A 72,089-nucleotide genomic window follows, 5' to 3' on the forward strand; every position below is an offset into this window, starting at 1 on the left:
TCTCCAAAGAATGTATAAAACTGCTGAAAATCCTGGACTCAGGGGCCTCTCAGCATCACCAGTTGCTGTGTGCGCATGGAGGACCGAGCTAGCTCACAATAAACACCTCTTTGCTGCTTACATCAATCTTGGTCTCTGGTGGTCTTTTGGGGTCCCGAATTTGAGCATAACACTCACATGGGGAATGATTTCTTGTCTTTTTCCATGGTCAGAATACCTACAACTTTTGCCTCTCTATCTACATGCTTTTTTTCCCCAACTGTCTTTACTCAGGAATGAATTTCTCAAGAGTGTAATCCTCAACTCATTTGACACTAAAAAGAAAAGAGAAGAAATCCTCCCATTTGGAGGGTCCTAAAGAGGGAAATAATAGTGATGATGATTAATGTGAATCTTCCTGATGAATGACAAGTCATGCCTAAACTATTTTATTGTCATCCATGACCAGAAGTTACTGCTATTGGCATCTCCAACTGTAAGGACCTTCCCCATGTCTGTATTAAGCAATAAAATCTGGCAGGCTCTATATCTGACATGTTCTCTTTCTAGTGAGCATTTATTTCGTGTTGCATACCAGTGGGGACCAATTACTGGTGAATTAAAACTATTGTAAGGGTCCTGCGAAAAGTCGGAGGAAGAGACCACCAAGAGACTGACTCATGCAATTGCAGAAGGGGATTTATTGAGGATCCAATTCCTCATATGTCTATCAATTGTCACATCACTGCATAATATATGGACATACATACATACAGACATACCGAAATACAACACGTAACACAAGTGTAACACATAACACATTAGTAAAGGCCTTGTAGCTTTCTCAGGTGAAATCTCATTGCAATGTTTAAAAACTCCACAGTTGATCAAAAATAGAACTGATTAGAAAACATTAACTTGTCTGTAGGATCAAAATCATGAGCTCAAAAAAAATACAGAATCTAAGAAAAAGCAAGAGTCCTAAAAAAGATGACTGGCCAGTAGTTAGTAAATAACATATAATTTACTTCTAGGTTTGGTCTAGTTTGAGTTCAGGTAAAAAGACACTTTTACTCTTTTTTTTTCCTTGGGTCTGAGCTCCAAGCTTCTTCTGTTTGCATATCAACTTAAGCCCTGGCTGAGGTCTGGAAGGAACTGGGAAAACTGGAATTCTGAGCAGAAATCTCATGCCTGAGGCATTTTAACCATAAGTCATAATTTCCAGGTTTGGATGTTGAAAATTATGATACAAGTTTAAGATGTAATTCCCAAAATTTTATATCTTTCTACACTAGAAAAACTTGCTCACACAAAACTGAAAATAGGATCTCTACCATCAGAAGAAATTTCTTTAGGATCATTAAGCTACTTCCTTTGTTCTGAAGTTCCTAAAGTAATATTAAGTTACATTAAATCGCCTAAAAAAGAACTACACACTACCATGTATATCTGAAATTAAGCTTTAAAAAATTTTCAAGGCTGTTGCTAATTAAGGTCATTTTAATAAATTAGGCCAACGTCCCAATCTAACACTTTCTTTTCGTGAATCTTACACACTGAGGGGAACAGATCCTAGTTAATGCACTGGTACACCTAGTGAAATCTTCTCAGGCTACCCAGTTCAAAATTGAAACTCTATAATTTTTTTTTCCTAAGTATGTAAGTTTTCTAGCATGAACTATCTGAAATCAAACTAAACAATTGCTTAAACCCAACTTTTAACTGCAAGATAGTGCAATGCTTTAGAAACCCATTCAGATACCAGATTGTTACAATAAAAAAAAAAATCATCTTTTAGATACACATTCAGCCCAGATCATTCCCAAGAAACAATCCATAATATCAACACATTACTGCATCCATTGTCCCCTCCTTTTTTTTTTTTTTTTTTTTTTTTTTTTTTGTAGACAGAGGTGGAGTAATCCTTAAAGTGCAGGGAAAGAATGAGGAAATTCCCCAAAGCAAAAATGGCTTTGGCAGCTGCTGGAAATTTCTCAGTTCCACCTTTTACTTATAGGATTAGTCCCTCTGGTTTGGTCTGACCCCAGGCACCAAGCATTTGCCACATCTCCTAACTTTTCAGGAGTCAGCTCCCAAAAAGTTCATCCTCTGCTTGCAGTTGTTTCAAGTGCTAGGCTTCCCCAAGAAAGTAGAGTGGGAATTCCTTAAAAGTCCCCTCGAGGGTGTCAAAATTTGTGACTGAAAATTTGGTTCCCATCTCCCAAAGCCAATTAACGCCAATTTAATAATGAGGACAGGGCTTTGAGAAAAGTCAAAGCAAGATGTCAAAGTTGTTAAATCCCCAGCTGTTAAATCCCCGGCAGGCATCTTTATTTGCACTTAAGCCGATTACGGGAGGGAAAGAAAACATTGTTTTTAACACTCGGGGGGGGTTTGGGATCCAGTCCCTTCCACCCCACAAGGGAGGGAGAGGGCCGGGTGCCCTCCAGCCACCTTTCCTGCTCACCGGGCGGACGGGGGGGGGGGGGGGGGGGGGGACAGTCCTCCCGACGACCCCCACCCGCCCGTCCCTCGCGCCCGCCGGAGCACCGTCCCCCGGCGGACTGCGTGGACCCCTACCAGGTCCAGAAGTCCTACCAGGTCCAATTTCACTGAAAAAGAAAGATTCTGGGCCCTTGAGCAGGATCAAGGGTCAGGGACAGAGGCGTGGAATGGTTTTGTCCCATAATGAAAGTTACTTGAACAAAGACAGGGACAATACAAACGTGACACAAACACAGACACACAGTAAACATTTAACACAAGTTAAGAAGCAAAGATTAAAGACAGACAGTTAACTTAATCCTGAGAAAAAGAATAGCTGGCAAAACCAAATGTGTTGGCAGCAAAGTACCAAACGAGGGCACTTTTGTCCCTCTACGAGTCCCTCAAGGCATCTCTTGAGGGTGTGGCCTGTGGCTTCAGGACATGTCTGTCAACCACTGCCAGGGAGAACTCATGCTCTCCACTGGCAACCACCCTGCCAACCCAAACCAAACCAACAAACCAAATCAAACCAAAAACCAAACCAAACCAAAAACCAAACCAAAGAAGAGGCGCCTTACTTACCCCTAAAGGAGTCCGTTGGGGTCTCCCTGTCTGGTGATGCGCAGTTCCCGGCCAACGCACCAAATGTAAGGGTCAGGCGAAAAGTTGGAGGAAGAGACCACCAAGAGACTGACTCATGCAATTGCAGAAGGGGATTTATTGAGGATCCAATTCAGCGCGCTGAGGCTCCAGGCTCACTCAAGAAGCGAGAGCAGCCCATAGCCCAGAGCAGAGGCTAAGCAGTGCTTAAGTACACTTTTGGGGGAGGGCGGGGGCTTTGCATACATCAGAACAAATCAGCATGAGGCGCGGGAAAATTGAACAATAACTCTCATACATGATTAGCACATTCATTGGCGGGAACAGGTCGGGCGGGGGTGATTGGTCACTCCTAAGCGGGGTACACATTCAAACTGATTGGTTCGGGCCCTGTATGCCTACGTGACAAGCTGCATAGGGCCCTAGGCTAAATGGCCAGTAGGGCGTTGTCTTAACTGCCTCAGGAATTTCAGGTTCTGGGTGTAGCAGAGGAACTTAACAATATCTGGTCTTTCACTTTTTAATTCAGGCTTTGCAGCTTAAAAACTTTACAATGCCCGGTTTTTTACATTTTCATTCAGGCTTTGCAGCTTAGAAACTTTACCCTTTCAATATTTTTGTTTCTATCATTGAATAAGCTAAACTCTCCAACAACTTAAATATAATCCTTTCTTTACTGCTTATCATTACCAAGATATCAAAAATAATAAAGTATTAATGAAGATGTAGATAACTGGTAAGAATTTCATTGCTGGTGGGAACATAAAATAGTGCCACTGTGTAAACATTATGGAGGTTCCTCACATGTCTTAAAACACAATTACCATGTGATCACTAATCTGAAAAACTGAAATCAGGATGCCATAGGTATTATTGCACTCCCATATTCATTGCAGCATTTTTCACAATAGTCAAGATATGACATTAAGCAAAATGTCCCCTGGTGAATGGATGAATAAGGAAATATGGTATATAATTAAAATAAAATAAAATTCAGCTTTAAAAAAAGGAAATCTTGCCATGTGAAATAGTATGGATTAATTATAACAGTCTTATGCTTAGTGAGATAAGCCAACTAGAGAAAAACAAATACCACACAGTTTCACTTAGGTGAGATATCTGAAATGGTCATACCCTGGACTCACATAAAGTCATTTGCCCAAAGGGTCCTTTACTGTTTCTCTCCTGATCCCTATCCTGCATAGACAAAGCAGTCATCAGCTTGTTACTAACTTTTGGATAAGGCTGGAAACTTGACCATAACTATGCTACTTCTCATGGCCATTGTTATAATAAAAATAGAAATATAACTGAACATTGACAATATTCTACTACTAAATTATGAAATATATATATGAATAAGCCTGAGCAGTTCCAGAGAAATAAGTAAATTTTCTTAGCTGACTTAGACTTTCATGGAAACTATTAACATTTAAAGATAAACCTCGGTAAACCACCATCTTAGCCTTATGGAGAAAGTCTTTAATAAAAGCAGAGAAAATATTCCAGGACCAGGTATGTATGCCTTGCATTATATGCACAGAACCCAGGAATTGGTCTTTGATATAGTCCCATTCAGAAATGTCTCTGAAAGGTAACAGTGAAACAAAATCATTCCAACTGGCAGACTATGAAGCACCACATCTGGATAATGTTTAGGGTCCAGTGGGGAGAGCAACAATGGCTTGCTTGTGTTACAAATATACAGAGTCAGGGCAGTGACTCATGGGTTGACTAGTTGAGCAAAGACTTGATATAAAGTGGAAGACTAATGATAAGAAAATCTAACATAGAATTATGTCAATACACCTCTTAGATTTGGCATAGATAACTAGGATGTTCACATTTCATGCCACTTCCCACCAAAAGGCGTGAAATCCAGAAAACTGAATCAATAAGAAGGTGGATTTATGACCTGTCCAATGGCTGTCAATTTCTTTTTCCTGACCTTCCAGAATTTGGTATAAAACTCATGTACAAATGAACAGTGGTAAACATTGATGTGGCTATGTCCCTGTAGTATGCTGTTTTTAAGTCCTTTGAGAGGGATAGCTGGGTCAAATGGTGGTTCCATTCCTAGTTTTCCAAGAAACCTCTATACTGCTTTCCATTTTGGCTGCACTAATTTGCAGTCCCATCAGCAGTGTGTGTGACTTTTCCCCACATCCTCGCCAACACTTATTGTTGTTTGTATACATAATAGCTGCTATTCTGACTGGAGTAAGATGAAATCTTAGAGTGGTTTTAATTTGCATTTCTCTAATTGCTAGTGGTGAACAATTTTTCATGTATTTGTTGATTGATTGTTCATCATCTTCTGAGAAGTGTCTCTTCAGGTCCTTAGCCCATTTATTGATTGGGTTATTTGTTTTTTTGGTGTTTAGCTTTTTGAGTTCTTTATATACTCTAGAGATTAGTGCTGTATCTGATGTGTGAAGTGTAAAGATTTGCTCCCAAGATGTAGGCTCTCTATTCACCTCCCAGACTGTTTCTTTTGCTGAGAAGAAACTTTTTAGTTTGAGTCCATCCCACTTATTGATTCTTGATTTTAATTCTTGTGCCACATGAGTCTTATTAAGGAAATTGGGGCCTAATCCCACATGATGAAGATTAGGGCCTACTTACAATTCACAATAGCTAAACAGTGGAACCAATCTAGATGCCCTTCAATAGATGAATGGATAAAAAAATGTGGCATATATACACAATGGAATATTACTCAGAAATAAAAGAAAATAAAATCATGGCATTTGCAGGTAAATTGATAGAGTTAAACAACATAATGCTACATGAAGTTACCCAATCCCCCCAAAACAAATGCTGAATGTTTCTTTGATATAAGGAGGCTGATTCATAGTGTGATAGGGAGTGGGAGCATGGGAGGAATAGAGGAACTCTAGATAGGGCAGAGGGGTTAGAGGGGAAGGGAGTGGGAATGGGGTTATTAATGATGGTGGAATGTGGTGATCATTGGTATCCAAAGCACATGTATGAAGACACAAATTGGTGTGAATATACTATGTATACAACCAGAGATATGAAAAATTGTGCTCTTTATATTAATAAGAATTATAATGCATTCTGCTGTCACATATAAATTTTAAAAATTACATTAAAAAAAGGAACAGTGTGACTGGGATGGGGACTATACATTAATGTCCAGCATGAATTTTCTCACTAAAGTCATCGGGCTACTGAAGCTGCCACATGCTTTATTTGTTAATAGTAATTATCTCCCCACTGTTTCCTAAGAAGTCACTACTCCCTAGAGTTCTAACTAGCCACAAGTAACAGATTGTCCTGGTCACCTTTTAAATTAGAGGATGCATCAGAAGTACTTATAATTTACAAATAATGGATTTCTCTCCCTCAGTGTAGCATTGCTGCCATGAAATTCTGTGGACATAAAGAAGTTTTAGTGAAAATCATGGTAATAATCTTAATGCTGAACATGACCAGGTAATATAGTAATAGGAAAGGAAATTCAACAAAGTCCAATGTCTGCAAAATTTGCAGATTTTTATCAAGTTCTCATTACTTAATGACAATTGTTTGAGATTTTACTTAGGAGACCATACCTTAGTTATTTGAAATGATAAATTGAAGGATATTGTGTATGTTTTAAATCATAGCCTGATATTGATGTCTTTTTATTTTACTGTGAATACATGGTTCCACAAGTCAAGAAGTTAATAATGAGAATGGGGCCTCTAAGAAGTAGTCTTTACTTTTTCTCTTAGAAAATTTTGTTTTTCACTTTTATAATCTGGAGCCAGAAAGTTGGGGGTGTAATTTTAAGGAAAAAATTAATGACCCAACCCATGATTTTGGCCATAATTTACTTAGAGCGGAAAATATGAGTGTTCTGTTATTATTTTGAGTTTCCCTTTTCCAAATAGGAAAGACATTGTTATCTGTGTATTTGGTGCCTGATCCAACTATGTTGCAGAAACACATTGGGACCAGGCAAAATTATGTCTAGTATAAAACACATTACTTGGATACAATTTAATTATCTGATGTTCAAAAATAAAATACAGTGGAATGTTGTGAGATACTTCAAGAAGCATGTTATCATATTGATTGGGAATTGATGAATTTTGCTTAATCCTGCCAGTTAACCTCGAGTACTGGAGAAGCTGCCAGAAGATACTCTTATCATATATATGGAATGTATGTGAATAGAATAAATTACCAATTTCAGCCTCTTCTGAATCTCCAAGTGCTATGGAACTTCCTGGAGGAATTCTAACTGCAGAAAATAACCTGATCATGGAGCTAACATAAAAAACTCTTCCCAAAATACAGTAAAGTTGTAAAACTCAAAACACATCAATGTGAATCACCTTTTTAAAAAATTGTTAAAATTCATCAAATACATTTTCAGTCTTCACAAACAATTTATTTGGATTTCTGTAATGCATATATTCACAAAGACATACACTGCCACATAGTTATTTTTTTAAATGAAGTAGTTTTCAATAAACTACATTAAAACAAATAAGAATTTTAAACATTTCACTAAGCCAAAGAATGTCACTTATATCAATTATATATCAATACTGAAATGAAAAGAATTATACATGCCATTAAGTTTATAAATGTTATTAATTCAAAGATGATTCAAATAGTATTATTTGCCTTAAATGATAAATATTTATTTTAACATGTTCTTATTCAAGCTGGTAGACTCATGTATCTTTAGCATAAGAGTTAATAGGTGAATTTAAACTTATAGAAACTGGAAACAGCAATCTTAAATTCTAGTAAATATTTTTTGGCAGAAAATTAAACTTGATTATAAATAGTGATCATAAATCATGAATATCAGTGATTTAAAATATATGGATTAGCACTTATCAATAGTACTTAAAAAATTTATAAAATTACTAATTTTGTTCTTTTCCTAATTATATTCTCTAAAAATGATCATTTCATCTTTAACATATTACTGACACTGAAAAAAATAATTCATGTCTTCCCTTTCTGAGACAGTATCCATATCCTTACAGTAGAGGACAAACAAGAATATTTGTTGAAGAAAAGCAGGAAAAAGACCATGATTATCTAAATGTGTTCAATGAAAATGTTGTAAACCCACCATGATATACCATCACAGTTATAAATTCATGCTGTAATCGCTGTAACAATAGAGAAGCAGAAGAGTGTTTTTTTCCCCCTTAATTTAAAAATAAAATTGTTAACTGATTTCCTGTGGTGGTTATTTGATTTGTGTGGTCTACAGGGAATTGTGAATTTGACTCCTGATTTCCTTACATCCATCAAATTCCATTTAAACTTTGTGCTTTCCCTAGGATTTGGTATATTTTTAGTCAGTGTATAAATTGATTTTTAAAAATTTAAAATTACATATGAAAAGAACATATTTAGACTTTGTAGTGCCCCCTGTGTCAGGAAAGTGAGAGGAAGAAAGAAAGAATGGGACATACTCACTAGTTAATGGTCATGTTAAGATCTAGGCTTTTCTCTAGACTAAGTCAGAGGAATGGGATTTTTGTTTTTATTTTTTGTGGCACTGGGAATTGAACCCAGTGCATGCTAGGCAAGCACTCTACCAACTGAGCTATACCTCCAGCCCAGAAGGGGATATCTGAAAACAGAAAGCAGAGATGGATTTTCAGTAAGCTTTTTGTGGCTAGAATCAATAGGATTTCACAATTCTGGGCTTTTCCAAACTTAGAAAGGTCTGTTTCCTCTTTTCTTGACCTATTCCCTTTTTTTCTTCTTTCCTATCTTTCCAATTTTTTTACAAGAAAACAAACAACATTTTGTGACCATGAATATAACAGTCGTCACACAGGCCAGCAAGAATCCAATCACATCTAAAGAGTGGTACTGGAACCAGGTTAGGTCGTGGGAGGCTGGCCGTAGGTGCTTGGCTCCTTTGTGGCGCATGACAAACTCGATCCAGAAGACAGCTCGGTCCAGGGGCTTTATAGGCTGATCATGATGAATTCTTGATAACCTCATGGCATTCTCTTTATAACTAAAAGGCAAATACATAAAAATTAGTTCTTATTTTTGTTTTTTACTAAAGGCAAGTTCAATATTATACAAGCCAAAACCCATAGCTATGCTGAGAAAAAGTTTATCTTGCATGAACTTAGCCAGTTGACCAGGATCTTAAGTCATAAAAGTGTATATGTGGAAGAGATATATTTTTAACACAATGTGGTTGTTAGATATAGAAATGTATGTGTAGAGAGAAATGAAATATTCAGTTGTAAATAGATAGCCTAATTTTTCAATGAAAAAAAAATGATATTATGTGAGCTATAGTGTTCAGGACTGTTTTAAGATGAAGATGAGAATAACCCAATATTATTAGATAATATTATTTAAAACATCAATATGCACGGCCACTAACATCTGAACAGATCAAATGACAAACATGGGGAATTAGTCATCAACTTTAATGACTCATTTTACAGTGTTGAGATCATTGCAGTGCAGTAATTATACCTTTGCACACATTTGCATAATTGTGGTGAAAATGACAATGTCTTTCTTGGCAATGTCAGGACTGAATGAAAACACTAAGAATTGGCAAATCTAAGTGCATGGAGTTCTTGAAAGAAATAAAACTCTCTCCCTAGAATTAGAGCCCCCCTAATCAACATGGCACCACAATAGCAAGCATTATTGTTAATAGCTCTAATTGTTTCTCAAACAACACTGAGTAAAAGTCTATGTATTTAAAAGGTAAGATATGTCTTCATTTAAGTTTCCTGGTAGTTTAGCCAGAACTAGTAGGTTCCAGGTTGGTTTGTGCTAGCAGGACATTGTTAGGATTGGAGAAAGGGAATGTGGTCATCATTCACAGGTGAATATGACCTAGACCAAGCAGCACGAGATTAAAAACATGCATTCTTTGTGTATAGTGAAGAAGAGCCATCCTGCCATTCACCTGTAAGGTCAAGATAGTAATCACACACACATGTTCATTCTATTGCACTTTAGACAAAAGTGTAGTTCCTGTAAAAACTTTTTATGCAAATCAGATTTTTGTTAAGATTTTCACTTTTTATAAATAAAATTTAAAATTTTGAATATACATAAATTTTATAGATAAATGTATATGTATGAATACAGGTAAACTGTTTAATGAATAAGAATAATCAAGGATCATGTTCATAAATGTATTATTTCATATTTTTATGAACTGTTTTATGACAATGATAAAATATTTTGAATAATTAAAATTACTATGATTTATATATTACTATGTAATCTTTTGTGCTTATTAATTGCTTTGGGGAATAAGATAATGGGACACATGTAAACCCATATATATTCTCTACACTATACCACCCTTGTGTTTTCAGAAAATCTCAGAGGCAGTATTAGGTTGAGGATTAGTGTGAATATATTTTAAATAGACAACTTTTAGTATTTATTTGGAAATTTCTGAGTATCTATGATTCTGTTTTCATGAATCAATCATTATAAAATTAAATTAAAATTTAATAGACATTCTATACATTAGAGGTAAAAAGAATTACAAAATCTATCAGCTTCCATGTTTAATAAAATGAACTAAATTATCAGTAATTAACATCCTGGTAAGAAAGAAATTGATTAAACTTCAAGAACAACATTTATAGGGAAAAAATCATACTAAGAATTATTGAAGTTCCTAACCCCTAGCTACCTCATAAATTATGATGTCTAAAAGATCCTAAAGCTATTAATGACTCAGAAATAGCTATTAGCAGTGTTTAACAACACTGTTTGACAGTATTAGTCATTATTTTTGAATGTTTAATATTGGGAACATTATCACTTTCATTTTGCACTTAATAAATGGTTTATAATATTTAAATATTTTTATTCATGAAATTAAACAGATTATCCAGAAAAACCTTCCCATTAGGAAGGTTGAGGCAGTGGTACTTTTGTAGGATTACCAATAACATAATCAATGGCAGATAAGTCTTTAAAAGAAGTAGTACTCACGAAGGGTCATTAATGACTGTTCTCAAAGCACTGAGCAAATCCGCACTTGTCATTGTGTTGAAGTTCACCTCCACAGCTGCTCCTTTGGCCCTCATGTGAGCGATGTTATCAGGTTGATCAGCAAACATGGGGAGTCCCACCATAGGGATCCCATGATAAATAGCTTCATAGATCCCATTAGTTCCACCATGAGTGATAAAAGCTTTGGTTTTAGGATGACCTAGTTTGGGGATGGAGGGAGAAGTGGGTATGGATTTCAAGCAAACACATTACCAAAATTTCAGAGATGGAAGCAACAAAAAGCTATAGTATATAAGTCACTGAAGAAGGCAACATTTTTTTTTTTTTTAACAAAAGCTAATCTCATAAGACAATGCTACCCTAGAAAACTGTGATCCCAGAAAGAGAATAAATTTTTTCATTGTCTGGGAAGGCATTACTTAGGTGGTGTTACCTGAGCTGGGATTGAAATTTGAAATATGATGAGTCTTAACTGAGAATTAGGGGAAGCATGAATTCATGAATTTAATGGCCAATTGTTTAATTATAGCTGCTTTAAAAATGGAATCAAATATGAAAATGTTTAGTTATTAAATATTTTTAAAGTGCACTTGTTGTTATTCAATAGCAAGATTATGTGACAACAAACTTACAAAGTAGTGACTTGACTTTTCTCTTATCCAATGATACAACTTTTCTTCCCCCACAGTCTTACCAAGAAGGTCATTCTGAGGTAGCCAATCAAAAATTCGAGTATTGGCTCCTAATGTGGCTGGTTTCTTTCCTTGGTATCTCCATAATACCTGTGGAAGACAATGATATCATGTTTCTAGTACACACAATGAGAGTGTGTTCAGTCTGTAGACTTATTTAGGAATCACATGCCTCCATACTACCAGTGATAGCTGAGTGAGGGGTACATAGAAGCAGTTTGCAGCTTGCAAATATTGAAGTACATACTGGGACTGTTCATGACTATCTTTAAAGACTTGTATTCAGATTCCATTAAGTATGGTATATTTTGAGGATTATTACTTAAAAATTGTTGGAAGTAATTCTTTAGAGAAATAGAATATAAATAGGACTAGTCTAATAAATCAGAATAGAGAGGTTAAAAACATTGAGAGAAACACGAATTCTGTGTAAACTATTGCATCCTACATGGTATGTTTCAAGTGTAATTTTTTTTTCAAAAATGTAATTAGCTTTAGATTTTTGGTTTTTTTCTCTTTTCTTTTATTCTTCTTATTTATTTATCTATATATTTATTTATTTATTCATTTTGGTGACAGTATTTTTTCTCCATCTTCCTTCCCCTCTCCCTCCATCCTCCTCTCCTTTCTCCCCTCCCTTCCTCCCTTTCTCCCCAGCACTCTCTCTAATTTCTTTTTTTTTTTAGGGAGAATTAGATATAGATTTATATTCTACTTTTCAATAAAGTATTTTATTAGGATATTAACTATTTTTGTACATATTTGTCTTTTGCTAGAAAGGCAAATTTTCGGAGGTACTAGAGCTTGAACCCAGAGTCACTCGACCACTGAGCCACATCCCCAACCCTATTTTGTATTTTACTTAGAGACATGGTCTCACTCAGTTGCTTAGTCCCTCACTAAATTGCTGAGGCTGGCTTTGAACTAGCAATCCTTCTGCCTCCTCCTCCCCAGTCTCTGGGATTATAGGAGTGCACCACCACACCCTCTAGAAAAGGCAAATTTTAAGAGGCAAGTATAGAAATGGAAACTAGAAGTTCTATTATGCCAAATTAGCATAGTTACCTTTGTACTATTCTATGTAGTTTAACTAATATACAAATATAAAAAGTACCAGGATACTTCATGAATAGGATTATATAGAAAATAGAAATATAAACATAAATATAAACTTATAATGATATAAATATAAACATATAATGATAAAAATCAAGGCTAATTGAATAACAAATTAAAAATGAATATTGTTTGAAAATAATGTTACAATTTTAATTGCTTTTATCCAATTTGGATAGAATAAGTGAATCTAATCTTTTACTTCTAAAGCAATTACACTTTGGTAGAGTTTTTTAAAAACTCAGAAATTCAGATTTTTCTGTAATATGTATATAGTCTGTCTCTTTTCCTGGACTGTCACAAGCCAGCCATAGGTTATGTGTGTGAGCTATGTCACATTGGAGTACACGAGGGGACTGGACTGACATTGCTACTCTGAGGGCTGACATGTGTCCTTCTCACTCACTCTGCCTATGATCCCCACACAGCACTTGAGATGAGCGTGGCCTTCCAAGATGTCAGCCAATCTGCTGACCACAAGACATCACCAAACCATCCCTGAAACCTAATCCCTTGCCTTATTTGGGTGGAACTTTCTCAACTGTCTTCCCCGCAATAAATAGGGTTTCAGGCCTGCTCTCTCTCTCTCTTTTGCCTGCCTCTCCTGTCTCCTTTGTGGGAGGTGAGGTCAAGGAGGTATCACTGAGCCACACACACACACACAAAAAGGTATTTTCTGTCTTCAGAAAATTTTCTGTCTACAGAAAATTCTGTACTTCAGAACTGGAAATAGTCGATGCAATCCAAAATGTTACAAAAGGCTTAATATTCACACCTCTATTCTGTTAAAATTAAGTAATACAAAAGTGAGTTCTGATAGTAATGCCAAGGTTCTGTTAGGCAAATGGTCAAATGTGCCTAAGTACAACATTTTAATGTTATACAAATTTGTACCTAGCCGTGATGTCACTTATGCTCAGTGTTAATGAGTTTCAACATCCATCTGCAAAGAGTGTGATTAACTATACTGTCTGTCCCATTACTAAGAAGTTGCTGACCAGAGTGGCACATCATACTGACCTTCTGTGGAATCTGGGCAAGGGCTGAGGCAATGAGATTGGCCTTTTCTTCTGTGAGGTTTTTGACCATTGACCCCAGAGAAAATGCAACAACACCATCTTCCCCTGAGCTCTGGACAAAATCTTCCATTTCCTGTGGACATACATTTTTTTTTCTATTAAAAAGTGCATCATCATAAAGAAAAAAAATGTTCGCCTATACTTCTAACTACAAAAAGTAAAAACTAATGCCAGAGAAATTGTTAGGCTGACTCTATCTTTTGACATATAACTATCTAGTCTCTTTAAAAAGAAGTATATCCCTGAAACTTATGGCTAATATGTATTGTAAGTAATTGCAAGTACAAATATGAATCAAATCACTACAGAGACAAATAGCCAATGATGGCAGCTCTTCTCATGGTTAGTGCAATTGTTATTCTCAAGGTATCATTTTCCCAACCAACAGAATTATCTACAAACTGATATAAATATTTCATGGCAGGAAGCCCAAGAAAGGATCCAGATCTAGGCATTTATATTATCAATATGCCTATTATATCCAAAATGTACCTTCCTAAGAGACAAACGTTCAAGATAATTTTTTCACAAGGATTCACTTTTCTGATTAATAGGGCTAAGAAGAAATTTGTTAAAAATGTGATATATAGAAAAAAGGGAAGATCGCGGCAAAGGGAGTGCATCACCCCCGTGTGCCCCGTCACTGTGCGGGAGAATGACGAGTTAAAACACCTGAAGGCTGTCTTGTTGGGAATTTCCAGCGAAATTGAGGTGCTCCAGAATCTAGTTGAGGGATTTTCATTGTGTGAGGATCGGCGGCGGGGGCTCGGTCGCCGGCGATTTCTCCTCACGGAGGGTCGCACGGCTTGTTCGGCAGATTGCCCCGTGGCCGGAGTCTGCGGCGCGCGCTGGGAAGAGGAGAGTTGGCGGCGAGGAGGTGCAGCGCTGTGGATTCTGTGGGCTTCTGCCAGCGGTGGAATGGCTGTGCTCAGTGCTTAGTTCTGGGTTTGAGACGGAGGAGGGAAGCGGTCCAGTTTGGTTCTCCACACTGGTCAGTCCACGGAGGAGGCCAGCGGCCGCCATCTTGGAGAGCTGACGTAATCATCCCTGTTTTCTACTGATCTCAGCTCATTCAGCTACGGAACAGGTGATTTCAGGCTGTTATTTGCCTGCGTCTCGAAGACAGCTCAGGCTCAGGGCTAGAGAACCCGCGGAGACGACTTCTTGGAGCTCGCCCCTAGCAGAGCGTGCTCCGAGCTCTGAGCAGCCGGGTTCTGGTTCCCGGAGCTGCTTTGGTCCAGGGCTGGGGAACCCACAGAGACTGCTTCTTGGAGCCTGCTCCTAGCGGACCGTGCACCGAGCTCTGGGCAGCCGGGTTCTGGCTCCCGGAACTGTTTTGGCCCAGGGCTGGGGGAACCCGCGGAGTCTGCTTCTTGGAGCCCGCTCCCAGCAGAGCGTGCACCAAGCTCGGGGCGGCCAGGTTCTGGCTCCCAGAGCTGCTTTGGCCCTGGGCTGGGGATCCCGCGGAAACTGCTTCTCGGTCCAGGTCCTGCTGGGTGCTGTGGGGGCAAGAGGGGCAGAGTGGAGCTGCCGCCTGCACCCAGAACAGGCCAAGCGACCCACCGGCGTGGTATCACGTCACCCCAACTACAGCTGGGGCCGAAGAGAGCAGCTGCCCACGCCTGGATCAGGTCCAGCGACCTGATGGCGTGGTAGTCAAGTCACCCCATTTGGAGAAGGGGCCAAGCAGAGCCGCCGCCCGAGCCTGCAAGGTAGGCAGACCTGCGACCCACCGGCGGGACAGGCCTGGTGGCCTGCCAGCGTGGTGGACACTTTGCACCGATTGGAGTGGGGGCTGAGCGGGGCCACTGCCTGTGCCCGAAAAAGGCCCAGCGACCCACCGGCGTGTCAGGCAAGTCACCCCATTTGGAGTGGGGGCTGAGCAGAGCCGCCGCCCAAGCTTGCAAGGTAGGCAGACCAGCGGCCCACAGGAGGAACGGGCCCAGCAGCCGCTGGCGAGACAGACACGTCACACTGGTCGGAGTGGAGGCGGAGCAGAGCCGCCGCCGGTGTCCGGAAAAGGCCCAGCGACCCCCCGGAGTGGCAGTCAGGTAGCCCCATTTGGATTGGGGGCCGAGCAGAGCTGCCGCCCGAGCCCGCAAGGTAGGCAGACCTGCGACCCACCGGCGGAACAGGCCCAGAGGCTTGCCAGCATGGTAGACACGTCACACCAATTGGAGTAGGGGCCGAGCAGGGACGCCGCCCGCATCCGGATCAGGCCCAACGACCCGTGGGTGTGGTAGTCACGTCACCACAATTGGTGTGGGGCCAGAGCAGAGCCGCCACCCGTGCCCGCAGGGTGGGCAGACCTGTGACTGACCGGCAGAGCAGGCCTAGCGGCCCGCCAGCGTAGTAGACAGATCACCCCAATTGGAGGAGGAGCACAGCCACTATCCGCTCTGCAAGGGAGATTTTTCAACTATACAAGGCCAATATAAATAAATAGGGGGAAGATTTCAAAAAACACAACAGTTTTACCAAGCAGAAAGAAATGCGAGCAATATGAAAAGACAAGGCAAGAAAGGACCACAAGCAATGCAGGTCAACTCAACTTTAGAAGAGGTAATAGCTGCAACAGATGGAATGTCAGATAAAGAATTCAGGATATACATACTTCAGATGATCTGGAGTCTCAAGGAAGACATGAGACAGCAAAATCAGACAATGAAAGATCACTTTGACAAGGAATTACATAAACAAATCCAAGAAGCAAAGGATCAATTATACAGGGAGATAGAGGTAATAAAAAACAAACAAATAGAAATCCTAGAAATGCAGGAAGCAATAAACCAACTTAAAAACTCAATTGAGAATACTACCAGCAGAGTAGAACACTTAGAAGATAGAACATCAGACAATGAAGACAAAGTATTTCAACTTGAAAAGAACATAGACAGCTCAGCAAGACAGTTAAGAAACCATGAGCAGAACATCCAAGAGATATGGGATAACATAAAGAGACCAAGCTTAAGAGTCATTGGGATACAGGAAGGCATGGAGGTCCATACCAAAGGAATAAACAATCTATTCGATGAAATAATACGAGAAAACTTCCCAGAATTGAAGAATGAGACAGAATCCCAAATCCTAGAAGCCTACAGGACGCCGAATGTGCAAAATCATAAGAGATCCACACCTAGACACATTATAATGAAGATGCCCAACATACAGAATAAGGAGAGAATTTTAAAAGCTACAAGAGAAAGGAAGCAGATTACATTTAGGGGTAAACCAATCAGGATAACAGCTGATCTTTCAACACAGACTCTGAAAGCTAGAAGATCCTGGAATAACATATTTCAAACACTGAAAGAAAATGGGTTCCAGCCAAGAATCGTGTATCCGGCGAAATTAAGCTTCAGGATAGAAGATGAAATTAAAACCTTCCATGATAAACAAAAGTTAAAAGAATTTGCAGCTAGAAAACCATCTCTTCAAAAAATCCTTGGCAAAAAATTACAGGAAGAGGAAATGGAAAATAACAATGAAAACCAACAGTGGGAGGTAGGTCAATAAAGGGGGGAAAATAATCAAAGAAGAAAACAAATCAGGTTTAGTAACATTAATAAACAAATATGGCTGGAAGAACAAACCATATTTCAATAATAACCCTAAATGTTAATGGCTTAAACTTACCAATTAAGAGACACAGGCTAGTTGAATGGATCACAAAACAAGACCCAACAATATGTTGCCTACAGGAGATGCATTTGATAGGAAAAGATATACATAGACTGAAGGTGAAAGGTTGGGAAAAATCATATCACTCATATGGACTGCAGAAACAAGCAGGAGTGTCCATACTCATATCAAATAAAATAGATTTCAAGCCAACGTTAATCAAAAGGGATAAAGAGGGACACTACATACTGCCCAAGGGAACCATACACCAACAAGACATAACAATCATAAATATATATGCCCCAAACAATGGAGCAGCTATGTTCATCAAACAAACTCTTCTCAAGTTCAAGAGTCTAATAGACCACCATACAATAATCATGGGAGACTTCAACACACCTCTCTCACCACTGGACAGATCAAAATCCTAGAAAAAGAAGAGCAAAACAACAGCAAAAGAAGTAGAAGGCAAGAAATAATTAAAATCAGAGCTGAAATTAATGAAATCGAAACAAAAGAAACAATTGAAAAAATTGACAAAACTAAAAGTTGGTTCTTTGAAAAAATAAATAAAATCGACAGACCCTTAGCCATACTAATGAAGAGAAGAAGAGAGAGAACTCAAATTACTAGCAAATGGGATGAAAAAGGCAATATCAAAACAGACACTTCAGAAATACAGAAGATAATCAGAAATTATTTTGAATCCTTATACTCCAACAAAATAGAAGATAGTGAAGGCATTGATAAATTTCTTAAGTCATATGATCTGCCCAGATTGAGTCAGGAGGATATAGACAACCTAAACAGACCAATAACAATTGAGGAACTAGAAGAAACCATCAATAGACTACCAACTAAGAAAAGCCCAGGACCGGATGGGTATACAGCAGAGTTTTACAAAACCTTTAAAGAGGAACTAATACCAATACTTTTCAAGCTATTTCAGGAAATAGAAAAAGAGGGAGAACTTCCAAATTCATTCTATGAGGCCAACATCAATCACCCTGATGCCTAAACCAGACAAAGACACTTCACAGAAAGAAAACTACAGACCAATATCTCTAATAAACCTAGATGCAAAAATCCTCAATAAAATTCTGGCAAATCGGATTCAAAAACATATCAAAAAAATTGTACACCATGATCAAGTATGATTCATCCCTGGGATGCAAGGCTGGTTCAATATACGGAAATCAATAAATGTTATTCACCACATCAATAGACTTAAAAATAAGAACCATATGATCATCTCGATAGATGCAGAAAAAGCATTCAACAAAGTACAGCATCCCTTTATGTTCAAAACTCTAGAAAAATTAGGGATAACAGGATCATACCTCAACAGAGTAAAAGCAATCTATGCTAAGCCACAGGCTAGCATCATTCTGAATGGAGAAAAATTGAAGGCATTCCCTCTAAAATCTGGAACAAGACAGGAATGCCCTCTCTCACCACTTCTGTTCAACATAGTCCTCGAAACACTGGCCAGAGCAATTAGACAGACGAAAGAAATTAAAGGCATAAAAATAGGAAAAGAAGAACTTAAATTATCACTATTTGCAGATGACATGATTCTATACCTAACAGACCCAAAAGGGTCTACAAAGAAACTATTAGAGCTAATAAATGAATTCAGCAAAGTGGCAGGATATAAAATCAACACGCATAAATCAAAGGCATTCCTGTATATCAGCGACAAATCCTCTGAAATGGAAATGAGGACAACTACTCCATTCACAATATCCTCAAAAAAAAAAAAATACTTGGGAATCAACCTAACAAAAGAGGTGAAAGACTTATACAATGAAAACTACAGAACCCTAAAGAGAGATATAGAAGAAGATCTTAGAAGATGGAAAAATATACCCTGTTCATGGATAGGCAGAACTAACATCATCAAAATGGCGATATTACCAAAAGTTCTCTATAAGTTCAATGTAATGCCAATCAAAATCCCAATGGCATTTCTTGTAGAAATAGATAAAGCAATCATGAAATTCATATGGAAAAAGACCCAGAATAGCAAAAAACAATGCTAAGCAGGAAGTGTGAATCAGGCGGTATAGCGATAACAGACTTCAAACTATACTACAGAGCAATAGTAACAAACACAGCATGGTACTGGTACCAAAACAGGCGAGTGGACCAATGGTACAGAATAGAAGACACAGTAACCAATCCGCAAAACTACAACTATCTTATATTTGATAAAGGGGCTAAAAGCATGCAATGGAGGAAGGATAGCATCTTCAACAAATGGTGCTGGGAAAACTGGAAATCCATTTGCATCAAAATGAAACTGAATCCCTTTCTCTCGCCATGCACAAAAGTTAACTCAAAATGGATCAAGGAGCTCGATATTAAATCAGAGACACGGCGTCTGATAGAAGAAAAAGTTGGCTATGATCTACATACTGTGGGGTCGGGCTCCAAATTCCTCAATAGGACACCCATAGCGCAAGAGTTAACAACCAGAATCAACAAATGGGACTTACTCAAACTAAGAAGTTTTCTCTCAACAAAAGAAACAATAAGAGAGATAAACAGGGAGCCTACATCCTGGGAACAAATCTTTACTCCTCATACTTCAGATAGAGCCCTAATATCCAGAATATACAAAGAACTCAAGAAGTCAGACAATAAGATAACAAATAACCCAATCAACAAATGGGCCAAGGACCTGAACAGACACTTCTCAGAGGAGGACATACAATCAATCAACAAGTACATGAAAAAATGCTCCCCATCTCTAGCAGTCAGAGAAATGCAAATTAAAACCACCCTAAGATACCATCTCACTCCAGTAAGATTGGCAGCCATTACGAAGTCAAACAACAACAAGTGCTGGTGAGGATGTGGGGAAAAGGGTACACTTTTTCATTGTTGGTGGGACTGCAAATTGGTGCAGCCAATTTGGAAAGCAGTATGAAGATTTCTTGGAAAGCTGGGAATGGAACCACCATTTCCCCTTCTCGGTCTATTCCCTAAAGACCTAATAAGAGCATGCTACAGGGACACTGCTACATCGATGTTCATAGCAGCACAATTCACGATAGCAAGATTGTGGAACCAACCTAGATGCCCTTCAATAGACGAATGGATAAAAAAATGTGGCATTTATACACAATGGAGTATTACTCTGCATTTAAAAATGACAAAATCATAGAATTTGGAGGGAAATGGATGGCATTAGAGCAGATTATGTTAAGTGAAGCTAGCCAATCCCTAAAAAACAAATGCCAAATGTCTGCTTTGATATAAGGGGAGTAACTAAGGACAGAGTAGGGATGAAGAGCATGAGAAGAAGATTAACATTAAACAGGGATGAGAGGTGGGAGGGAAAGGGAGAGAGAAGGGAAATTGTATGGAAATGGAAGGTGATCCTCAGGGTTATACAAAATTACATACAAGAGGAAGTGAGGGGTAAGGGAAGAATAATACAAGTGGAAGAAATGATTTACAGTAGAGGGGTAGAGAGAGAAGAGGGGAGGGGAGGGGAGGGGAGGGGGGATAGTAGAGGATAGGAAAGGCAGCAGAATACAACAGACACTAGAATGGCAATGTGTAGATCAATGGAAGTGTAAATGATGTGATTCAGCAATCTGTATACGGGGTAAAAATGGGAGTTCATAACCCACTTGAATCGAACTGTGAAATATGATATATCAAGAACTATGTAATGTTTTGAACGACCAACAACAACAAAAAAATAATTATAAGTTATTGATTTAAGAGGATGAAAGTTACCTCTGTAATCCAGATTTTTCTTAATATAGATTGAATTCTAGCATCTATCAAAAAAAAAGGAAAAAGCAGCTTTACATGTATGAAGACATGAATTGGTGTGAGCATATTTTATATACAAACAGAGATATGAAAAATTGTGTTCTATATGTGTAATAAGAATTGTGATGCATTCTGCTGTCGTGTATTTAAAAAATAAAAGCAATTTAAAAAAATGTGATATATATATATATATATATATATATATATATATATAGGAAGAAGATACCACAGTTTATCTTCTTATAATAATAATGACTTTTATAAGGTGGTGCATTTAATTTGCGCCTTAGAGCAGTAGTGAAGTACAGATTCCTATATAAATAAAATCCCCTGAGTCATTGCTCAGTTTTGCAAATTGGGCACTGCAAAGTTGAGGACTGGGTCCTTTTACATAATAACCTATGTGAATGCCACCCTCTAAAGTCAATTTATGGCTAGTAAACTTATCAGAGGAGGGCAATGTGTTGAATTAAAGTGCACTGTTTTTCCAGCTTGCTTAATGTCAGGAGAGTGTTTCTGTTTTCTCTTAAGCAGGTGCTTATCAAGCAAATCAAAAAACAAACACACACAAACACACACACACACACACACATCCTATGCTGATCTGTATTTTTGACTTAACAGTGTCTATTTTTTTTATTCTATTTATTTAGTGTCTAGCATAATTCATTCATCAGCTGTAAAAGTTAAGATTGGTAATCATACTGCTCAAAGTCTATATCAATAGGTAATCTGAGATTGGAATTGAATCCAAATTGGAATCTTCTTGTAAAGCATGTCGAAAGTTATTTTTGTTAAATTATACATGTGAAAGGGAGAAAAGGATATATAAAATAGTGTGGTAGGGGTATTATCTAGTGACCATGGATGAGTTGTATCTCTCTCTGTATATTTATTTAGTTATTATTTTATTAACTCCTGTACTGACAGTACTTAGCATAGTTTTTTTTGCAGCCATAAACTTGACTGTTAAGCATATTCAGAATCTTGAAGTGAAATTTTAAAATTACATATGCTTTACTTAAGTTAAACAGAAATCAAAAACTCTCCTGGGAAAGTTTTTGATTATTATCATGGTTATCTAATTTATTTGTTGTTGTTTCTTAAAATTTATTTATGTCCAAAATTTCTGGCATTCCAAGTTTTTCTTTGAAAACTTCGGAATATGGCATACAATTTTATTTTTCTCTCAAAAAACAAATATTGACATCATGTTTACAGAAAGCAATATTACATTTGAATTGGGGTGGGTTTCTACCCCATTCCATAACAATTGGCTTTATTTTGGTTTTGGGCCACATGAGGAATGCCAACAGTCAGAGGGTAAATGTACATCTCACCATGCAAATAAAAGAAAAAGTGACTGAATTTCCCTCTTTTCTCCCCACAGAACAATTCCCAAGATCATGAGCAGGATTGGTGGGGTGTTCCACTCATGGGGAGTGGATCTCTTCTCTGGTACCATTTCACATTCACTGACAGAGGCATATTTTATACTTAAATTACTACAAAGACATTATGACATGAAATTTTCTCCTTTATCCATTCTTCTCAGGCACAATGTTTGAGAAAACTTGACTTCTTATGTCTTCTCAATGCTTCTTCACAATATCTTTCTTTAAGAGAATTCCATAAGGCCCCAGGCTGCCTCCCACATCTTCCAGGGACAGGGCTGAGACCCTTTTGGGTAGCTGGGAGGAAATACTTGGGGCAGCCACTGCCCAGGAACTGAGGTTCTGCTGTCTCTTGCCTGCTTGCTGAGGTGTTTGAGTGACCAAGTGCTGCCTCAGCACATGGACTGGCCTGCAGGACCAAGAAGGAGGGAGAGATGGGGGCAACTCTTCAGCTGATTTTACCCAGTAACTCATGGAGTGAAGGCTTCGGCCCCAGACTGTCCAGTATTGTGTTGGCAGTCAGTCCAGGAAGTGAGGGCCTTAGACTGAGGCTGGTTTTGAATTTGTGATCTTCCTGACTCAGCCCCAAGAGTTGCTGGGATTACAGGCATCTCCCAGTGGACAACTGTCAATCTATTTTTCATGCTTTCTACCAATACTGAGACCTTGTGCTACCCCAAAACTTTCCAGAAATCACGTGATAATCCATTTTGGTCAAAAACTAAACTCATCATCAACTCTGTGGAGTTTTTTTTACCAGTTGTTTCCTATGATACTAAAGGTCACTACCAGGCAATAATCCCCCGGATTAAAATCTAAGAATGCTACCTTATTCCATGTCTTCCCTTAATACTTATTTCTTCTTATTCATCAAATTCTGTGCAATTCACAAAGAATTTTCACGAAGGTATTTTTCTCAATCAACTGCTTTGGAAAATGTCCCTGGTGATCAGGTTTCACATTAATATCTTAATATCTTCATAGTGATTCCATGGCTCTCCTTTCTGTCCTTTTGCTCAGTATCCACACTAAAGATGCAGGTATTTTTAGTAAACTACTCAAGCTATTTTATTCTTCAGCTAAATTCTCAAGTAAAATCCCAAAGACCTAATATCACTCAAAAAAGACCCCTATGATGAAGAAAATAACTTGGGAGTGGTAGACTGAAAATATTCAACAACATATCTTTGTTATTGGAGCTGTGAACTTTAAAGGAAAATGGGACAATTTTATCACCATAGACCTACCTTAGGTAAAGGTTTGGCAGGTTTACAGTGCAATCCTCCAACAAACTCAAAATTAGGTAAGTATGGACGAGGAAATTCAAAATCCCAATATGTCCGGATTAGCCAAATTTCAGCTTTGCCCATAATCTCACATAATGTAGTGGGTCTTCCTGGATAAAATGAAGATTTGCGTGGAAAATTTAATACACATATTTGCCATATTTGCTAGGAAAAAACAAAAATGCATCACTGATTACCTTATAAGCTATTAAGGAAAAGAATAAAGACCTCTAGAATACTTATAATGACTATATGTTAAAAAGAAGAAAGGAAAGGAAGAAGGGGATAAGAGAGAGAGGAAAGAATGAAAGAAAGAAGAGAAAACAAAAAAAAAGGACTTGGGGGCAATGAAAGACAATTAATATGTAAGTATAGATTCATAACAGTGAAGGAAGCAAAAATTTAACTGCAAATATTGAGAGATTTAGTACTTGTTCTTTCTCTTTACTTTAGTGCAGAAGATAGATTAACTCCATCACATAAGCCTCATTCAAGTCACCTCTCAAAAACTTACCAGTTTTTATTCAGGAACAGGACTGTCTTACAGCTTGTATAGTCTCTTTCAAACATATTATTGAAGAACCCATACCTATTTCAATCCAACATTTTTCTGAATCAAATCTTATCACTTAAATTTATTTATCATTATGTTTTTAATAAACAGTTCCTGATTAATTCACACTCAGTACCCCCCTTATATGTGCAATACATATATAGATAGTATTAATATCATATACTTATTCTAGTGTTAACTTTAAATGATGTTTTTTGAAAGGGCCAGATTCTAAGTATTAACTTTAGGAGTTTTGTAGAAAAGAATGAGTATTTGTCAATAAAGTCAACCTTTTCTACATACAAGAAAATGTGTTTTGCAACGGAGAAAAGAAAACCTCAAATAAAAGCAGTATGGAGATTCCTGGGAAAGCTGGGAATGGATCCACCATTTGACCCAGCTATTGCCCTTCTCGGACTATTCCCTGAGGACCTTAAAAGAGAGCACTATAGGGATACGGCCACATCAATGATTATAGCGGCACAATTCACAATAGCTAGACTGTGGAACCAACCTAGATGCCCTTCAATAGATGAATGGATAAAAAAAAATGTGACATCTATACACAATGGAGTATTATGCAGCACTAAGAAATGACAAAATCATAGAATTTGCAGGGAAATGGATAGCATTAGAGCAGATTATGCTAAGTGAAGCTAGCCAAGCCCTAAAAAACAAATGCCAAATGTCTTCTTTGATATAAAGAGAGCAACTAAGAACAGAACAGGAAGGAAGAGCATGAGGAAAAGACTAACAGTAAACAAAGACGAATGGGGGGAGAGAAAGAGAGAGAGAAGGGAAAGCATATGGAAATGGTAGGAGACCTTCAATGATACACAAAATTATAAGAGGTTATGAGGGGCAAGGGGGAGGGGGAAAAAGGGGAGAGAATTCACCAACAGCAGAGGAGGTAGAGACGGAAGATGGGAGGGGAGGGGAGGGGAGGGGGGATAGTAGGGGATAGGAAAGGTAGCAGAATACAACAGTCACTAATATGCCATTATATAATAATGTGAGTATGTAACAGATGTGATTCTGCAATCTGTATTTGGGGTAAAAATGGGAGTTCAAAACCCAATTGAGTCTAATGTATGAAAGATGATATATCATAAGCTCTGTAATGTTTTGAACAATCAATAAAAATAAATAAATAAATAAAGAATACTTTCTTGCTAATAATTCTAATCATAATTGGTAAGTATATACTCCTGGGATAGAAAGCCTCTTTGAATAGTCATTACTTAGTAGTATTTGAAGATATGTGTGAGTTCATGTAACCAATGTCTTAATTTGATAATGAAGAAAGATTGCCCAATGAAACTCAACTTGAAATTTTCAGAGATTGGATGAAAACTTCTCTCCACATCTTCTACATCAAAATGTTTGTGTCATAGAAGTGCCTTTATTTTGGGCTGAGGATGTAGCTCAGTGGTAAAGCCTAGCTGTACAAGGGCCTGGGTTTGATCCCTACACTTCAAGTAATAGATGCTTTATTTCATATGTGCCACATGCTGCCTTCATTATGAATTCCCTAGGTGAAGTTTACGTTCATAAGTTCTAGAACAAATTTTTAGGAAGACAAAGCTTCTTCAGTAAAATTGTATTTTTAAAGCAGTGATCACAATTATATACATAGAGTCAAAGAAAAATGAAAATAAATTTGAACAAATGCATACAAAATTGGCAAATAATTTCATAAGAAATTTTAAAAGTTATACTGAAGAATTGTGAAATAAAAATACTGAATTAAAATTTACCATAAATTCTTTTATTGTAATTATATTATTTATATAAATAGTTATAAACATTGGGCAATTATGTGATATATAATTAATAAATTATAAAATATGAGCTGTCAAGTGAATATTGTTATTGATTGCATCCATTATTTTAAAACTAAGTCTAATGAAATGGCTTTTAATTTGAAGAACTCCTGTTAGTAACTTGAATTAATTGCTACATGCCTGTCTGTAATTTATGTGGACAAGAGAAAAATTTAGTGGGTGGCATTTACCAATCTCTGAGGTGACATGTTAGCTAGACTGACGTGTACAGATGATTTCTAGGCTATCTAGGTGTTTTTATTTCCAATGGAATGCGAGAAAATGTATATGCACATTTCTGGGTCACTTTTTTTAAAAAAATTAAAAGTATATTCTCCATTTTACCTTCATTTTCTTTCAGGCCAGTGTACAAATAACCTTGTCCAATTATTCGGGCAAAAACAGCATCACAAACTATTGTAAGAACTAAGATAATTAGTTCTTGATTCCTGGATGACTTTGTGAGTAGAACTTATTTTCTTCAGGTAAATAGTTACATGAGGGAGAAATAATTTCTGTGCATTTACGATGTTTTGTTGTATATTTTTACTGCAGCTCATACTGTAGAGTCCATTGTTTCATGGTAGGCAACACATCATAGTAGCACAAACTAGAATATTGACAATAGATGATATGATGCTGTCATATCCTACAAATACTTTGAGAACAGAATTGACAGGATCTCCATTCAGATTATTTATGTACTGTAAAAAAAGAGAGTTGGATGTATAATGATCCTAGTTATGTTTTCACCTGAGTCACTAGAAGAACTGAATTTAATTGAATAAAATAGGGAGACTTAACACCTATGATAAAGTGAAATAAAAAAGCAACGACAACAAAAACCTCAAAGGTTTATATCTTTTTTACCACAGATGGAGCCCAGAGGCACTTAACCACTGAGCTATATCTCCAGATCTTTTTATTGGAGGTAAGCTCTTGCTAAGTTACTTGGAGCCTTGCTAACCTGCTGAGGCTGACATTGATCATTCTTGAACCTATGCCTTCCCATCAATGCCTGCCATGGTACCAAACTTCAAACTTTCTTTGTACTTAACTTTCTTACATCTTCCTTTCTAGCTACTGAAAAAACAATAATACCCATTGTTTGGATTAATCATTAAATTGGTATCCACAGTTACTTACAAGGGAATTTATCAATTCCAAAAAAATAAATTAGCAAACAGAAAAGCTAACTAAGCTGTGTATCCATCCAGTCCTGGGCTTTTCTGATCAAAATTCCAATGGCATTCCTCATAGAAATAGAAAAAGGAATCATGAAATTCACATGAAAAAATAAGAGACCCAGAATAGGTAAAGTAATCCTTAGCAGGAAGAGTGAAGCAGGTGGCATCACTATACTAGACCTCAAACTATACTACAGAGCAATAGTAACAAAGACAGCATCATATTGACACCAAAATAGACTGGTAGACCAATGGTACAGAATAGAGGACACAGAGACTAACCCACAAAACTACAAACTACAATTATCTTATATTAGACAAAGTTGCCAAAAACATGCATTGGAGAAAATATAGCATCTTCAACAAATGGTGCTGGGAAAGCTGGAAATCTATATGCAACAAAGTGAAATTAAACCCGTCTCTCTCACCATGCACAAAACTCAACTCAAAGTGGATCAAGGACCTAGGAATTAAACCAGAGACTCTCTGTTAATAGAAGACAAAGTAGGCCCTAATCTTCATCATCTGGGATTAGTCTCCAACTTCCTTAATAAGATTCCTATAGCACAAGAATTAAAACCAAGAATCAATAAATGGTATGGAATCAAGCTAAAAAGTTTCTTCTCAACAAAAGAAACAATCTGTGAGGTTAACAGGGAGCCTACATCCTGGGCGCAAATTTCTACCCCTCACACATCAGATAGAGCACTAATCTCTAGGGTATATAAAGAACTCAAAAAGCTAAGCACCTAAAAAACAAATAACCAATCAACAAATGTGCCAAGGACCTGAGTAGACACTTCTCAAAAGTGGATATACAATCAATCTACAAATATATGAAAAAATGTTCATAATCTTTAGCAATTTGAGATATGCAAACCAAAACTAAGATATCATCTCCCTCTAGTCAGAATGGCAGCTATTATGAAAACAAACAACAATAAGTGTTAAGGAGGATGTGGGGGAAAAAGGTACATTCATACATTTCTGGTGGGAGTGCAAATTGGTGCAGCCAATATGGAAAGCAATATGGAGATTCCTTGGAATACTGAGAATGGAACCACCATTTGACCCAGCTATCCCTCTCCTTGGTTTATACCCCAAAGCCTTAAAAACATCATACTACAGAGACACAGCCACATCAATGTTTATAGCAGCACAATTCACAATAGCTAAACTGTGGAGCCAACCTAGATGCACTTCAATGGATGAATGGATAAAAAAATGTGATATATATATATATATATATATATATATATATATATATATATATATGTATATATATACACAATATATATGGAATATTATTCAGCAATAAAAGAGAAGAAAATCATGGCATTTACAGGTAAATGGATGGAGAAGATAATTCTAAGTGAAGTTAGCCAATCCCCAAAAAACAAATGCCGAATCTTTTCTCTGATAGAAGGAGGCTGACTCACAGTGGGATAGGGAGGAGAACATGGGAGGAATTGATGAATTCTAGATAGGGCACAGGGGTGGAAGGGGAAGTGAGGGGGTAGGGGATGAGCAAGGATGGTGGAATATGATAGACATCATCATCCAAAGTACATGTATGAAGACACGAATTAGTGTCAACATACTTTATATACAACCAGAGATATGAAAAATTGTGCTGCATACATGTAATAAGAATTGTAATGCATTCATTCCATTGTCATTTATTGGTTTTTAAATCAATTTTAAAAAAAGAAAAAAAAAAAAGAACTAACTTACTAAAGTTTTCAAGGCAAGCATTATATTGATCTTAGGATCATTCTGAACATTGATCTAAATCCTGTTTGTTAGTGGCTGCAGTCCAGAGAGTATGTCCACATATAAGCAGGAAGTCCACATAGAAAATTAGGAAATCAGGCAATTTGAAGAGGAAAAAGTAAATCACTTTTCTTCAACTCAATGTTCAAACAAAAAGAAAGTTTCCCAGTTTTTATGAGTACTTTCTGTCACTAAAGGGTGGTTTTCTTTATATAATAGAATAGTTTAATCCTTACTAAATATGCAAAGTTAGGCCGATCATTGTCTGTAGAGTGGTGGATGTAGAAAACTTAATTGCTTACAGTGGATACTGAAGTGGAAAATATTTATTGTTTAATGGAACCCAAGTAAAATGGAAAACAATGTGTAAAAACTTGACACAACAAGGTCAGTGTACAACTTGTGCCCATTACAAAATCTGAGCCTATAACCAGATATATTTAGAAACAAGAATGCCTACTATTTTATTTTAAATTGTTTACTGTTTTGACATTAATATAATCTAGTATCATTCATACCTATGGACTACAGATTTTAAATGAACCTCTTCATAAAGAATATCATGTTTTAACAGTCTTATTAAAAATATAAGATTAGTTAGGAGAAAAAGAGATAACTATTAGTAAGTCAGAAAAAAGTTGAAAATTAGGAAATCAGAAGCAATAATCAAAGAGTGTTTAACACACACTATATCATGAGAGACCAGGTTGAAAAGATAGGGATAGATATTCAGTCTCTTTAAGCCATATGAATGGAGAAAATGAAGACAATTCCTTCTTTTCATCAGAGCAATTATTTGCTAACATTTTACTAAAACTTTGCTATCGCAAGAGAGTCCCCAAACACAAAGATGTGTGACATTTTCAGTACATACTCTGCTTGATGAAGAATTCCCCTCATTTTAGTCTGCTAAGATAACATTTCTGTTTCTGCTTACCTTAAATATATGTGTTCCCAGAAGGCTTCATTCATAACCCTGTATACCAAAATTTTACAGTGATATATTTATGGTTCTATCTCTTCCATTTGTCTCTGAAGGTAGAATTAAAGCCAAGATCATGGGCTCATGTATCTTATTTCCAATATACTAGATGTTAAATTACTTACTCGGAAACTATTGCAGTATAAATTTAGTTTAAAACCTTGTCTAAAAGCTAAGAATTTATAAATGGGGCAACTTTAGCATTAGTTCTATGAAACAATATGTCTGTTAGAAAATCAGTGTAATATGCACAAACTGATAAATGTAATACACAACATAAAAAGAACAAAGGACAAAAACCACATGCTCATTTCAAAATGCAGAAAAGTACTCAACAAAATTTAACAAACCTTCATGATAAAAACTGAGAAAACTAGGGATAGAGGGAATTTACCTTGAAATAATAAAGGCTGTGCATGAAAAACCAGAAACTGATATCATACTGAATGGGAAAAAATGGAAAGTATTTTCCTTAAAATCAGGAAAAGAAAAGGATGTTCACTTTTACCACTCATATTCAATCTATTCCTTGAAATTTTAGCCACAGGGATTAGGCAACATAAATAAATAAGTAACACAAAAAGAATAACATAAGTCAAATTATCCATATTTGCAGATAATATAATTCTCTTATACATAGGTGACCCTACAGGTTCCACCAGAAAACTTCTAGAGCTATTAAACAAATTCATAATAGTAACAACATACAAAAATCAATAATGAATCTGCTCATAAAGAAATCAGGAAAGAAATCCCATTCACAAGAGCTTTAAAATTACATATCTTGGAATAAACTAACCAAGAAAGTTATGACCTCTATAAAGAAAATTACAGAACACTGAAAAATAAATTCAAGATGACTTTAGAAGATGGCAAGACTTGGAATATTCATGAACAGGCAGAATTAATAGCATTGAAATGGCCAAATTGCTAATAGCAATTAGCAGATTCAATGAAGTTTTCATCTAAATACCAAGGATATTCTTCACAGAACTAGAAACAATCATCCTAAATTTATGTGAAAGAACAAAAGACCCAGAATATCCCAAGCAATCTTAGGCAAAAAGAGCAATACATGAGGCATCACAAGACCCTATTTGAAAATACACTACAGAGTCATGGTACCCAAAATAACATGGTACTGGCATAAAAACAAACAGCATAGACCAACAGAACAGAATAGAAGACACAAAGACAAACTCATACAGATACAGTCATGTGATCCTTGACAAAGCTGGCAAAAATACATATTGGAGAAAAAAAAGCTTATTGGGCTGGGAGAACTGAATATCCACATATAGAAGAATGATACTACATCCCTCTCTCTCACCATGTACAAAGGAGAACTCACAATGTATTGAAGATCTAAATATAAGAGCAAAAGCTTTAAAACTGTTTGGGAAAAACATTTCAACCTAAAGATTTCTCTATGGCTTAGGAAATAAGAGCAAGAGTCAATAAATGGGATGACATCAAATTAAAAATCCTCTGCACAATAAGAGAAACAATGAACAGAGTGAAGAGAAAACTGACAGAATGATAGAACATATTTACCAGCTACTTCTTCAACAGACCATCAGCAACCAGAATATGCAAAGAATTAAAAACAAAAACTAAAAAAAAAAAAAAACCCAAACAAAAAAAAAAAAAAACTCAATCAATAAATTGGTGGGCAACAATTAAATGAAAAACTATTCAACATCTTTGGCCATCAGGGAAATGCAAATCAAAACTACACTGAGATTTCATCAGAATGGCAGTCATCAAGAATACAAATAACAATGAATGCTGATGAGGATGCCGGGAAAATAAATTCTTATGCACTGTTTGTGAGGATATAAATTGGAATAGCTACCACAGAAATCAGTGTGAATGTTCCTCAAAAAGTTTAAAATAAAAACATCATATGATCCAGCTATAATACTCCTTAATTATTCAGAAGAATTAGAATCAGCATACTACAGTGATACATGAATTCTCATATTTATTGCAGCATAATTCACAATAGTCAAATTATGGGATTAGCTTAGGTGTCCATCATCAGATGAACATTTACTATGTTATTTGCTGGAAAACCGGTGGAACTACCAACCATAATTCTGAGTGAAATAAGTCAGATTCAGAGAGAAAAGTATTGTTTTCTGTCATATGTGGAAGCTGGAGTGTTTCTACCTACTTTATGAGATACATGGAAATGGTAGGTATGCTCTATGCTCTCCAAGAGGAGAATGGTATAAATTTGAGAGTAATATGAAGTTATTCTTAAAAATTTATGAAGCAAAATTCAGATAAAGTCAATTTTATAATGAATTTGATTCCATTCCACCAATAGCTCACATTTCAGTTTATTACTGGCATAATGAAAGATTTTCTTATTATAACAAACACTGCAATTTTTTTTCTTTTTTCCCCCTCCTTAACCAATAAAAAGTCAAATGTCATAGTAAAAAGAAGTTTAATGTCCTGGAAGTATTTATTATCTTATATCTGACCAAAAAAAAAAGTCTTCTTCCTTTGGACTAACATTTTTTTATAACAATCTATTAAATTTCAAGGTGTTTTACAAAACAGTCTAACAATTATAAAGAAGGAGTAACCAGCCAGGGTGGTCACACCCATCTTTAATTCCTGCAGAGGCAGGGGGATCACAAGTTCAAGGACACCCTCCATAATTTAGCAAGACCCTGAGAAAAAAATTAAAATGAAATAAAAAGGAAAGGGGATATATCTCAGTAATAAGGTACCCCTAGGTTCAGTCCCAAGAGAAAAAACAAAAGAAGAAGAAGAAGGAGGAGGAGGAGAAGAAGAAGGAAGAAGAGAAAAGGAATAACCCTGGCAAAAAGAAAAGATAAAAAAAGACGAGAAAAAGAAAAAAAAATTGTCTTCTTGTCTTCCTTACCTATCTTGTTTAACAAACCAAACTTACAGAGTTTTATGTAGAAATCAGTGATTTGAAAAATGTATTTCTTACATTTTTCTGGGCTTTTCTTTGGCTTCCTAAAGGTCTTTGGATACAAGTATACCATGAGAAGCAGAGTCTCTTACCTAATGCTTCACTGTAAAATTGATTCCAAAATTTAAAGTCATATTGCTGGAGCACAAAGTCAAAGAAGAATATAAACATCATATTTTTCACCCTTTCCAAAAAGGTCATTCTGTCTATTAGTCCTCCCATGGCAGCAGGCACATAGGAAGGTGGAACTGGAAGATGCCCACAGTATTTCTCCACAGTGTTGCCCATGGAGAGCCTTATCGTGTGCACAAAAGGGATCCCAAGCAACTCAGCCACCAACTCCCCACAGGGAATCACAGGGTCTATAAACATGACATCATACTTGGTTTCCCGGAGCTTCTCCATGAGGGACTGATTGTAAACTGCTTTCCGACAGAGGTCTTCAAAATATTCAGTTGCTTGAAGAAAGAAGTTTTGAAATAATTTTGCTGATTGCCAGAGTGACAATGATGGTATGATGTTCACAGCCAAATGTAAGAACTTCTCTAGATTTTTCTCTGCACTTTCTCTGTCCTGTGACACAAAGATCACCTCGAAATTCAATCCAGAAGAGTTTTCATAGTCAACCAAGAGATTCTGTGAAGAAGTCAAAACTGTCACTTCATGTCCTCTCTGCAGGAGTTCCTCAAGAATGATCTTTTGGTTGAGCCAATGGCTCATATCACAGGGCCACACTAGGACCTTCCCACAGAATCCATAGCCGGCCCAGCAGAACTGCAAGAAAAGAATTGTCGAAACCCATTTCTCAAACATCATGACCATGTCTCCTCTGCACTATTCTTTAGTGGTGGAGTGCTCACTGGGTTAAGTAAAAATTGTGGTAAGAAACAAGTCAAATATTAACTTCTAAAAGTAGGAAAGGACACATGTGAACAGAACTTTGCCCATCCTATTGCCTGGGTGCAGCACCTATCTGACATTTGCTGAATGATAAGAACCTTTTAAACATTTGTGTAGAATTTATTCCAGTATTCTAATAATTCTGTATTAAATATGTTAAAATAGGCAAAAATTTGATACTTCAGATTAATAATTCAAAGTATAATAGAAGAATGCATTTAAGGAAGTTCAGTAAATAGTATGGTGATCTTATGGAAACTGATAAGTGATAATATGGAGAAATATAAAGATACAGGTCTTGCCTTAAAATTGATTACATTCTAGTATGTAAAAGACATATTATATAATGAAAGGAGGTAAATACCAATTATCAAAAAACTATTATACTGTTTTAGAACTCCAGAGAAAGATGCCTCACTTTTATGTGAAAGGAATCAGAAAACCTTCTGAAACTGGAACAGGCATAGCATCTGTGCCTAGAAGCAAAATGGGCAGAAGATACTTACTCAAGAGGAAAGGAAGAATTCAAGATAAAGAATGATAATGCAGAAATTGTGGTCATTTTAGTCTAGTCTGTATGTGGTGCAGGGTGACATAGAAAAAGTGTGGAAAAGGAATTTTTAAGAGTCTTTGGTGAGATTTAATGCTATTCTCTGGTTTCAGTTTTTAACTTTAATCTTGGTTTTTGGATGGAAAGTTTAGAATGAGAGTTCTTAGGACTGATGAGAAGTGAGAGGGGATCAACATTTATGTAAAAAGGAAAGGAAAGGCTCATTTTTATAGTTGAGGAACAGAGAACAATGACTCAAAAAGACATGAAATACAAAGGTAGGAATGGCTAGGGCAAAAATTGTTGACCTGCCATGTATGAGTTAGTGATTAGACATGTCAATGGATATACATATATTTGACTTATAAATACTTGAATATCAAGAGAGAGGTGAAAATTAGAAATACAGGTTTTTATATCCAGTTAGCCATCCATATTTTAATGTAACTTCAATTTCTCCCTTTTTCATAATATCATACATTTAACAATGTTTAGCACTTGATATTGTCAGTTTTATACAATGACAGGACACAAAGAGACCAGCACAATATAGTTCCAATTAAATATGAGTTCACATTTTATTTCAGCAATTGAGTCACTTTTAACAACACTAACTCTACAAACATAACAGAGGTGAATCTTAGAAGGTAGGAGAGAAAAATCCTTGGAGGAAGTTGTTCAGCTGAAAGAAGGCAATAATGAAATAATGCTTTAGTTAAGCCCTTAAGAATGGGTTGAAAGTATAATTTTGAAGAAAAAATACTGATGTAAGTGCATTCTATGAAGCATGATACTAATTGTATCAAGGGTTAAATTCAGTTATAATATTTGGTGAAAGAGGCAAATTATTGAAATTTCAATATCTTAAGTTTTGTTATTTTGCTAAAGTGAAGACCCAGAATAGATTTATTTATAAGATACAATAGTAAAGCTAGCACCAAAGATTAGGGAATTTTATTGCATTATATGACTAGAATTTGTAGAATTTCTGATGGTAGCTGATAAAACACATTCCAGGAAAAAAAATCAGAAATATCGCCAAAGAATTGGGTCATAAAAGTACTCTAAGAAAATAGAGGTAACATTATAATCTGAGAAGGTAAGAGTTCTTTTTGTAAAAGATAATAGAGATACAATTAGGAGGGGGAAAATAAATTTATCTACACACTATGACAAAGTTATTGTTGTGCTATTAAATACTTTAAAAAAGTCAAAGAAGAAATAGTATATAACATACAAATATTACATTCAATTTTACATATTATTTGATAAATATCTCTAAATTATTTTATTATCTGAGAAAACTTAAGATCTAGCTCTGGTTAATCTAAAAGAAATTTAAAGGAATGCAAATATTTTATCTTATAGCAAACTGAAACATTTAAAAGATTGGATAAAATATAGAATTGATCTTATAAAATTTATTTTGATTTGACAAGTTTAAAATCAGCAGACTCTCAAAAACGAGTAAAAACAGGAATTCTGAAGCACAAGCTTTTACCGAAACTTCAGCTATTCTTACAAAGGGTAAACAGGGTGCTTCAGGGGTGAGAAAGTGTGAAACCCTAAAGGCTTGTGCAAGCTCCCTACTCTCCACATACAGTCACTAATGCTGGACTCCCAAGATACACCCTCACTTTTACAGGTGAATTCCAGTACACACAGGTTTGTAGCAAGGAAAATTACCTGTTTTGAGTTGGCATTGTTTGGAACAACAATATCCTCCCTGTGGTTTGTTAACACAAGCCACCCTGAGATGGATTTTCATTCAATTAAAATACAAGCAAGAAAAGAAATGGTTCTGACATAACTTTCCTAGGTACACATATGAATACACCATAGTGAATCTCTACATCATGTACAATGACAAGACTGGGATCCTAATTAGAATAAGATGTACTCCATGTTTGTATAAATAAGTCAAATTATATTCTGCTGTCATGTATAACTAAAAAGAAGAGAGAGGGAGGGAGGGAGGGAGGGAGGGGGAGAGAGAGAGAGAGAGAGAGAGAGAGAGAGAGAGAGAGAGAGAGAGAGAGAGAATATGATGTGGCTGAGCATGGTGATGCACATCTGTAACCCCAGGAGGTTGAGACAAACCAACCTCAGCAATTTAGTGAAACCTTGTCTGAAAAAAAAATTAAAATAACTCGGATGTGACACACTCCTGGGTTCAATGAAAAAAAAAAAGAGGAAGAGGAATAAGCAGAAGCAGCAGTGGCAGCAACAACTTATCCTAGCTTCAAAGATTTATCACAGATAAAATTGCAGATTAAATGAGTAAGTACTATTTACTATGAAATAATTATTAATATCTTAGGGTCAGTATAACACTCCTGCTTCAGCTTTCTGAGTAGCTAGGATTACAGGTGTGTGCCACTGTGCCTGGCTCAGCCTTGTTTTTTAAAGCTAAACATCCATATTGTCTCTAACTTAACCATTCAACTAAAGAATAACTATTACAGATTGGTAATTAATTACATAGAAAATAATTATGATACCGGGAAACAAGCTATTAATGTAAAACTTGGAAAGAATTCAGATGCCATTGAAAGAAGAAATAAATGAGTCATGTGGTACTTGACAGAGTGCACATCATATACCAGTGAAACTCCATGAACTAGTAGCACATCTAAACAAATATATGAATCTTTATAACACTGTTCTGATAACATTATAGATTTTTTAAAAATTACAGATGCAAAATTTAATGTAGTAGTAATAAGTGGATTTGAATAATGGAAAACAGGTATGTGGAAAGTATAAATTGTATGTAAATCAAAATAAAATTTCCATACAGTGTGTATGCTGACATTAAAATTAATATAAGAGGGTGGGGCACAGTGGTGCACACCTGAACTCCAGTGACTCAGGAGGCTGAGGCAGGAAGATCAAGAGTTCAAAGCTAGCCTCAGCAAAAGGGCAGTGCTAAACAACTCAGTGAGATTCTGTCTCTAAATAAATACAAAATAGGACTGGAATGTGATTACGTGGTGGAGTTCCCCTGAGTTCAATCTTCTTGAGTGTTTGGCCAGTATTGGTAATATACTTTAAATCAAATATACTTTAAACACAATGAATAACCAGTTTTGCAATAGTTAATAAAATTGAGTAAATGATTATAACCAAAGAATATGGAATTATTTAAAATCCGGAAACTATGAAGCAATAAAGTAATAACAGATAACTCAGAATAGAAAACTATCTGCAAATATCTATAACAACAATATGTTGTTCTGTGAGATAAATCACATATTTTAAAATTCTAAGCAATAATATATATAAATGCACTATATATGTGATGTTTTCCAAAGAACATGTCATTACATATAATATTGGATATACACATATAAATGCCAAACATAAATAATTTGTGTGTATATATGTATATGTGTGTACGTGTGTGTATGCACACTTATGTGCATAACATACATACATAATATTTTAATAAGAATTCTGTTGTGGTATCCTTGCATAGCACGATAACTATAGATAATGAAAATGTACTGTATATTTCAAAGAGTTAGAAGAAAGGAGTTTAATAGTTTCACCATAAATGATAGTATTTATGTGTGCAGAGTGTGGGGGGCTGGGGGTACTGGGATCCAGACCCAGGGCCTCTATACCACTGAGCTGCATTCAGAGACCTTTTTACTTTTTATTTTGAGACAGGGTCTCACTAAGTTGCTGAAGCTAGAATCAAAATTGTGATCCTCCTTCAGGCTCCCAAGTTGTTGGAGTTACAGGCATGTGCCCCTCATCCTGCTAAGAAATGATAAATGTTGAGTAGTTTGATATATTTAACTTGATTTAAACATTACACAATGTATACATTTATCAAGTCACCCCAGCACACCTCATAAATATGAACAATTTTTATATTTTATACATTGGCTAAAAAGAAATTTAAATTAAAAAATAAAATTAAAAAAGTAGAACATCCATATGTAATATATACAGTATATAACAGATAATATATAATATTATCTTAGGTAATGATATTTATTTTAGAATCAAAACAATGTAAGAATGATAAATACAACACTATGGATAGTTCTTAAAACAAAACTTATTTCACAATCACAAAGGAATTTTCTGTGTAAAATACTATTCCCTTGATCTTGAATATATGAGTAAAATAAAAATTTTAAAAAACAGCATTGAAGTTATTTTACTTAAACAGTTCTTAGATTTAAATGTGACTTTAAATGTTTTAATGAGCATTTATCAACAGTTGCCACTGTAGGTATTTTTTTTCTCTTAAAATTGTTGACAATTTTCTCTAGTATTCCATTTTGCAAAAATATAACATTCTTTTCTATTCTAAAAAGGAAAATCAGTTTTACCGGTCTCAATTTTAAATTAATTTTTACTTTATATTGATTTATTTTTAAAAAGCAGATAGCTCAGGCTTGAGTTAATCATAAAACTACTGAGCCACTTGGCGATTGTAGTGAGATCAGTTACGTGGACTTTGGATGTAAATATACTTCCATTCACATACTCTGCAAAATGGTTTGTCATTTTGACAAATGATTGCTAATGAGAGAGTTACATCATTTCTCTCAACTTTTATTTTATCATCCACAAAAATGGAATTAATGATACTATTTTGGTAACATATTATGAAAAGTAGTAACAATGACCCATATGTATTCTGGCATTGATACTAAAAAATAGAGACCAGATTCCAAAACAACAGAATTAAAAATGCTATTTTAAAAATCTACATGATTATAAGATCCACAAAAACCAATAGAGAAGAAAAATATAATGTTGTACCATTAAACTGAAATATGTAAATCAAAATATCTCAGCAGCTTGCAATTAGTCATGGAAGGATTTATACTGCTATTTGGAAAATGCTGCCTTTTTTTTTTCTTTTAGCACAGAGGACCAATTGTTACATATTTATAGGACACCATTGGATACAGAAATGTAGAAAATACAGTGATTATATAAAGATGAAAACAAAGCAGAGTTCTAGGATTGCTGTATGGAACAATCAGGACTAGAAGTCATCAAAGAGTATTCTTGCATCACAAACTAACCAAATTCTTACTGTCTTAAAACAACTTTCTATTTAGCTCATGATTCTGATTTAGGCAAGATGGAGCACTTCTAAGCTGGCCTTGCTCATCTCCGTGAGTGAGATTGTCCTAGGGGTCATCCCTGGCAAGTTTTACTGGTGGCTAGCTCCTACCTTTGTGGCCTCATATCATAGACCTATGTGCTTCTGACCATCCAGAAGATAGATTTAATCACAAACACAAGGTTTCCAGAACAATAAAAGTAGAACAATATTTTTTAAAAGGCTACTTATATTACATTCACTAAAGTTGCACTACTGTAACATAAAATAGAATTACAATCATATTGTAAGCAAGTGACTCAGTGAATCAAATATCAAAATAGACAATTCCCCCATAGGTAATTGTTGGTAAAGATAAATAGTGCCAACATTTAACTTAATGAATGACGAAGAGGACAAAAATAAGCATTCCTGTTCAAGTTCAGATTAATTAGGCCATCTTACCTAGAATACACGTTATGCAATACAGTTTTTTAAAAAAGAATTTTCTGTATCTTTATCGCTTTCAAAATGTAGTTGCTATATTTTTCACATAAACTAAAATTCAACAATATTATTATAAAGAAAAGATTCAGTGGTTATAAATTCCTAAGTATATATAATGAATATAATCATTCTTTTCATTTGTAGAACTATTTTCTAATTTAGCTTCCATTTTTTAGCTCATTTTCTAAAAGACAGAAAAGGTGATAAATATGTCTAGTGGTTAATTTTCAAGATGCAAACAGAATAAACAAAATTCTAGTCTCTGAAAATATAAAAACAGCATGCAATAAATTTAAAGATGTTAAGTCAATGTGACTTAAAGGACAAGATAGCTACTTTAGTAATAAAATACAAAAGATGATTTGATATCATAACAAAAGTAAAAACTAGTCTTCACAAAAGTTACGTCTTATTCTATTTTCTATTGCTATTACAAAATACCTGAGGCCAAGTAATATTTAAAGAAAATGTATTTACTTAGCTTACAGTTTGGGAGACTAAAGCCCAAGATCAAGTCTAATGCCCAAAGATTCTGACGATGGCCTTTTGGCTACATCACCAAATGGTGGATGGAATCATGGAAGAGTCACATGAAAAAAGGAAAGATCAATCACAGGGCAAGGCAGAGAGCAAGAGGGGCACAGGGACTAGATTTGTTCTTATTATATTGACTTGCTCTCACAGAAACTAACCTGGTTCCTCCAGAACTATATTACATAATGCGATGTCCCCAGTCACTTGAGAACCTTCCACTAGTGGAAGAACTTTTCACTAGTCCCCATTTATTAAGTGATCTATCAACTCAACACTGCCACACTGGAACTATTTTTCCAGCACATGAAATTTTGGAGGACATACTCAAGTCATATCCAAACCACAGCAATTAAGGACCAAATTTATAGCACTAATGGTGTTACTATTAATTTTCGTCTCTGAGATAAAGTCATTTTTCAAAATTTTTTTGTTGGAAGGTTATCTACAAATAATACAGGAAACAGAAATATACTTAATTCCCTTTACGTGCATGTAGCTATTTTGATAGGTTTAAGGCAGTCTCTGTACAATTCCAGCCGTTTTTCATAGAACAGTGGTTACATTATAAGCAATGATAGTTTTGTTGCAAGGATATGTTTGCCTTTTTTTTTCATAGAGAATACATTTGAAAAACAATGAGAAATGTTTATACTATAGAAATAAAGAATATACACTAGATTTTGCTTTGTATTATGATGTTTACTTTCTCTTTTGTTAAGACATCTAGTAGAAAGAAGCCCCTTTTACTGAATGTCAAACAGTATATTACAGTACTAAAAATTTAGTCCTTTGGTCAAGGTAAAGGTAATTTTATAAAGGTAATTATTTTTAAAAAGATAATTTTGGTAATTTTATTGATATGTATCAATAAAAAATAAGAAAAAAAAGGAAACTGGAAAAAAGGCCTAATATGTAAGAGCAGTACCTGCAAAAATAACTGAGTAAAAAAATTGATCAGATATTCTTGGCAGATCACAAACTAAAAATATTTTAAATATTTTATCTTAATACTGCCAGGAAGAACTGGCAAAGTGGGACCTTCCAGTTGCCTTATCTTTTTAACCACTTTCACTTTGGTATCCAGGACTCAGCCTTTCTATAGCTTAGCAAAACTCATCCTCAAATACTATTCAAGTGGGCCGGGGATGTGGCTCAAGCGCTAGCGCGCTCGCCTGGCATGCGTGGGCCCGTGTTCGATCCTCAGCACCACATACAAACAAATGTTGTGTCCGCCGAAAACTAAAAAATAAATATTAAAATTCTCTCTCTCTTTAAAAAAAAAATACTATCCAAGTGAAATCTATCTATGTACTGTACAAAGACCTCTCAGAAATCTCTAAAGAGATCAGACAGTGCAATTTGAAGGTTTCACACCAGACACTTGGACTGAGGCAGATTTATTAATAGATTTGTAAGAAAAATTTAGATTCTTCCCTGGGTCTGCAAAGGTCTACTAGGTCATTAAAAGCAGGATAACAAGCTTGATCTATCTGACTCAATTTTGCCTGTCTTCTTTGCTCAGCATCACCTTGGATCCCAGGAGCAACAGTTCAGATCAAATACATATTACGATGAGGTGAAACCACCCCCAAGTAACAGTAACTTTCCTATTATTGACAGGGCCCCAGTTGACCAATCCTGAGATAATGGTCAACCTTACCAGTTTGGCCAAGACTGCTGCTTAATTATGCATATTTCTGGCTCACCTTGTCTAAATAATAATTACCTTGGAAGCTCCTGTCAGTGCCTTGGAAGACAGGGCTAAGAACATGTGTACCCTCATCTTCCTGGTGAAGCTACACTGATTACAACTCCTTTCCTGTTTTTCACCATCACTTTTTTCACTCGGTTTTTGACAAAAGTGGCTGGACCTGATTTGTTGGCATCCCCACAATTGGGCCTCTCCCCTAGGACTTGGGTAACAGATTTACTTCTCGATATGAGTAGCAATGATTTTTACATTCCCTAATATTCCTTCTTCATTAGCTGTTTGAAGAATATTTGAAAACAGAGATTAATTTTATCATTTCATCCATAAGATTTAAGATCTCCTAATACAGAAAAGAGGCTTCTGGATCAGTGTGGTTAGTTGTGTTCTTGCTACTTATCTCTCCTCTTTAAAACATTTGCAGTTATTATTTAGCATAGTTAAACATATCATTTTCCTTGTCTGTTTTTCACACACAAAACTGAAAAACAACCATTGTAAGGAAAACTCCACAGAAATTTGACAAGTTAAATCTCCTGTGTTCAAACACAATAATATAAAATATAAGGTATCTGCACTCTTTCAGTATCAGTGTCTACTTACAGGATGTTGCTAATACTTTAACAATGAAATTGCGAAATAAGACAAAGTAGATTTTACTAGTTCTTCTTGGCAGTATACTAAAATAAAGTATTTAAGACAGTTATTGTTATTCAAATATTTTTGTAAGATGAGGAGCATAAGAGATTTATGTAAATAAGATATTTAATTTCTTAAAAGGTAGGATTTCTGAAATTAGATTATTATCCTTGTAAACATGAGAAGCTGGGAATTTTTTCTTTTACAAAGGCTTTTTCACAGATTATATAATTTGTCTACGCTTCCTTTGAGAAAAAAAAATATTTATTGCATACTATAGGCCATTTACATTTTGAAGGTATTTACTGACAATTTTCTATGTATAGAGCCCCATGGTAGTGTAATTAACAATTTGTTATTTAAAAGCCCCTGAGTCGTTTGGTAAAAAAAAAAAAAAAAAAAAAAAAATTTCAATATAAGCATAATTCATTATAATTGACACTGTATTCCACATATATCATATTTAACTTCTTAAATAATACAGTAAAATTATTATCCCCATTTTGCTAATGAGAAAGCACTTAAACTAGAAGTTAATTAAATTGCTCATTAGACAGTAAGCAAGAGTAGCCAGAACCCAGAACCTCGGGGGCTTTCCAAGACCCTTCACCATCTTGATTTTGTAATCTTCTTATAAATAAAGTGTTTTGTTATCTTAGTACCCCAATAGTCAGTATGTGATATACCATAGGCAGTGATAAGTATTACAGAATACATTCCAGATAGCTTGAGAAATAATCAGGAGAATAACATCTTAATTTAAATCAAAATGTGTTTTTGTGGTATATAAAATTTAAAAGTCTCCCAAAATATAGTTGAAGAATATAAAATATATAATTTTACTTACAAAATTCTAATTGCTATACCTCCAAAATCATAAGCAAATTTTAATTACTTTAAACACATTTTATTTTATATATGTGATATGTACAATATCTTCTCTCTAGACAAATTCTATGGAAAACTTAAAAATTTTAAGTGATGATGATTGAAGAATATTCCAGAACTCTGTTTTACTTTTTTTTTATTATATAGCATGTATACATATCTGACATCCTTTACATTTTATGTATTTATTTTACACTGTCTCCTCTCGTTACAATGTAAGCTCTATAGAGGTGGAGACTTTATTTACTTTGCTCATTGTTGTGTTTCTAATACCTAGAAAACTGACAGATAATATATTGGGGTTAAATAAATATTTTTTTTCAAAAAAAATTCCACAAAAGAAAGAGGGAAGAAAATTAGAAAGGAATGGAGGGAGGTAGGGAGTGAGAGCAAAAGGCGCAGAAAAGGATATGATTGTGTACATTATATTAATAAGAAAGTACAACTGGTAGCTTAAACTGTTAATCTCTGCTACTAATTAATATTCCTGGGTAATACTGACAGATATGGAGTAAAAATCATTTAGAATAAAATAAGTTTTAAAAAAATTAAGGAAAGAAAGCTCATGAGAGAAAGAAAAGTGATATTAAAAAACACCCATAACTATTTCAACAATTGACATTATTTTATTTGATTCTTATAAGGAATCTATGAAGTAAGGAAACCTGAGGCTTGCTAAAGGATACAGAAAGATTATTTTGAGAGCTCACTAGCCCATATAACCAATAACCCTAATGATGGATACTGAGAGGCAGAGTAGAGTATTAAGTCAGGTTCTTTAATATCTAATTTTAAGGGTTTTTTTTGAATTTTTTTCTACAAAGACTGAAGACTAAAGAAGAGAAAGTAAATTATTTATTACCGCAAAATATTTTCCAGACCACTTTGGGGCAATGTCATAGTTTTTGCTAGTAAATGTACTTACATATTTGAAGTTTTATTAATACACTGTGAAACTGTTATCTTAAAACACACAACATTATTTCCATTAAGAGATATCAGCAATTAGGCACAGTGGCACATGCCTGCAATCCTAGCTATTCAGAGGCCAAAGCAGGAGGACTACAAGGTCAAGGCCAGTCCTTGCAATTTAGGAAGAACCTGTCTAAAAATAAAAAATAAAAATTTGAAGGGGTGAGGATGTAGCTCAGTGGAGTGCCCTGGGTTTAATCCCCAGTATCCAAGGGTGGGGGGTTTGAGAGAGAGAGAGAGAGAGAGAGAGAGAGAGAGAGAGAGAGAGAGAGAATAGCATACAACTTAATACCACCATCTCATTTTATTTTTGGAATTTATCCAAAGACAATAGGGAATTTTTTAGAGATATAATAAGTCCAATTACTTCTGCTTATGCATCCAAGGATGGAAAATTTTTGCTGTGTTGACAATAAAAATGAAAGATCTGGAGTCATTAATGAGAGATAATTTTAGAGACTTACCTAGTACTTTGCTGTAGTATGAATTCCATTCTCCCCAGTAGGATTGAAATATATAGTCTTGCAGAGAATATGATAATGTATTTTTAACCCTTTCACCAAAGGTCATCTGGTCAGTGAGCTCTGACAAGGCTGCAGGAACATAGGACACTGGTGCAGGGATTTTCCCACAGTTTCTCTCCACTGTTGAGGCTGGAGAAAACCTTAATGTGTACATAAATGGGATTCCTAATTTGAGAGCAACAAGGTCACCACAGATTGTAACTGGGTCTGCTACCAACACATCAAAACCACCGTTCTGAAGTCTTGCCATTAATGAAGGGTTGTTTAATACACCATCACAGATTTGTATATTCATTTGGAAAAAAGTATCTAGAAGTTTTCCTAGTTCTTTGTAGAAAGTCCACATTGTGAAAGGAGTTGGTCTGTGGTTTATCCACAGCATTATCATATGTTCAATTATGGAGTCTAGATTTCTCGTCTTGTAAGAAACAGGTATCTCTTCAAACTTCACAGGAAAATCAGGACTCGAGTTGATGAGCAGAGTTTCTGATGAAGCCAGTATGGTGACACTGTGATTTCTTTGAATCAACTCTTCTATTATAATCTTAATATTTAACCAATGGCTACAATCTGTAGGCCAAATTAGCACGTTCCCACTTAGAACTATTTCAGTCAAAGTAAGATTTAAAATCAGCAGCTGGACAAACTTCTTAGACATGGTGATATTTACTAGGGAAATCATTCTATTGCAGATCTTTTAAGATGAAAAGAAACCTTCCATATATATTTAGGTAGATTTTTTTTTCAAATAAAACAATGGTTAATGTGATGAATATACTCATTCACAGGTCAATTGATCTATAGGTCAAAAGGAAAACAATATAATTCAAATTCTTATGTGTATAATATGATTGTTCCAATAATAAAAGTGATATCTACTCCTATTTTGAGAAAAAGAATCAAGGAGGAGATAAGCCTAGTATCTGTGTACTCTGAGATAATAACTATTAGTAGTAAAATGTATCTTTAATATAGATTTCCCAAATTTAGATTTAAAAAGATTTTAGAATCCTTTATTATATAAGCCATTGTGACAAAAATGTTGGTTGTCTACATTATAAGGCATCTTTACATGTATTATCTTATTTAGTTTTTTTTTTTCACAATCTTGTATGGCAGAAATTATTTGCTTCATTTTGTGGGTAACAAAGTCAAAGGTTGAGTTCCATATCTGAAAGTGGATGACAAAGTAGTACAACTGGAGCTATAATCTAGCATTTTATTTTATTAATTGCTGAACCAACATTATTGTCACTTCCCCATAGTTCATATTTTTGGAGAAAAATAAAAATAACATCCTTCACTTAAAGGATGTTTGCTCAAACATTTCAAGATATTTCAGATTGACTCCATGATGGAGTAAATTTCTAAACATTTGATAGAAAACAGTTTTATGCTCTAAAAGAAATTATCATTGTATCCTATTCACTTCTTACAAGAGATTTTTCACTTTCTCCTATCTGACATGTTCATACACATTTTTTTTTAAAAAAAGGAGACACAGCCTTTTTAATTTAGAGGTGTGGAGTAGATTAACTTAGGAGGATTCTTAAGTACAGTACCCTGTACCCCTAGGTTGAAAACTATTCTTTTACAAGCTATCAGACTAGAGAATTACCTCAACATTTTCAGCTTAAACTTGCTCAAGAATAAATGAGAGATAATAACACCAATTTGTTGAATTACTTTGTAAATTGGCAATCATATCTGCAGAGCCACTTTGCAAACTCTTTGGTTCAGAGCAAGGGTATAGACATGTCAGAGGTTTAGTATATTTTCCTGAAAATTAGGAATTCAAAAACATTGATCAGCCAGGCATGGTGCCACATGCCTGTAATCCCAGAGGCTCTTGGGGCTGAGGCAGGAGAATCGCAAATTCAAAGCCAGCCACAGCAAAAAGCAAGGCACTAAGCAACTCAGTGAGACCCTGTCTCTAGATAAAATACAAAAGGGCTGGGTATGTGGCTCAGTGGTTAAGCACTTCTGGGTTTAATTCCTGATACAAAAAAAAAAAAATCAACTTTGATCATTAAATCAGTGATCTAGCAATATAACAACTAATTAGACATGTATATAGAGATATCAAATTCAATCCTTTGTGAATCCCAAACTGAACAAGTATATAACAATTCCATTTTAAAATTATTAGAGGCTGTCATTAAAAAGATAAATGAGAACACAGTGATTTTAAAGGATAAAAACAGAAATTAAGAATGTAACTCAAACGTTGGGCTTTCCATTTAAATTTGGCTACTCTTAAATTGTGTAATTTTAGGCCTTTGGGTAACAAAAGGATCCAGAAGACAGATAAAGGAAAAAGGAAAAAGAGAAGTATACTTTCAGAATTAAATTTGTGTCCTCTGAAGAGTCAGCCTCGGTGGACTTCCAATAAAAAATACTGTATCATATAAGGCAGAATCAAAAGTCTTTTCCATTGAATGACTGATATCTATATGAGTAAAATATAATTATTAATTTAGAATTACTAACAAAAGCTTATCAAAATACCTATCAGAATTTCAAATGCATTGTAACTACCCCTAAATTATTTGGAATCTAAAATAATGTAAGATTTCAAAAAGTGAATAAGCTACTTTTAAGTGTTCTCTGTGGGACAATATAATAATTGTCTAGTTTAGTAAAGAGCTTTAGGTACTATAATCGGTTAATAGTGAATTTATATGTTTTAAATTTGAAATTACACTTGAATGTTAAAGGATTTAATTGGTATTAACATAGATGTCTCTTATTTATTCTCTGGTTTACTATATATCTAAAATGTTTCATAATTTCAAATAAAAAATAAGTCACTTTTGAAGACATATGTGTAATTTTAGAGACTTAAATATCCATATGTAGAAAAATAATAATTTGTGTCAAATATGTTTGATCCCATGACAAAATGAAACAGTAATTTAAAATTATTATGCTTGTTAACACTATGGTTTCACTAATAGCTATTCTGAATAAGGTATGAGTAAGTGAGTTACAGGGATATTGTTTTGGAGAGAGTTTAGGTCCAACTTATGGAACACTATCATTTGCAAGAAGTAGGTCAAGAGAACTTTAAATGACCTCAGAATCACATGCCTAGAAGGGGTAAATTAGATGATTATGTTATTATTTTGGTTCTGTCCAATGTTCTTCAGTGTTTTACTTTTAAAATCAAATAGTTGAGATATATCTCATAACAATAAAAATACCGCATTTCACAATTGTGGCTATTTGAGAATGGAACACCTTAAATATAACTGAAGATTCCAGGAAACAACTAATACTTTTAAAATGTCTGTGAATTATCAATGTAAAAGTGCCACAAGTGAACAAGCCATAGAAAAATTATACCAATTACAGTATTGTCCTTGTATTCTATATTAAGTAGCCATTTTCATTCTAACATCTATATACTTTGAAAGAGAGGACTATGAAAGGTAATAAAACAGAATCACTTTTCTCAGAATCACATTTAATAAGATTGTGTATTTTAAACAGTTTCTAGTGAATGCTTAGTTATCTGCATGAAATTAAATCAGGATAAAAGTTTCTTAAAATGTGTGTGATGTTATTTAAACTGAGAATTCTTCAAATAACATTTGTATAAAGTTTCTTTTTAAAAAAAAAAAAATCCCTGCAAAGATACTTTCTTGCCTGATAAAAGTTTTCTTGCGTTACCTGAGCATCACACTGGCTAAGAATTACCTATGCTGATTCTTGTTTTCATTGTCTCCCAAATTTTAGAGATGGTCCCTGAGGCCACAAAACCTGGAAACCAGCCTTCATGATGTTTAAGAACAGGCATAATCAAAGCTTCATCACCTTAACTTTTATCCTCCCAATGTTACTGAAATGAAAGTCTGGCTACCCAATGCTTGAATGTCAATATTCAGGAGATGAGAGTTGGAAGGAAGAATTTAGGATTTTTGTTTATTTTGGCTGTACTGGGAATTGAACCCAGGGGTGCTCAAACACTGAGCTACATCCCCAGTCCTTTTTATTTGTTATTTTGAGGCAGGGTCTTGCAAAATTGACCAGGCTGGCCTCACACCTGTGATCCACCTGTCTCAGCCTCCCAAGTAGCTAGGATCACAGGAAGGCACACCATACTGAACCAAGAGGCAGCATCTTGAGATAAAGGGCCAGTATCTTTAGAAGATTCAGGGAATAACTCAAAACTCCATCTCTGGGTGGGAATATGCCTGAGGCATAAAGGGCTTTTATAGAAAGGGAAGGAGGAGCAGGTCAGGAAGGAGTGGAGTCCTGGTCACCTAGGCCTTGTCTTCTTTTTACTTATCATAATGGACCTTGACTTCCTGGTACTAGCTTCTATAGCTAATTTGAGTTTTTCTTTTGCAAAACTGAGATTCAACATAGGAGTGGTCTACTACTGAGATGTATTCCAAGTATCCCCCCACATTTTCTTTTTCTTTTTCTTTCTTTCTTTTTTTTTTTTTTTTTTTTTTGAGACAGGTTCTTGCTAAATTGCCCAAGCTGGCCTCAAAATTGTGATCCTTCCATCTCAGCCTCCTCAGTGCTGGAATTGCTGTCATGTGCTACCTAGCCCAGTCAGGTGGGTCTTCTCTTTAGAACTTACAATGCCCAGACAAAAGGGGGTAGACTTAGATTATGCAAAAAGGAATAGGAAGAAGAGCTCTGACAAGGACAGTTTCCCGGAAGGGCTTCCCAGTTCCACCATCAGGGCTTCAGTTTGATTGGAGTTCCTTGCTTAGTGTTTACTTAACTTTTGAAAGCTTAAATTTAAATTTACTTTTTTAAAAAAATAATTGTGTATAGAAACGGATTTTTTCCAATGTTTCTTTTCAGTCTAGATCCTGAACTCAAATGATTCTCTACTTTCTGGATTGTAGCCTCAGCCTTTCTGGATAGCCTCATCATTTGCAAACCCATGAGGACAATGAAACCTATTTCTTATAGTTGTGAGGAATGAGCAAAATACTGCATGTAAATTATTCAGAGTAACATTTGTGCTCAATAGATATTTGCTATATATAATACTGTGGTGGAAATAATTTTACTTTTAAAATGATCATATAAATCAGATCTGATCACCTTGACCTACCACATCTCCCTCTTCCTACAATGGCACACGGGAATATCTGAAATTTCCTGAATAATGCAAGTCAGTAATGTTCAGTCTGCAGGCACATAACAAATAATGTGATATCAATAAAATTACAAGCACCAAAGTTCACAGATGATTTAACTTAATAAACATGCACATGAGTATACTCAGAAAAATGATCACCTCCATTTCTTTTCATTCTGAAATACTTTCATAAATGGGAACAAAAAAGAGTGGCTGCTATCTCTTGAAATTTTGAATGTCTGACAGCCAGTTCCATCTCTAATGCAGTGCCTCTGTCTGTCACCCAGCTCATGGGTCACTGCCAGAGAGTATTTGAAAGATTCTAACCAAGCAATATTAATGTAAATAAAAAATAATGAAAGGAAGGAAGGAAGGAAGGAAGGAAGGAAGGAAGGAAGGAAGGAGAGAATCAAGTAAAAGATTAGGAAGAAGGAAAAATAGGGAAAAGAAAATGGCTCAAATAGAAATGCATTATTTTTCAGGGAAAGGACTACAATATACTTTTTTTTTTCCTTTAAAATTACTTCTAGAAATCAAGGACCACAGAGACTTAAGCACTCAATATATTTATTTTCCAGAACTTTATTTTACATTGACCACTTCTGCTAAATTATTTCCTAGTTTCACTCAAATATCTTAAGAGCATCATTCTTCTTTCTAAAGATTGTCTATAGTTATAACAGATGGCATTAAATCTTAAAGACTATTAATCCAGCTTTCATAAGTAATGCTATATTATGGCACTGTATACATAATATATGAATCTAATAAGTAAAGAATATTCTTTTCAAATCCTGCAGTTTTAAAGTGCCAAAGAGTTAAACTGCAGATAACAATATACTGTGCTTATAGATTATAAATATTTTCACTGTCATACAATTGTTATATTCTTCTCTCCTTAAATGTGGACACAACTTTGATGACTTTTTACTGATATTATGAAAAAAAATGAAATTCACCTGGTTCAATTTTAAACAAATGTTTGAAATCTGTAGAGGCATTTCTTACTCTCAGAAGCTGCTTATGAAGCTCTTTTAGAGCAGGAAAGAATATTCTCAAACAACACACCTAAGGCAACAGAATCACATGGAGACCTATACCTTAAGGAATACTGAGTTACCTAGTGATAACATGGCCCAATTAAACTCTGTTCATCAAATTAAGAACAGGCAAGACATGGAATGAATAGTTGATTCCAGATACTAAATACATTACAAGGAAAAAAATCCAAGAAAGTTTACACCAAAAATACTCCGAATAATTGATGATGTCAACTTGAAATTTAAATTAAGAGAGAGAGAGAGAGAGAGAGAGAGAGAGAGAAGAGAGGAGAGAGGAGAGAGAGAGAAGCTTTGACACCTAGCTAGGAAGGTGCAGACACTCAGAGATTAAAGATCCACTTTGAGACTCTCATTACATTCTTTTGCAAAGAGATAATCTTAGGGAAATTTGGTCTGTTTATTTACTCAGGTGTAAAAATTTGAGACCTGAGTGGATATAGGTTCATTATTGGTTTAAATTCTTTAATGAATTAGAAAAGTAGAAAATAAATTCAAACTACAATTTAGAAGGAAAATTTCACAATCAGTTCTATGCATCATACTACATCTACGATGGCTTGCATGAAAATAAGCTACTCTATCATGTGAGTACTTTTACTTCTTACCTGGTCTGTCGAATGTGAGTGTTCATGTCTGTGGCATGAATGAGAATATGGTGTTTTAGTAAAAACAAACTTAAATAGTCATTCTAACTCGGAAGAGTATAATTCAACTAGAAACATGACACTGAATATCAAGATTAGAGCTGTACAAATCTATATTGCATTCCCATGAACAAATTAAGGAAGATTAGTATCATGTCTTAAGATGGGAGAATAGTGTGATATTATTACCAGCATTGCCTTACAGACAAAATACAATGGAACATGTGATTTTTAAATTCCAGCCTAAGGTAAGTAAACCAAGGATAACACAAATATGAATGAGTAGCATTGTATCCACATGAATTATAAATTAAAACTTCAGGATGAATAGGTGATTAAAAACAGACATGATAGGATAAAAAATAAACATTTAATATGACTCAAGAATATTCCACATACTGTTTTCTCTTCCATTAACTGAGATGCTACACATATTCAGGTATCTCTGTTAATTTACACATGCACAAGGACATGAAGGAGATTTTTTTTTAGGAACTTGAAAGCCTCATTGCTTCATAAAATTTCCATTTGTTCTTTACTTATCTTTATTTTTAATGACATTCAGTTTTAATGCTATGATGCAGACCATTTGTTTATGTCTTCATAGGACACTGCAGGCTTCTATGTAATCATTGTACCTGTGCTTTGTTTTGTCTGAAGGGAAAGAGTTGGGTTTCCTTCATAACCAGGAGATAAACATCTGTTTTGTAAGTTGGGGGCAACTGGTTAACATATCCAGAGAAGGTGATGACTTTTGCTGATACAAATTGATTTTTAACTACAATGGGCTCACTAGTTTTTGATCCCATTCATTCACCTTTCACATCTAACACTTGTATCCACATGCTGTCCCATGCATGTTTGTTTTGGTTCATATAGATCAATTTTACAATAGTTTTATAACACAGAGGTTTGTAGAAAAGAAGCCAATGCATGTCAATAGCTATCACCACACAGGAACTTCAAATTTTCTCTTCCTAACATTTACGTAAAATACTGTATACAACTTAACAAAAGTGAGAAACATTTTGATGTTTCTGTGCTTACCAGGTTTATCATGAAATCAATATAAAACAGTAAATATATAACATTAAGATTGTCCAAAGTATGAACTATAATTATGGAGTGTGAAATACCCATTGTTGGCTGAGAAGATAATCAGGTTTACAATAAACATGATTAAGCCCACTGCTTAGCTTCAAATCATTTGAGTGTGGACAACTTCAGAAATGTGCTATGTATGAAAATAGAAAACTAGGAAGCAAACTTCACATTACCAGGAAAGTGGAAAACATGGCAACAAAGCTACCATTAGAGAGATAAAGTGCGTATGTAGCATTATTATACAGATAATACTTAAATCTCTAACCCATTACATTTCTTCAGATTTCACCCCACCTAACAATTGCTTATTGGATTTCACCAAATATTCCCATAAGTATCACATGCACAACATTTATTTACATTTTTTATTTTAGTTGTTGTTAATCTAGGGATTGAACCTAGGTCTCACACACATTAGGTATCCACCACTGGACTCCATTCCAGTGACAAAATCTCAGGGTCTCACTGAGACGGTCTCAGGGACCTGTTAAGTTGCGCAGGCTGGCCTTGAACTTGCAATCCTCCTACCTCAGTCTCCCCAGTTACTGAGATCATAAACAGGCACCACTGTGTCCAAAAACATGTACAAAATTAAATGTGTTATTTCTTTTCTTGAATTTTCTCTCTCCTATATTCACATCCTGAGTGATTTGCACCATTTATCACTTACTGAAGTCAGAAATATTGAATCAATTTTAATTTCTTCTTCATCCCTCTTAACAATCCTCATTAATTAGCCATTGGTTTTAATTAATTAGACCTAAAAAAAAAGCTAACACTAATTGAATGGTTAGTATCTCTCAGATTTTATTCTAAAATTCCATCATGGATTAATTAATTTAGTCCTTTTAGAATTCTCTTAGAAATAAAATAAACCAAGTTGGGCATGATGGCACATGCCGGTAATCCCAGCGGCTAGGAAGGCGTAATACACAGCCGAATTTGAAAAGACCTTTAAAGAAGAGCTAATAGATACTCTTTAATTTATTTTAGGAAACAGAAAAAGAGGGATCACTTCAAAACTCATTTTATGAGGCCAATATCACCCTGTTTCCAAAACCAGGCAAAGACACATCAAAGAAAGAAAACTTCAGACCAACATCTCTAATGAACATAGATGCAAAAATTCTCAATAAAATTCTGGCAAATTTAATACAAAAACATATCAAAAAGATCATGCACCATGATCAAGTAGGGTTCACCCCACAGATGCAAGTTTGGTGCAACATACAGAAATCAATAAATGTAATTCATCACATCAATTGACTTAAATATAAGAACGATATGATCATCTCAATAGATACAGAAAAAAAAATACAGCACTCCTTCATGTTCAAAACACTAGAAAAACTAGGGATAACAGGAACATATCTCAACATTGTAAAAGCTATCTATGCTAAGCCCAAGGCCAACATCATTCTAAATAGAGAAAAATTAAAAGTATTCCCTTTAAAATCTGGAACAAGACAGGGTGCCCTCTTTTACCACTTCTATTTAACATAGTTCTGAAAAACTGGCCAGGATAATTAAACATACAAAATAAATTAAGGGGACACAAATAGGAAAAGAAGAACTAAAATTAGCACTATTTTTCAATGATATGAGATTCTGTACCTAGAAGACCCAAAACATTTCAAAGAAAACTTCTAGAACTAGTAAATGAATTTGGCAAAGTAGCAGGATATAAAATCAACACCCATAAATCAAAGGCATTTCTGTGTATCTATGAATAAATAAAACAAAACAAACAAGCCAAAAAATAACTTGGGAATCAACCTAGCAAAAGAGGTAAAAGTCCTCTACAATGAAAACTACAGAACACTAAAGAAAGAAATTAAAGAAGACCTTAGAAGATCAAAAGATCTCCCTTGTTCTCAGATAGGCAGAATTAATATTATCAAAATGACCATACTACCAAAAGCATTATACAGATTTAATGCAATTCCAATCAAAATCCTGCTGACATTTCTCATAGAAATAGAAAAAGCAGTCATGAAATTCATCTGGAAAAATAAGAGAACCTGAAAAGCTAAAGCAATTCTTAGCAGGAAAAGTGAAGCAGGTGACATCACCATACCATACCTTAAACTATACTATAGAGCAATAGTAACAAAAACATCATGGTATTGGCAACAATGGTATAGAATGGTATAGAATAGAGGACAAAGAGACATGGATTACATGTAATTGCAGTTATCTTATATTAGACAAAGGTGCCAAAAAACCCATACAATGGAGAAAATATAGCCTTTTCAACAAATGGTGCTAGGAAAACTGGAAATCCATATGCAACAAAATGAAATTAAACCCTTATCTCTCACCATGCACAAAACTCAAATCAAAGTCAATCAAGGACCTAGGAATTAAACTAGAGACCCTGAATATAATAAAAGAAAAAGTAGGCCTAAATCTCCATCATATTGGATTGGGCCCCTACTTCCTTAATAAGACTCCTACAGCACACAAATTAAAATCGAGAATTAATAAATGGGATGGATTCAAACTAAAAAGCTTCTCCTCAGCAAAAGAAATAATCATTGAGGTGAATAGAGAGCCTACAGAATGGGAGCAAATTTTTACCAATTGCACATCTGATAGAGCACTAATCTCTAAGGTAAATACAGAACTCAAAATGCTAAACACCAAAAACCCAAATAACCCAATCCATAAATGGGCCAAGGAACTGAATAGAAACTTCTCAGAAGAGGATATACACTCAATCAACAAATATATGAAAAAATGTTGAGCATCTCTAGCAATTAGAGAAATGCAAATCAAAACTACTCTAAGATTTCATCTCATTCCAGTCAGAATAGCAGCTATTAAGAATACAAACAACAATGAGTGTTGGTGAGGATGTGGGGAAAAAGGTACACTCATACATTGCTGGTGGGACTGCAAAATGGTGCAGCATTGGAAAGCAGTATGGAGATTCCCTGGAAAACTAGGAATGAAACCACCATTTGACCCAGCTATCCCACTCCTTGGTCTATACCCAAAGGGCATAAAAAACAGCATACTACAGGCACACAGGCACACTTTGTCTTTCTTTGTCTCACACATGAGCTTTTGAGAGATACCTCATATCAAGGACCATTTGTAGTAGGAAACCAAATAATACCAAGGGATACTTATTTACTTAGTTTTTGTGGTGCTGGGAGTTGAACCCTGGACCTCATGCATCCTAGATAAATGTTCTTCCACTGTAAGTCACTTTCTTAACACATGCCCTCACTATCTCTTTCCTAGGGTGATGCTATAACTTAGCCTCAAGTTCTCTATTCTGTCTCCATATCTGTACAGGTATTTTATATAAGATAAAAATCTAGTCACAATCAAAATATCATTTTAAACAGTTCCCAATTGCTTATTAGACACAAACAGAAGTACTAAGCATAATATTGAAGATACTTCAAAAATACTTATTGAATTGTTTCGGTCAATTCTTTTTTTTTTTTTTTTTTTTTTGCATTACTGAGGATTGAACTCAGAGGCATTTTACCACTTAGCTACCTCCCCAGGCCTTTTTATTTTTCATTTGGAGACAGAGTCTCATGAAGTTGCCCACATTGGCTTTAAATTTGTGATCTGCCTGCCTCAGCTTCTTGAGGAACTGAGATTATAGGTATGTGCCATTGCACCCAACTAGTTCATTCTTTCTTGTGTTGATGTTATTAGCATGTTTTTTTTACATGTTTATCCACCTCACATTTTGACCTCAGAAATAGTAAATTATCAGTAATGCCCAATGCCATTTGAAGTCTCCAACACTGGGCACAGTTTCCTTCTCCACACTTACTTTGCAGGAAAACTAATATTTATGGTCTAAAATTTTCTTTATGTATTGCATTATTAAGTTTTTCAGAATTTTATTCTCTTCCTATCATATATTCTCTCCCTTCTCTTCTTTTTTTTTCTGTATCATGTATATATTATCTACGTAATTGATGTTGCAAATATTTTTTTTGTGTGTGTTGTACATGGTATGGAGGATTGAACCCAGAGGTGCTCTACATTGAGCTACACTCCCAGCCCTTATTATTTTTTATTCTGAGACAGGGTCTTGCTAAGTTGCTGAGGCAGGCCTTGAATTTGTGATCCACCACCTGGGCCTTTGTGTAGCTGAGATTATAGGCATGTGCCACAATGCCTGTGCAATGTATTTTATCTTATTTCCTGATATCAAGTGATAGTAATAGTACATCAATATATAGAACTGTGAAACAATAGTATAGGGGCATAAAGAAGAGTTTACTCAAGTCTCTGCTTGTTCACATTCAAATCTTAAAGCAAAAAAATTTTACATACCTAAAGCATTACTATAGTAGGAATCCCATGATTTCCAAAGAGTTTCAAACATGTAATCCTGTAGATGGTAGGAGATAAAATTCCTTACTCTGTCAGCAAAAGACATTCTGTCGGAGAGTTCTGATAAAATAGCAGGAACATAGGAAGGAGGGTATGGAACTTTACCACAGTGCTTTTCCACTGTTGAGGCTGGAGAAAACCTCAAAGAATAAATAAATGGAATTCCCAGTTTTAAAGCTACTATATCACCACAAGGAAATACTGGATCTGACACCAGAACTTCAAAATTGCCGCTCTTCAGCTTTTCCATCAGCTTTTCATTTTTAAGAACACCATCACAAATACCTCTGGACACCTTATGGAAGTCCTTTATGACTTTGGTCATCTCCTGATAGAATCTCCAAAGGGTTGAAGGAGATGGTCTGTGTTCCAGCCACGTCAAAACAAAATTGTTGATCAATCTTTCTACAGTTTCTTTGCTGAAGGGTACTTTATACCTTTCAAATTTCAGAGATGGGCTAACTGTTGGGGTGATGAAAAGTGCACCAGAGGCAACTAGAACAGTCACATTATGCTGTTTCGTAATTAGCTCATCTATGATTATCTTAATATTTAGCCAGTGACTACCTTCCATTGGCCAGATCAGAATTTTCCCGCCAAGCGTGGTTCCTAGGAGACTTATTTGAAGAGACAAAAGCAGAATTTTGTTGAACATGATGTGGCTGATGCGGAAGACTTGAGGCAAATGAATTTATCTGATTTTCAAACAAAAGGGAAAGACAAAGATATTTCTCAATATTAATCCAACATTGATATCTATAAGAACAATCTCTCTGCTGAATGATATTAGAAGTATTAGCTCCATATTTTATGGCTATTACACGTTTGAGAGCAATGTGTCTTACCTTTCAAATGTTTGCTCTGGTTTGGGTTATAATTCCTGTTCTCTGATCCTTCTCTTGAACCTGATCCTTTAGCCCTTTTTTTGTACCTTATAATTGTTCATTTCTTCCCATTAAATGGAAGCCCTTGTATATCTCAACTCTATACTTGGGATTACTTACTGTCACCTCAGATAGGACCAGAATTCACTCAGACTTGAATGGATGCTAATGTTGTATGGGTTTTTAAAAAATATTTAATAGATCATATAATTTCATTAGCAATAATTGAACATTATTATAATAGTATTAACAGGTATGATTATTATGAAGAATATTATAAAAATGTGAAGTACATATAGTAAGTGTAATATTTGTTACTATTCTAATAATGTTTAAGAAATTATTTTGTTAATCACTGAGAAACATAATTAAATGAATAAAATATGTGCAAGTAATATATTCAGGAAACAATGGAATATGGTGCTAGTGAATGCAGTCTACTCAAAGAGAATTGGTGATGCAAGCACACTTTACCAAAAGTTTTCTTCAAAAGCTAACTAGCCTACTGAGTGCAGTTATGCATGCCTATAGTCTCAGCTATCCAGGAGGCTGAGGCCAGCCTGGACAATTTAGCAAGGCCCTCTTTCAAAGTAAAAAATAAAAACAGGGGTGGGGATATGACTCAATGGTAGAGAACTCCCCAGTTCAATCCCAGGTACCAGAAAAAAGTAAAGTTGGTCTGGGTGAATAACAACTATCTTGCATCTATACACAGCCTTTAATAATAGTGATAGTATTTATTAAGCCCTTTCTATGTGATAGACACTCTACAAAGTGTTTTGCATATGTTAATCTCATTCATTTCTTATTTTGAAAATATTCAGTTCACTATGTGCTATAATTATTTCCATATCAAAGAAGGAGGAACATGTGCTCGAAGAGTTTGAGTAACTTGAAAAGTTCGTACGACATAAGAAAAGATTTAGATTAGCATAGCAACCTTAAGGATTTCTGGCTTTCAGAACCTGTTGTATTGACATGAGGATAGATTGCCCCATCAGAGTATACTATATCCTCTTATCAAGTATCAGGAATTTATACGAATTACAGACTGCCCAAAACATATAATTTTGTAACACACACGGAATAGCATAAGACCATGTTATCAAAGTAGAATGATCTCAATGAAAATTGTGCATGTATATGCCTGTGTTTGTGGATAAATAGAGAGAGCAAGCCATAACCTTTGGCAAAGTATTGTTTAAAGTTTAGCAAAGTGATCATACAATTCCTGTGAATGGATTTCAACTTAAAGTTCTCTGCAAAAGATTGTATGCTGTGCCTGCTGATGTCTGCTTGCTCCATAGTCACATGACAGAAGACTTTGAAATAATGGTCATTGTCCACTAGAATGAACATTTGACTGGGATTCACTGTTACTGTTTTATTCATTTCACTTACTAGCAAAAAGTCAATTCCAGTATTAAATTAAAATATAGTATAGTATTCAATTCCTCTGTGTGTGTGTGTGTGTGTGTGTTTGTTACTTACTACACACAACATTCCCTACAAGGTAGAAGATGAATATAATGGATCTTTCTCACATTTATTTTATGGTCTATCAATTCAACATAAGAGAAGGACATACATAACCATAACAAAAATCAACATAGTATATTTTAGTCAGCATATTATAAGAATAATTTATATTTCAGAATCAGTTAAGGTAAAGAACATAGCTTAATGTTATTCTTCATAACATTTATGAAACTTAGTGTTCTCATCTATAATATAGTAATTTAAAAGACAATTTAAGAGACTGTAATATGTAACAAGTAATACAATAAAAAACAAAATATACAAAGCATGTGTAACTATATAATAAGATCACAAATTACTATGTAAAATAATACATTCACCATATAATTATGTAGGTAAATAAATAAAATTATATTTATTAAGTAACAAATATAGTGCCTGAAATAAAGAGATATTTAAAATTTATTATCTTCCTCTGTAATTCCTTCATCTTGTTCTACCTAGAGAAAGTGACAATTATCTTCAGATGAAATGACACAGGTAAAATATTCAGAGTTATATAGGATAGGGATTGCTGCCAGCTTTTCGGAGGGGAATATAGGAGGAGCAGAGGATAGAAACATCATGAGTGAAATGAGTTTGATAATTACTTTGAAGTATGGAGCACCTTGTTGTGTATAATAAGCAGAGTTCACAAAGGCAAGCCATATTATGCCCTACAAAAACTTTGATATTTGTTTAAACATCTCAGAAACATGATCAGCATTAACAAATTTCTCAAACCATGGCTGTTAAATTTTTTACATTGATTTGTGTTCTTGAATTAGATAGAAAACTAAACATTAAGTATTGAAATATTGAAAAATATTCTAAGAAGCTATAAAATATTTTGTCACAAGTGAGGGTGTGAACTTGTGATCATGAAAAATGAATCTGCTCTTTCCAGAAAATTTTTGAAAATTTGAAAAGGGTATGATTAAAAATATGACTCATGTGTTTATGAAACCTTATGAGTTCAGGAATAAAGTTCAAATATTTGAGAGAAAGAGTATTCAAATATTTTTATTATAGAGAATGACAATAAAAGATGTACTTTGCCTAATTGATCACAAAAGGAGCAAGAATGGTATTTATGTTATCAAAATGGGTTATTGTTTTTATAACAGAATTTTCTTTAGAAAAACTTTGCTTCCTTTCCCTTTATTAAATAAACAAACTTGTCTTTAAAACTTACTTCATATATTTTAAAGTATATGAATTCTTAAATAATATGAGTATTAAAAATTCATTACACAATATTAAGGAAATGAAGTACCCTAAATGGCTGACATCTTGCATTCCCTTCTACAAGTATCTTCATAAAGATCATGGAGGTAATTTCTGAGACTCATCCTCCCTTTACCATATATCAGATTAAATTTTACATGTTAATTGACTTTCTGTTACCTAATGAAGGAATGAATTAACTCTCCACTAGAAGGAACTAGGGGTATAAGATGAATGTTTAAAGAAAACGATGAGTTCACACTTGGACCAAGACTCTCAGTTTAATGCTTTATAATGCATTTCCCTTGACAACTAACAATTAATTTTGAGATATAAAATCTGAGTAGAAAACCCCTACAAATTATTTCAGAATAGAACTTAAAAGTTTTTAAGTGGAAGCAATGAAATAAATCAAATATTAACCCAAAAGCTTATATTGATATTTGTTTTAGAAGAAAAGATAGAATAAGTCCAAATGTACATTCTACATTGACTTTCATGAGGTCTACAAATTTCTTACCTTAGGTTTGCAGCAGGAACTTCAGTAGTTCTAATTTGTCATCAGGAAGAAATTCAACTTAAATAAATCCTAGCAGGATAAAAATGATACGATGAGTAATATGGTCCTCAATGAAGAAAAGATTAAACAGATTTTGTTTACACTTAGCAATCCTCCCAATTACAGTATAAAGCTTACTAATCTCTTGTTAAAGGTATATTCTTCTATTGGTTCTCTGGAAACTATTTGCATTGAATATTGCCTTAACTATCTATTATTGGTATATCTGAAATAATGGCTGACAATGATTATTAAGATTGGAATCATTATTAAGACATATATGTCATAATCTCTCTAAATCATGCAATATAAAATTACCATTTTTTATTCTTAACTATAAAATAATTTTTAATAAAATATGTTTATTCTAGGCATTTATATGAACCTTATAATGATGAGAGTGAATGATTTTATTGATTTTTGTTTTATTTTAAAAGGTATTATTTTTTATTTATTTACTCATTTGGTATCCAGGATTGAGCTCAAGGGTACTTAACCACTAAGCCACATCCCCAGCCTTTTTTGTATTTTGTTTAGAGACAGGGTCTTGCTTAGGGTTGCTTAGGGTCTCATTAAGGCTGGCTTTGAACTCAAGATCCTTTTGCCTCAGCCTTCAGAGACACTGGATTACAGGTATGCACCACCATTTCTGACTTAAAAGGTAGTATTTTAGATCATTAAATAAATATTGTTTTAAGATTACACACTTTCATTTTGCAATATCCTTGGGAAAGAATTTACCATTTTTTGTAACATGTTTTATTTAATTTAATTTTGAGGTGCTTAACTAAGTCACATACCCAGTGCTCCTCAACTATTGTGTTTTAAATTTTGAGACAGGGTCTTGCTAAGTTGCTGAGGCTGTCTTCAAACATGAATTCCTCCTGTCACAGCCTCCCAGTTGTTGGGAGTACAGACATGTGCCACCATGCCCAGCTTTGTGTTTTAATGCCAAATAGAATAAATTAAGTTCATATGTCTTTTGGCATAGGGTCCCAAATATGTCATGTTTAATTATAATTAAGTACTTGGGCAGAACATCAGTATTTATTGGTAAACAAATGTGACAATAAATGTCATACAGATTCTAAATAGGAAGCACTTTTTAGAAACACTCTTTGCATGATGATCCTGGAGAGGATACTAAGGAGTCACCACATAGCTCTTCCAGTTAAAGTCTACTTGGATTGCACAAACCTGACTGCAAATATTCTTGTTGATTCATAGAGTGCAAGTTCAAATTAGACAAAAGAGAATTGATGCATGTTGTATAAAATGATCTATGTTATTCAATTGCTGGCATAATTTAATTAGCAGTTAGTAGAATGGATCTTCAAGAAAATATTTCAACATGAGATGTCAGATTAAAACTTCTGAGTTTTTGGACAGTTTATAATAGATTTTTTGTCTTCATATCTGGAAGACTGCATGAGTGATAATTTGTTTCATTCCTATATTTTTTACTATAAATCTGTTAGATCATGCCCTATTATCTTTTTATGATCTCTGTCACAAAATATAGTTTCAAAGTCAATGTTTTTCCTACCAAAATGCCAGCATATGTGAGAGTATGTATGCATATTTGATATACATTATCAGTTTAAATCATTTTATTATAATGTGTCCAAGTAATAAAATCATTCAGTAATATGTATTCATTTTAACCCAACAGATTTTCTTTGGTAACTTTGATTTTTAAAATAGTTAGAGCTGGGAATATAGTTCAGTTGGTAGAGTGCTCGCCTCACATGCATAAGGGCCTGGGGTTCAATCCCAGCACTGTTAGGGTTTGTAAACAAGTCAAGATGGTGCCATCTTGGCTCACTGGCATTACTTCCCAAACCACTCCCTCTGGCAAAATGCCAGGCGCCATCTTGACTTGTTTACAGACCCTAACACAGCACCACACACACACAAAATAAATACATACATACATACATACATACATACATACATACATGGTTAATTTGGGGCTAGAATGTAGCAAAATGGTAGAGCACTTGTATGTGGTAGGCTCTGAATTAAATCCCAGAACCACAAAGAAAAAAAAAAAATCAAAGGCAGGGTGGGAAAAAAGCAGCAACTCTCAATTCAAATATATCAACTATAACGTAAAAGACACTTTGTTTTCTCAACGAGGAGTTTTACTTGCTATAAATAGTTAAATGTTCAACTTACAATGATTCAAGACATTAATTTTGAAAATATTGAGTAGGGTGATGTCCAATTTGACAAGAGACTCCAAATAAGGAAAACATGATGAAAGTTGACACACTAGACCTAAAGACTCCCAATGATTCTAATAAGTTTCAAGATGGAAAAGGGAACTATTCCTCTGTAAAGAGCATCTGCCATAGACATGTTGGGACATGCTGGGACTCACTAAGTTGCTGGCCATAAAGAACAGCAACCATAGAGATGCTGGTTGCAATTGATAAGGAGTTGTAAGGGACACTAGCCATAGGCATACTTAACAATGACTGGTTACAATCGATAGGAAGCACAGTTCCATGGACATGCCCTATTGCAATTACATCATCTCACTGGACATAACCAATGGACATTGACTTTCACTGGGTGTAACCAATCATCAATGTGCACCACCAACTTGGTTATATTTAAATCGCTTGTCCACCACATCAAAGAGGCTGCTTCTAGGACATCAGTCAGACTGGCCACCTTGATATCCATCCTCAGATGACTCCATCATTCCCTGTCGTCCAACCATTGGCTGGAGAGAACCACTGGACAATGACAACAACAACAACAATGTCTGCTCTTTGGCTAAGGGAAGTCACTTAGCCTCTGTCAGGGAGCTTGGGATTGCCCTAGGACTGTGTGATTTGCTTGTAATGGTAATTAGTGTGCATCAAATGTTAGTTGGGGTGCTCCAGCACATCCAACACTTTTTGCATTAATTGTTTATGTTTGATGAATAGTGTGATCCAATATACACTTGCATTAATGAAAATCTGCCTCTTTGTAATTATTAACAGCGCAGCTTGCGACATCCTCCTACTCACACTCCCTCACAGATTTGTAGGAAAATTCACCTAATTACCTATCTAGCAAGAAAATTGTTGAAGTTGATGGAGTTTTCCATGGGAATGATCCATTTGACCCCAGTCCAATGACACAGCAATATTTATTGCTTATCATGAAGAGGCTAAAGTATCTCTAATATCAAGGTTTACAAATAAGCTGATTTACAAGACAGCAATATTGCTTATCAGTATTTAAAAAGCACTTGACAAATTCTTATCAAACATATTCTTATCATTTTAAGAGTTATGTTTTCCCATGTGTATAATTTATCACTATGAAAATTTCATCACAAAACTTAGTAACTTCAAACAACAATCATTTTACCGGCTATCAGTTTTGTGAGTCAACTAAGTACTCGCGCACACACACACACAAACACACCATGTTGGTTCTACATCTCTAGAAAATCCTAATTAGCTAGGTGAGGTGGCCTGTGCCTATAATCCCAGTGATTTGCAAGGCTGAAGTAGGAAGGTCGAAAATTCAAAGCCAGCTTCTGCAACTTAGTGAGGCCCTGAACAACTTAGTGAGACCCTGTCTCAAAATAAAAATAAACAGCAGGCTGGGTTTGTGGGTTAAGCCCCCTGAGTTCAATCCCTGGTATAAAGAGAGAGAGGGAGAGAGAGAGATAAATAAAATCCTAACCAATTAACTCTACTTAGGTTGTCTAAGATGTCATTGATAGTGTCTGCTGCTCACACTCTTGTAACAGTGTTCTGTGACTGTCCTGTGAAGAGCTGCCACGTAGCTTGGACCTTAGCACTAATCTAAGAGAGTGAGAGTGATATCTGCAAAGCTTCTTAAGGAGTGTACTTTGAAGTCACATTTTACCTCTGTAGAGTTCTATTAGGTCAAATAAGTTCACTAGCCCAGCTTAGAGTCAGAGCAGGAGCAGTTATGACAACCATACTGCAGTCTATTGCACAATGAACTCTCAAGGAGCTCCTCTTATTTAACAGCCTCATGAACAATTGTCTTCTCCTATGATCAAGTTCATACACTTTATTTTTTTCAATATGAATTTTCATTGCATCCCATTACACTTTTAGATTGCTGTGCTTTAACATTTATGGAACACTTCCATGTGCTATTTTCAGTACTTTATGTAAATTAAGTAACTTAATTTTACCACAGCTTTTCAATTAGGTAATATTATTATTTACATTTTCCCACAAAAACAATCTAGGACATAGAAAGTTTATTGACTTACCCATGTGACTAAAAGATTTAATGATTCAGTTAGGATTTGGATGTAGGCTTTACAACTACAACATCTACATGCTTAACCAAAATGTGATTAAAGCATAATTTTTAAAACTTTATCTTATTTATTATTTTCTATGAATTTTGAATGCAAGAATAGATAATATTCTCACTGGTCAAATACATTAAGATCTATTAGACTATGACTGATAAATAACTGAAGAGAACATTGCCTTTGTCTTTTTCCTACTTGATACTACCAAATTCCTTTCACTCCTCTTTCACTCCAAACAAAACAAACAAAAATTTAAAAACCCCCAAATAAAACAAAACAAACCTTAAGCCAACTATTAATAATATATTCCAAAACTATTGTTAAAAATAGATTAAATTTAAGTTAGTATTCATTAACAGGAAATCCATTACGAAAATGTGTAAACCAATAGGACTAAAAATAAATTTGTATATTTAATTCCATGGGGAAAAGGAAGTTGATGAAATCCAACACTCAATTCTATATTGAAAAATAATGCATTCAATAAAAGAGAAATTAATTTTCTTCAAATGACTTATAAATCAGTTTTACAAGGAAATCTTAGAATCATTTCTATGAAATTTTAAAATAAGACAAAAATGGAATTATCTTCATTACAATTGTAAACATAATTTTAGAACTACAAACAATAAAATTAGACAAAGAGGGTAACTAGTCTTGTAAATATTGGAAAGAAAGACATAATTTATCTTTAGTTTTAGTTCATTTGATGTATATTTGGAAGAATATTACAAAGTACAAGTGAGTACATACAGGAAATTGAAAGATATAAAATTTAAATTGAGATACGAGCAGAACTTTATACAAATAGTGAATAGTAGACATACTATAAGAAATATAAGTTTTTCATAATACCAACACAAAAGATAACAGTACTAGGTTTTAATTTAACCAGATGTATACAAAACCTATAAAGAAACAATTGTAAACACCCAGAAACACAGAAAGAGTCACTTTTATTAAATTAAATTATTGATTTTCTTTCCATCCTTTTCATATTCTCTTTCTCCCTGCTTTGCCATTTTCAGTCTCTTACTCTGAGTACTCATGCATTCAATATTGAGAAACAAGAGAAGATGATTGCCTATTTAATATAATTTATCAATACTGTCTAAAAGTGGAGAGGTGGTATAATGAATATGGTAGAGGAAAAATTAAAACCCAGGGTAACATTTGCATCTTGTAAAGCTTAGCAAAATATTCTTATATCAATTAATCTGCCTTCTTAGGGGGAAAATTACAAATATATTTTCCTTTTGATTGCAGGAGATTTTCATTGATTTTATAAATAAAAAAGTAAACTTTCCTATCCAGACCTTCTCTAGAAACAAATACGCAGACACCAAACCAGGTAGGAATAAAGGGAAACTTGGTATTGAGGCTATCTTTATATTCAGCTACTTTGGAAAGCATTGTCTTGGCATTTTTAATTAATAAATTAATTTGTTTATTTTTATGGTACTGGGGATTGAATGCAGGGACACTCTACCACATTGTTCAGGCTAGCCTCCAACATGTAAATCCTCCTGTTTCCGTCTTCACAGTCACTGGGATTACAGGCATGCACCACCACACCTAGTGGGATACATGATTCTACATGTATTTTACATGATTTTTACATGTATTCTTCATGATTTTATGATGAGTCACACAAAACACTCAAAGGTGTTGAAAGTGTCAATAAGACAATATTAGAAGTTCCCCAAAACACATACCTATATCAATTTACATTTGAAATATAAATACTCTGTTAGCACAATTTAACAATTTCTAAAACTACTAGATCCCTAACAGGTATGCTCTAGTATCTATGATATTGATTTCAACGTAAGTACACAAAGGAAACAAACTTCCACTGAAAGACAAAAAACAAAAAATGAATGGGGGTGTGAAAAATATATGGAATAAAAAGATAAGAACATAGCACTGGGACAAAATAGGATCTTCATAAATAGATAATAAAATTTAATGATTTGGAGATACACTTTATTTCTAAATTAATTCCACTTTTTTGTGCAATAAATGTTATCCATGAATTTTCTCCAAAAATATTCACAGATGTGACAACTGATCTTGGGAAAACAATAAGATTGGATAAAGTCATTTCAATATGCTTGTACTAAGTAGCTGGCTACTTAAAAAGCTTGCTGCTGAAAGTCATGTTTTAATAACATGGAAATATTTTATTTATAACACTCTCAATGATCACAAGTAATAAATGAGACATTTGTGCAGGTAGCTTACTAAAAACTACCTATTCTTAGGCCCATTTTTCCTTCTTGCCTTTCTCAGTTGTCTGAAGAACTCTAGCAAAATAATTGGCTTCCCACATCTCTTTAATATCAAGTATTTGAAAGAGATTATATTAACTTCTTGTCTGTATATGAAAAGGAATATGTAATATGGAGTAGAGTGTTGTCTTGATTAACGTGAAATGGGGCATATACTCAACCGTCAAAATCCTCAAAGGGTTTAACTTTTTAGATAGAACATAAGATCAATGGGAAAAGAGATTAAATGGTGTGGGTAGGACAAGTTAGAACAGATCTCATGAGAACAGGGTAGAGTGAAATGAAATAGATATCATTTCCCTTTGGGAAGTGAGGGCCTAATTGTGCTCTGATGAAAAAAAAATCTTTAAGCTGTTCATTGAATTTTTTCTTGTTGTTGTTACTATGGATTGAACTCAGGAGGCACTTAACCACTCAGCCACATCTGCAGCCCTATTATTTATATTTTATTTATGCACCACTTCACTTGGCTTTGTTGACTTCTTGAAAAACAACCCTTGACCTGATGAATGAGACTTGCCATGGATGAGGGAATAAGTAAAACATTGCCAGACATTTGTTCTTATTGTCCTTATGTCATGGTACATCAGTTAGGGGAAAAACAAAACAAAACAAAACAAAATAATAAAAAAAAAAAAAACATTAGAACGAGGTCAATGTAACTGTGTCTTATTTGGAAACTGAATAAGAAATAGAGATGAAAACATTGTTTTAGAAAAATTAATTTGGTGGCAATTTTTTATAGAGTTTCAAAAGATATAAAGCACTTCTGAAACTAAAATCTAGTAGGAGTCTCACTGTATGGTGCTGAGAGTGAGCTTAAGAGTGAGGGAATCTGAATGGATATTTGAATCATAGACTAAGAAATGAAGAAGAGGCAATAACCCACAAAAGAGTAAAGGAAAATCTAATTTTTTTGTACTTTTCATTCAATGCACAGAAAAATATCTGGAGAATAGTTTAATCTTACAGTATTTTTTGTTGCTGTTGAATCAAGTCCAGTGAGAAACTTATTCCAAAGAGGAAAACTAGGGAAAGTAGGAATTATTATATTCTGCTAGTGAAATTAGTTAGTGCAGCCAACCCATTACAAAGATTAAAGTCTAGTTCAGATTTTTTTTTCCCCAGTAACAGACTATAGTAGCAGAAGCCCATATGTATTCAGGCAACATTTACTCATTGTTAGTAAAGATAACAAATAAATAGACACATGATTGGCTTACTTTACTTCCTTCTTAAAAACAATATTCTACATAGCTGGTATTCATAACATGCGTAGACTTATAGAATTAACTCCTTCAAAATATGTTTCTAAAGAGCATGAACACAAGTTGCTTATACTAAAATAATTTATAATATACACTGTAAATGTGTAGAATATTTCCAGAATCAGAGGCAATCATTTCTGGGGATTTAATACTACTTTATTCTTCTTCTGGGATTGAAAAGGAGTGTAGTTACAGGGTGAAGGAGTGTTTCAACTATTCCAGACTGAGAGTGTATATTTGCAAAACTGCAACCCACTGATATTTGTATTATGCCTCAGGGAGTCTACAATGCATTTGAAGTTCCAACTCCTGGAACATGGAAAGGCCCAGTCCAGAGCACTCTAATGAGCTTCAGTTTAAGAACTGTGGCTTTGGATTTAATTTGGCACATGCACAAAGTTTTTGCTGCACTTGGATAGAGGCATAGTATACCCTTATCTTGGGTGCTATTAAGGAATCCAAATCTATTCGGAAAAAGATCAAAGTGACCAGAGCACTGCAATGTGTGATCTATAGAAATTGAAAAGGGTTTCCTAAGAGAAGAGGACTGTCCACAAGAAGCAAGTCCTGGTGCTCATGGAGACAGTCTCTAAGAGACAACCTCCAGTCCCCAGGGAAGACCTTAGAGAGAATAATATAGGTCTTTGCCCTTTGGAGACCTGGACATTAAACAAGGTACAGAAAAAAAAAAATTATAGGATCTGGAACATGAACTGTGTTATCCAAATAGAGGAATATGAGCTATGACTTTAGGAAGAGTTTGACACACCGGGTAAACAGCAGTGGAACACAGTGTTCTGGGTCAATAATTCATCAAAGGAAACCAGTAGAGGCAGGAAATATAGTGTCAGGTTATAAACAGCAGTCATAAGATAGGGAGACTGAGGAGGGTAAATACTGTCTTATCTGGTCTAATCTAGGAAAAGGCAGGATTAGCCTACAAAACAGGAATGATGGGCCTTGGCTTTGGGAATTAGGAATCTCAGAGGCAGAAGAACAAACTGAAGCCTGATTAATGATGCTGAAAAATTCAAAGTTTTAAAATATGCTTTTTCTTCTCTATAATCATTTGATTGCTCAGCCAAGTCATAACTGCTTTGTTTCTAAAAACTACAGGTCATCTTCTATTTCTTCAAGTTACAGTTTAAATCTCTGTGCGAAATTGAAGTGTAGTTCCAGATATTTCGTTTTTATAAAGGGCATCAAATTTCTCATTCTGGGCCACTGTAAAGTAATTTTTCCAGTCACCAGTAATCCCTAAAAATAAAAAAGAAAACATATGAAAGATAAAAACATATCCATTATGAAGAAAAACCTAACATGTACCAAAGGAAAGATTAGAAGCCTTAAGAAAAAACTTGTATATGAAAACTTTAAAATGTCATTTCCTTAAAAAGTTGGACATTTTCTCTCATCTGTAAATGTGACTTATATCTAAACATACAGTCTAACCTTTAAAAAGTTAGAAAGGCTGATTTTCTTATACAAATACATGGAAGTAATTTTTTTTCCTGAGAGAGATTTTTTTTTTTTTTTACTTTCTCTGACTGTTTTGGGTCATGGGGTTATCACTGTATTCTCTGGATCAATAGTGAGGGCATAGTATGTTTCCTGAGTTACTTTGGGAAAATGTACAAAGAAGATTCATTAGCCCAAAAAAACTATGAAACAGAAAGCTGATGAGTATAGTTTTCTAGTATTTATAAGTGAAAATGTGATGATATTTGGAAGATACTTGTTTTCATCAGGTTTGCACTTTTTTGCAGTTTTGGTAAAAATCATAATAATAAAATCACACATATAACATCCCTGAACATCTTTTCAAAAATTAAATGGGGGGTATAAATTTACATTTAATTTCTCATACTTGGATGGTTATAAAAACTATTTTTTTTAAAATGAATGAACTGTTAATGTGCAACAAATGTTCTTGTAATAATACATTTCCCATTTTATAAAATATTAACTATACCACATTGAATTACAAACTATGTTAATTCATGATACTTTAATAAAACTTCTAAGTTCTCTAAGTGAAAAAGTCCTTCTAACAAGGTTGTTTCCTTGGTTATTATACTTTATTTTATGTTCACCAGATGTCAGTAGCTCTTTGTAATGTACATGAAGATCAACACAGACATATTTGGGGTAGT

General features: G+C 34.8%; 2 protein-coding genes across 13 annotated transcripts in view; both read right to left on the reverse strand.

Moving 5' to 3' along the window:
- Window positions 1–8,793: 8,793 nt before the first annotated feature.
- LOC308654094 (UDP-glucuronosyltransferase 2A1) lies at window positions 8,794–58,541 on the reverse strand (the record flags this gene model as incomplete). 7 transcript variants are annotated; one of them, XM_081303063.1, is made up of 7 exons in its annotated part: window positions 8,794–9,073; window positions 11,044–11,263; window positions 11,759–11,846; window positions 13,893–14,024; window positions 24,003–24,151; window positions 45,546–45,806; window positions 58,076–58,541. In XM_081303063.1, the coding sequence occupies 7 exons, from the start codon at window positions 58,539–58,541 to the stop codon at window positions 8,794–8,796; spliced, it is 1,596 nt and encodes a 531-aa protein (XP_081159189.1). The 7 variants fall into 7 exon arrangements, with proteins under 7 accessions (XP_081159189.1, XP_081159190.1, XP_081159185.1 ...); XM_081303064.1 differs by having other exon boundaries at window positions 45,546–45,663; window positions 57,945–58,541; XM_081303059.1 differs by having other exon boundaries at window positions 45,546–46,175; window positions 57,827–58,541.
- Window positions 58,542–67,873: 9,332 nt separating this feature from the next.
- LOC308654212 (sulfotransferase 1B1) overlaps window positions 67,874–72,089 on the reverse strand; it is a 20,754-nt gene continuing 16,538 nt past the window's right edge. For all 6 annotated transcript variants that reach the window (XM_081303364.1, XM_081303361.1, XM_081303365.1 and 3 more), the window contains one exon: window positions 67,874–71,193. In XM_081303364.1, the coding sequence (XP_081159490.1) occupies window positions 71,081–71,193 (113 nt within the window). In that variant the 3' untranslated portion in view covers window positions 67,874–71,080. The remainder of the gene's footprint in view (window positions 71,194–72,089) is intronic.

The sequence above is a fragment of the Spermophilus citellus genome, assembly GCF_964194105.1.
Source record: "Spermophilus citellus genome assembly, chromosome: 8".
Taxonomy (NCBI): Eukaryota; Metazoa; Chordata; class Mammalia; order Rodentia; family Sciuridae; genus Spermophilus; species Spermophilus citellus.